The sequence below is a fragment of the Phocoena sinus genome, chromosome 3 (assembly GCF_008692025.1).
Source record: "Phocoena sinus isolate mPhoSin1 chromosome 3, mPhoSin1.pri, whole genome shotgun sequence".
In the NCBI taxonomy this organism is placed as follows: Eukaryota; Metazoa; Chordata; class Mammalia; order Artiodactyla; family Phocoenidae; genus Phocoena; species Phocoena sinus.
In genome coordinates, this window is record NC_045765.1 from 31,823,075 (window position 1) to 31,895,163 (window position 72,089).

A 72,089-nucleotide genomic window follows, 5' to 3' on the forward strand; every position below is an offset into this window, starting at 1 on the left:
TTCTAATTTATCTCTCTTCTACAGTATAATTTCTCTAGCCATAATTTAAAATTTAATTATGTCCTTAATTAGCCATTTCTGCTCAAGGAGTGATATGCCCTTAGAGTGGCAGAATACGATTATTCATTCACCAAGTTCATATTGAGCTTCTTCCATGTATTACTAGTGCTCCGTGGCTAGAGAGGTGACTTCCAGCGGGGTGATCATAAAGACTTCAGAGTGGAGGTGGGATGTAAATTGATCTTGATGGATAGATAGGAAATAAGGCAAAATAACTCTGTATTTCCCTTCACTGTTACCCTGGGAAATTGCCCAACAGACCCATCCAACAATTATTTTTTTTAATTTTCTAGGAGGATACAACTTCGTTTAACGTATTACCAACTATTATACAGGGACCAGACTCTAAAGTTGCATGTTAACTTGCAGATTTTTTCTCGTAGAACAATCACCAGCTTTGCATCTCACCTAGAAATCTTATTCTAACGTTTTTCCCCTCACTCCCTATACTTAATTGGTTCCTCAAATGCTCTTCAAATTAGCTTCACCATCTTGTTGGTTCTCTCATTAATAAGTTAAATAAAGCTTTGGCACATGCTCATTTTGCACTTATATTAAGATCATGCATATAATTTTATAAAAATTACACTTTGAGGGCTTCCCTGTTGGCGCAGTGGTTGAGAGTCTGCCTGCCGATGCAGGGGACACGGGTTCGTGCCCCGGTCCGGGAAGATCCCACATGCCGCGGAGCGGCTGCACCCGTGAGCCATGGCCGCTGAGCCTGCGCGTCCGGAGCCTGTGCTCCGCAACGGGAGAGACCACAACAGTGAGAGGCGCACATACCGCAAAAAAAAAAAAAAAAAATTACACTTTGACATTAGATAGAGGTTTAAAAAAAAAGAACAAAAGCAGTCAGGTAGAGGGAATTAGGTGATAAAATGAACAACTGGTATAGAAAAGAAAGATCAAGGAAAAGCCTTTTTTCCCCTCACTAAATTCACTCAGTATCTAATCTGGATACACAGAATAGCTTGCTGCAATGACACTGGATGATCTATAGTTAGATGAGGCTAATATTTCATCCATATAATGTTACAAGGAGGAAGTCAAACACAAAATAATAAATACAATTTATATATATTACAAAAAGAGTCAAAGAATTTATGCTGTTAAAGTAAGTGATTATTCTTGCAGAGTGAGGGGGCAGTAGCTGAAAGGGAGCATAAGAGGACCTGCTGGGGTGCTGGTAATGCTCTCTTTCTGATTACTGGTATGTGTATAGTTTATGTAAATTCATCAAGCTTAAGTGCATTTTTCTGAATGTCAATTCTACTAAAATAAAAAACTACCATACATATCATAAATGTTTGAAAATGTTCACAATAAAAAGAAGGAACAGTTTTTCTCTTTAAGATTCTGGATCTGCAAACTCCTCTGCATCATGTTTAGATTTGTCTGTTTCTATCACTACATATATGATGTCTACATGATTCCATAATTTCTTTCCCAAAGAACTGTCACCATTAACCCACTACTGTATGTTGTCTTCCTGTAAATATGTCACCTCCCTGACATGAACCACACCCAAGATGTATGACCCTGGAATAACATTTTCAATTTCTTTAAAATGTCACAGGTGAATCCAAACATATTTCACTAGAAATATAAATGCAGTATCTTTCCAGTTTTCTATGATTTTCTCCCAATATTTTACAGCTGTCTTGTCACAACTGATTTGAAAACAATATGTTTGGAGACAAGAAATTCATCGTTTATTTCCAAAGTATATAACCTACTTTTCATAGGAAAAAAAGTTATTTTCAACTGATATTTCTCAATTGGTTATCATGTAATTAATTTTTGTATTTATAATAGCCACAGATAAAAATAGGTCTGGGTACAAACCTCTCTTTGTAACCATACTGCTCAACTGGTTGATGAAATGGAAGTGCAAAAAGCAGCTAGTCTACTACGTGTGTGTGAGGAGCTCATGATGAATACCACGCATGTATTTCAGAGAGGAGTATGGAGAGCATGGTTGAATCTGGTAAACTAGTTAAGTGGAGGTAGGTTAAGTGAAGATAGGTCAGGGACATTTCTGCCATAGTGCAGTTTTTGTTGCAAGAGCATAAGGAGAATTTGAAGTGATGTTCATAGTAACATCAAGACCAGAACATGGAGGGCTCTAAATTATAGGCTATTGAGTTTCTGTATTATTTTTACTGCATCAAGAAACCACGGAAGATTTTTGAGCAAATAAGTGACATAGTTAAAATTTTGCTTCAAATAATCTCATCTGGAAGCATTGTGTAAATTGGAAAGAATAAGAAGTTATCAGCCCATCCCAGGCATGAGGCTGTCCAGAGCGGGAGATAAGGAAGACTGAAATATATACTTCAATAGATGTGCCATTAGCGAAAACGACAGAACTTGGAAAGCAAACCCACATATAGTGATACATTATACAAATCAAGCAGGAAGAAAATATTTTCTCTAACTCCCTCAGGAATTCTTCCATGAATGAAAATATTAATAACTGACCAGTAATCCATTTCTTCAATGATACTAGCCAAATGTGGCAGTTCAATTATCTATTTATGTCAAACCAAAAACGCGGATACATGCGCTTTATTTTTCTTTAATTTTTACTGGAGTATAGTTGCTTCACAATATTGTGTTAGTTTCTACTGTACAGCAAAGTGAATCAGCCATACATATACATATATACCCCCTTTTTTGGATTTCCTTCCCATTTCGGTCACCATGCTCTTTAAACATTGTGTTTTTTCCAACTTTATAAAACTGAGTTGTTCTGTAAAGCATATTGGTTGGTTTTCTTTTTCTGCCCTAAATATAGTATGTTACAACTCCTTTTTTAATAGGTTGCTTTACTCAAGTACTTAAGTACATTGGTACTGTTTTCTAATATCAATTAAAGTAGGAGGATTACTATTACTCATGTGACAAAGAATGATGGGAAAATTAAAAAAAAAAATACTGGTGTGCTTTCCAATAGTTTCAAGTATGCTCCAAGAACAATTAGGCAACTAAAATTCCAGGTAAAATTAAAATGGCTGAATGTGTGGTATCACTACTCCATTAACTAAAAATGGAACACATAAGTTGAAGATACAAGTTTAAAAGAAGTCTGTCAGTGTCGAACAAGAGAAGGCCCTGTTACATTTTAAAATCTTAAAAGGTTGTCTGGAGCAAAAAATATGTAGGCAAAATGCCTCACACAGGGCTGGGCTCCTGTAGGGGTACTTCCTGTAGGGCTGGGCTGAGTTTAAAGATGTTTATCTTTCATTACCAATGTTTGTATTGCCAGTCTATTAAACTTTTTAGAGTTCATCTGTTCATTGGACTTTTTTTTTTTTTCAGCAAACTAAATGCGACTTTTCCAAAGAAATTAATCTTAGTTCACTAAGAAGAGATAGAGTGACAATTTACTTTCAAATTCGTTACTGCTAGAGGGGAGAACTGAAGGTGAGAAACCACTGTTCTTAATCATTCCTATAATAAGGCGTAAGAGCCTGTGAAAGTGAAAAGAGAATAATATTACTCTTCTGGCTTTCTTTATATAACAAGATGCAGCTGGTTCCTAACAGTGTGACTCTTCCGAGCTGACAGGGTTTCGCCTATACTGAATCATGTTCCTCCAGAGCCCTGTTTTGTAAGCGAAGCCACTAATAAAAGTGACCTTAATGGCTGATTTGGGTGCTTACAAGGCACCTGCATCCTCAGTGGGCCAGCCATGAGCAGCAGCAAGCAGAGGCAGACTCTGCTGTGAGCATTAGGTGTCATTAACGGATCATTGAGCCAACAGATTATGACAGCTCCTTTGGAAAACTCCAGCTCCACATTAGCACACTCTGCCCAGGGAGTTAGAGAGAGACTTTAACAGCCCACTTAAAGAAATTCAAGAGGAAAAAGGGATGTGTTGCAGCAAAGTCAAAATAATAAATTACCTAAGAGACTACATACCAATCTTAAATAAACAAGGACTATTGCAGCAAAGGAAAATTATTTTAAAATACATTTTTGGTGTTATGATCTCCTTAAAACATAAATATTTATCCTTATCAAATAAATGAATAAATCAGTAAAACTTTGTCAGTTTTCTTCTAGATGCTTAAACTATGCACTTTTCTCCCCTTTACTGATTTATTTTTTGTTTTGTTTTTGTTTTAGTCTCCTTCTCTAAGTTACCAAACCACACAATGCTTTAACTCTTTTGGCCTAAGGCCATTCTGTGGATAGGTCTTGTTAATATTTTAATCATTTCAAAGGTATTTTTAAAAATTCATGTTTAAGAGTCTGTGCTAAGCCCTCTAAGTTAGGACTAACATGGAGAGGTTCATCTATTAAATAAATCAATGACTTGTAGACCTCTTGGTTTACCTGAGTGGAAACCTGCCATCTTCTACTTTTGTGTACTAAACATAATTTCCATGACTAATATCTGAACATGGGTGTGTGAAGGAAAACTAAAACTAGAGAACTTGATTAAAACTTCAGGAGTTTACTAACTTTTCCTAATCACAGAACCTATTAATTTCCTTGTTTAATAATATTACTGGTTTAATAATAGCAACCTTTAGTAGTAGCCTGCTGCTGAGTGACACTATACTAAGTCTTTTACCATATTATTATTTTTACCATATTATTTTTATACCTGAAATAACTATACATATATGGCATTTTTACCATGTTATAAATAAGAGAAATGAGAGAAGGATCTACCTAGTCTCATACTCCTAAGGAAGCTCCAGAGCAATATCCCCAGCCTAGTTTATGACATTGAAGTTTATGATTCTGAAGCAGGATTTACAGCACAGTTTAGTTGCATTCTTTTCTCTGTATCACTGCTTTAAAACAGTGGTTCTCAAGTCTGAGCCAGCATCAGAATCACCTGGAGGACTTGTTAAAACACAGATTGCTAGGACCCACCCCTAGTTTCCGACTCAGTAAATGTGGGGTAGTACCTAAGAACTTGCATTTTAATAAGCTCCCAGGTGATGCTAATATTGCAGGACCACACATTGGGAATAATTGCTTTAAAGCCATGTGAAAGGTGAATAGCAGTGAGTCTTCCTACCACCTGTTCAGATTAATCAAAATATGCCCTTTCTTGCAGCAATGTGTTTCATTATCTGTCTCTTACTTTAAGAGGATGCTGATATTCCTTAGGATAAAAAAAGAGGGGGGTGGCTAAGATTCTAGTTTTAAGCAATTCCTTTAAATGTTTTATGAAAAGTTTTCCAAAACTTTCTGATAGACTAAGTGGGGGCATGTGAGGGCTAAGAATGAGGAAGTATGCATTTTATTTCGCTAGACACTGGGTTTTGTTATTGCTTTTTTTTGCTTTCCTTTTTTAAAATAAAGGAAATGATATATACCAATAAGTAGTATGTCAACTTAAATGTGTCAGAAGATAAAGCTTTTTTTACCACTTTTACAAACATGAAATCAAGTTTGGGTCTTTTGAGCATGAGCTGTCCATTCTCCTTGATTGGAACCCTGCAATAAATGCTGTACTTTACCACAACCCAGTACCAGTAGATTGGCTTTACTGTGTGCAGGTAAGCAGACCCAAGTTTGGTTTGGTAACAACAGGTATTCAAGAAGACAGATAGGGTCAGAGGGGCAGGAATAGGGCAGCTTACACAAGGTTATATCTACACAGGCTTTATTAGCTACTTCATCTGCTTCCCATGTTCTCCATTGTCTATTCAGAGGTAATTTCACTTTCAGAGAACAGAGCCTCAGCTACCTCTGCTACAGTCTTACTAAGAAATGTATGAGATTCAAGCATAACTACAACAAGGTCAAGTGGAGTACTTTCAATAGGAGGCAAAGTCTCTGGCCAGACTGAAGGCTATATAAAAGTATGGGAAAATGGCATATCATGTAGGAAGTAGACAAGCAAATAAGTCAGCATTTAGAGGCTTTAGGGTGGGGAAAAGAAAATCAAAAGTGTGGGGAGCCAATAGCTGAATGGTAAACTTCAAGGAAACCGAAACAAGTTGCAGGATAAAGTGTAGTGATTCAGACAAAACTAGTAACACCTGAAGGATCCTGGCCTTGTTTACTGACTGCAGCATTCAACTCTGGAAACAGTTCTCTCATGAGGCATTCAACTTTGTGTATTGAAATACTCATCATGCTTTGTATAGATCCATATTCCTACCTTGTATTATTTTCATTTAACAGTTCTTATGCTGTGCATGTGTTGGTGCTGAATTCTTCCAGCTTTTCTCTGCCTGAAAAAGTCTTTATTTCACCTTCACTTTTAAATTTTTGCTCAGTACAGCATTCTAGGTCGACTTTTTTTTTTCTTTCCGTAGTTTAAAGATGTAGCTATCATCCATATCTTTGTTGCTTTGTATGTAACAAGTCTTCTCCCTAACCCCTGCTTCTTTTAAGATTTTTTTCTTTATCACTGATTTTGGTCAGTTTGATTATGTCTTACTGTAGTTTTCTTCATGTTTCTTTGAATTGGGTAGGTCATCTGGAATTGTCTCAGTTCACTGATGCTCTTTTTATTTTTTTTAATAAATTCTTTTTGCTCTGTTTTATTATGGATTGCTTCTATTGCTTTCTTGAAGTTCACTAGTCTTTTCTTCTGCAATGTTTAATCAGCCATAATCCCATCCTGTGTATCTTTTCAACTCAGATATTTTAGTTTTCATCTCTAGAAATTTGATTTGGATCTTTTTATATTTTCCATGTCTTTACTTAACGTTTGAACATATGGAATGCAATTGTAACCACTATTTTAATGTCTTTGCCTGATAATTACAACATCTGTGTTAGTTCCGGGTCAGTTTCAATTTATTGATTTTTCTCATTATAGAGCCTACTTTCCTTTTGTATACCTGGTTATCCTTGACCAGATGCCAGACACCATGTTTTTTTGGTCAATATATTTTTTTATTTCTTTACATATTTTTGAGCTTTGTCTGGAACATAGTTAAGTTACTAGGAAACAGTATCATTATTTTGGGACTTGCCTTTAAGATTCATTGGCAAGACCAGAGCAACCTTTAGCCTAGGGCTAGTTATTCCCCACTACTGAGGCAAGACCCTTCTGATACTCTATCCAATGACTTGCAAATTATGAGTTTCTCTAATCTAGCTGGTGGGAACAGGCAACATTCCCAGCCCTGTGTGTGTTCCACATATTCTTTCTACTAATTCTTTCAGATGGTTCTTTCTTTGCCTCAGTAGTTTCCTTGAAAACACGTGTTGATCAATACTTACTAAACACAGGGGCTGCTCTGCAGATCTCTGGAGTTCTCTGTATGACAACCCTCTCTGGACCCTCTCATGTGAGGCATACCTTCTGAGGGTTTATCTCTCATCTCTCAGTGATCACCGTCCCTCACTGCCTGATATCCAGTGCCATGAAAAACCACTGTTTCATGTATTTTGTCTGCTGAAGTTTTTGGCTTTGTTTTTGGCTGTTTTTGGCAAGAGGGTAAATCTGTTTCTCTGTTTTGGACAGAAATAGAAGTCCCCCAGTAATGAATTCTTAACTTGTACTAAGAGTTAGTTAATGTTTAGTTCTGATTGTGATAGGTTTATGTTTATTTCTGATTGGTTTATATTTCTGACCCAATTTACATTATGATTTAAGCATTATCTTAATTAATGTGGCCTCTACAATTACTGGAGAAATGGATTAAGTATTAGCTAAATATAGCACTCTTTAATTTGAAGGATTGTATTGGAGATTTGGAAAATAATCATTACAAATTCTGAACAATTGTTAATTTCACATGTCATCCTTTTTTTCTCAACTAGAGGGAATGCTAGCTACATAGTTATCATGTCTTAATAGATTAACTAGTTTTCTGCACAATTTTATTGATTAAATAATACTTTGACTTATGCATTTATTCTAGATTTCAGCTATGGTTCTATATGCATATCATTTAAAAATTACTTTATCAGTATTTTAGAAACATATCAATTTAAATTATCTCTTCTGATAAGGTTCTCCCCATTTATACTGATTATAATTTGTAGAAGCAAATTTCATATTGAAAATCAGGGAAACTCACATGCCGTGGTTAATTATGAAAGTTGAACTTCTAACATTTTATCATTGCTGATTAGGAAATCTGCCTCTTAAAATTAGATATAAATTTGCAGTGGTGGAAACCAATGATGAGTGACAAAGAACTGACCTATTGTCTTTTCCTCTTTTCTGCTCTAACATTATCATTAGAGAAAATTATTATTCACACCTTTTTTACATGGTATATAACATTATATACATTTGACATTGTGGTTTTTATTACTTATCTTCAGTAAAATAAAATAGTAGGTAAAATATTTTGCTGGAAATCACAGTTAAACAGTAGTTGAAAACTGGAAGCCTTTAGTCTGGATTGAACCCTGAATGCTCAATCCTTGGCCATTCTTGTGGGTGTTTATTTTTTAAGTTGAATTTCAGTTTTAAAAAATGATGGTGATGGCTTTGAGAAAGCATAGTGGTTTAAAGCAAATAAGTTTATTCTCTGTTCTGGAGATTCAGAAGTAGAAAATCAAAGTGTCAAAAAGCTGTGCTCCCTCTGGAGGAAGACTGTGTTCCTTCTGCTCCTTCTCTCTTCAGGATCATCTGTTTCCTTGCCACCCTCATCTTCAAAAAGCCACCTATATCCTTTGGCTTACAGCTCCTTCCTGCTACTTCAAAGTGCATTACTCCAACCTTTGGCTCCTTCGTCAAATCACTTTCTCTTTGACTTTCTTGCCTTCCTGAATTTTAGGAGGACCTTTTAAGTTACTTGGGATCACCGCAATAATCCAGGATAATTCCCTCATCTCAAAATATTTAATCTGATACATGGTGGGGGAGAATTATTCGGCCTGTCATAGCCATTCTCTCTCAGTTCTTTTCAGTCTTTTTCTTAATTATTATAATAAATAATTATATAAGTTTATATAAGCTATCTGCTTATATAAGCTATCTGCCTAGCTCCTGGAAGCACTGATATTTGCAGAGCCTAATTTCCAAAAAGGCTATCTAGAGGGATCATATTACTGAAGCAGCACAACTACAGTTAGAAGTTGGATTTCAGACTCAGAAGACACAAATGGGTGTCAATAAAATACTACTTGCATTTAGCTTTAGTGACGAATGCAAGACAAGAAACACATTTGGTATGATACCTTCACCTCATCAAAAGGCCAACAGTTACCCAAGAACACAACTTCTTTTGCTCCCTCATCCACATGTGGCATGAAAGGCTGACAAGCAAATGAGTCAACATGCGTGAGGGTCACCCTGACATAAACTGAAATTCTCAGAATACAGGTAATGTATCTATTTTTTTTTTAACAGAGCACCTAGTACTAAGACTATCACAATTTTGGTAAGTTGCAGCATCGTTTGGAAAGTTTTGTGAAGGAAACACAATAGCTTTTCTTTTTTTCTCCTCTCTTTTCCCTTCTTACTTCTCATCATCGGCTATTATTTACTGAATAATCTATAGCTATTATTTACTGAACTCTGTCTTTACACTTGATTAGGTATATATATGCAGTTACCTAGTGCCATATCTACTTACATATTTTAATAGAGCTCTCAAATTTAACCTGTTCAAAACTGAAATCTCCCTCTATTTCTCCCAAACCTGATTCACCTGCTTCTCCCTTTTAGGTCACAGATAACTACATTCTTCCAGTGGCTCAGCATCCATGGTTTTTGTCATACCATACATATAGTCTGCCAGTAAATCTTATTAGCTTAACCATCAACAAATATATAAAACTCCAAGGTAGGTCTGTTGCCCTCCCCACTAAAAAAAAAAAAGTTATTTCAGCTATTCCTTCATTTTCTTTTCCTAACTTTGTTGAACATGTACTTTCTTCCATAGTCATGCAGTAGAAAAGAACATGGGCTGTGGACCTGCATTTGAACCCCCTCCCCCAAACTGTATAAAACTCTAGACCCTGATCACCTCTCATCTCTCCCAATGTCACAACTCTACACTAAACCACCATTATATCTTACCTGGATTATTACAAGAGCCTCTGTATCCCTTCCTTCACCTTAGTCTACTGTCAACACACCAACCAGAGAGGTCTTTGCTGATCATGTGTCCAAACACGTCCTTGGCTCAAACTCACTAATGGAATTCCATTCCTCTCAAAATAAAAAAGAGAAGGTCTTACAATGATATACAAGATCTGGCCCTGTTTTCTCTCTGGCCTCACCTGCTGTATCTCTCTTCTTTGCTCTGTTCTAGCTGCACTGGCCTCTTTGATGCTGCCAGAACACTCTCAGACATGCTCCTACTTTGGGGCCTTTGCTTTCTTTTTCTCTCTGAAATGTCCTGCCCGATAGCTGTATGACTCTTTCCCTCCCTGTTATGGTCTGAATTGTGTCCCCCTAAAATTCATATGTTGAAGTCCCAACCCTAGTACCTCAGAATGTAACCATATTTGGAGAAAAGATCTTTTAGGGGCAATTAAGTTAAAAAGAGGTTGTTAGTGGTGGGGCCCCAATCCAATATGACCCATGTCCTTATAAGAAGAGGAAGAGGCAGAAGGGATGTGTGTGCACAGCGGAAAGTCCATGTGAGGACACGGCAAGAAGCCAGCCATCTGCAAGCCAGGGAGAGAGTCTTCAGGAGAAATCAAACCAGCTGACCCCTTGATCTTGGACTTCCAGCTGCCAGTACTGTGAGAAAATTAAAATGTTCTGTTTTTTAAGCTACTCGTCTGTGGTATTTTGTTATGGTGATCCTAACAAACTAATATTCTCTTTTACTTGGTCTTTGGTCAAAAGCCAGGTACTCTGTATGATCTTCCCTGGCACCTTATCTAAAATTTCCTACATACCCAGACACCTTATATCCCATTACCTGCTTTATTTTCCTTTTATCACATATGCAACATAACATGTATTCCATTTATTTATCTTGTTTATTGCCTGCCTCCTCTATAATGTGAGTTCAATGAGGAAAGAGATTTGGGGCCTTTTTAAAATGTTTTGTCCTGCTATCTCCCTGGAATCTAGAATAGCATCCTACACAAAATAAGACCTTGGAGATTTATTAACTTGGCTGTATGTCTACAAAAAACTATGGACTTACAGGAAAGACGAAATACAAAGCAACTGAAATCCATGTCATGAGAATAAAAATAGAGAGTAGAACTTAGATCTTTAAACTTTTACTGGTTAATCTCCAGACAGTCCCATTCTATAGGGAAAGAGAACATAAGCAGATATTTAGAATATGAAAAAAATGAGAGGTATAAAGAAAATAAGACTAGGATGCAGTGGGTATGTTGAAGGGGGACAGGTACATACAGTGACATGTTACGAAAATTAGGCAAGGCTCCCTAGGGGAGAACATTCTAATAGGATAAAACATACTTTGGAAAGAAAATTATTAGGTGTTGTCACAGGGCCTTATGTTTGAACTTTTGCATGTTTTCTTTTCTTTTTTAGTATATCAAAAGACAGAAGCACACAAAAATGATCCCTAGAAATTTTTCTTACGGACCAAATATAAAGACAACATGACCCATTAGGCTTCGAGTGCTCAAAAATAGTTCAAGTGCCTCTAGCTTAGGAGGCATTCCTTGGCTTGGCTCTGTCACTTCCCGGTCATTTAATTAAAAATAATAAGTATGGTAAAATACACATCTTAACCACAGTTAGTTCAGTGGTATTAAGTGTATTCATATTTTGTGCAGTCATCACCAAGATAAATTTCCAGAACTTTTTATCTTGCAAAACTGAAATTCTGTGCCCATTAGACACTAACTCACCATTCCCTCCCTCTCCTAGTCCCTGGCAACCACCATCTCCTTGCTGTCTCTATGAATGCTGTCTCTATGAATTTACACTCTAGGTACCTCAGGAAAGTGTAATCATACAGTATTTGCCTTTTTGTGACTTTATATCACTTAGTATAATGATCTCAAGATTTATCCATGTTGTAGCATGTGTCAGAATTCCTGTCCTTTTTAAAGCTGAATAATATTCCACTGTATGTATGTACACATTTTGTTTATCCATTCATCTGTCAATGGACACATGGGTTGCTTCCACTTTTTGGCTATTATGAATAATGCTGCTATGAACAGGAGACTACAAATATCTCTTCAAAGCCCTGCTTTCAATTCTTTTAGGTATATACCCAGAAGTGGAATTGCTGGATCATATGATAATTCTATTGTTAATTTTTTGAGGAATAATCATAATGTTTTCCACAGTGGCTGCACTATCTTATATTCCCGCCAATAAAGTGTGAGTGTTCCAATCTCCCCACATCTTCACCAGCATTTATTTTCTGTTGTTTTTTGTTTTTTAATAGTAGACATTCTAATGGGTATAAAGTAGTACTGGTCATTTGATTCTGAATCTAAATTGTCTAAATTACTGTTTCCTGTCTGTTTCATTTTTACCATATTTGTTTGAAAGGACCAAAAAGATATACTACTAGTAACTACATATGAAATTCCTTTGTGAAACTTAGAAGTAAAATTGATTTTGAAAGGTTATTTTCTATTATCAAAATTGGTTAGATGGTCTTTCAAAGGACTAGCTTCTAGATTCTACTTTGTTGTGAGACCTCCTTGGCTTCTCCACAATTCTATACCTCTGCGTTTTTCTAGAAAAATATCAATTACCAAAGTAGACTCATAGTTGAATATACAAGTAACCAAAGAGAAATGGAAAAAGAAGTCAAGCATTTTCTCCCTTCTATTCCCTGCCCATGGTTCATAAACACAAGCGTAAAATTCTATAAATGTGAAGGAATAGATAACTTACTAGCTATTTAACTGTTTCAGAACATAGGAAAGCCCCAAGTATTCTCAATTCATTCTGTAAGGCTAGTAGGACACTAAAACAGCAGTCCCCAACCTTTCTGGCACCAGGGACCGGTTTTGTGGAAGAAAATTTTTCCACCGACCGGGGAGTGGGGAGGAGAGGGGAGGACAGTCGGGCAGTAATGCGAGCAATGGGGAGCGGCAGATGAAGCTTCGCTCACTCGTCTCCTGCTCATCTCTTGCTGTGCGGCCCAGTTCCTAACAGGCTGTGGACCATTGGGGACCCCTGCCCTAAAACACAAACCAGACAGTTTATACACTGAAATGGCAGTATATTAAAAACCATAATTTACTATTAAATTGTTCCAACATGTCTAATCTGTTAATGAAGTACATTACACTAACAGAAGAAAAACAAACTTTCCGAAGTTGAAAAGGCCTATAATAAAATTTACTATCACTTCATAATTAATATCATAAATCTTCTTTAGAAATTGGGCTAATAGTACCCCTCAAAAACACAAGGTATTTTTTATTAAGTTCATATTTATTAAAGCACCCCTGAAGAATCCATAAAATCACTAAAGACATTATAAAAATCAGTCCAATAAGGATTCACATTTATACATAAGGAACAGGGTTATGCTCTTCACCTGGATTACCTCATTTAATCCTCACCAAATCCCAGGAGCTGGGTGTTATTATTGGTCTCAGTTTTGCAGCTAAAGACACATAGGCTCAAAGAAATTAAATAACGTACCCAGAGTCAAAGAGCTAGTATTAGCAGACTGTCAAATAGGCTCCCATTCCTCAGAATTAAGCAAGCTAGAGAAAGACTTTTAATTTCATACCAGTTTTGATACTGTACCACTAAGAGTTACATGGAATATTATCCTTGAATCTTGTAGCCATTTTTGTACTGGCACTCCCAATGTAAAAGCCTGAGATGAGTGTCCCTGTACAACTGAGTTCCTCTTACTCTTTGATACCATCTGTGATCATATCAGCAGGTGTTGATCGTTCTTCTGATAATATCCAAACTAATCCTATTAAGGCTAACAGTGGGAGTGTGGCCTTCTACAACTTAGTACCAAGGTCCAAAACATAAAAGGAAATCTGGTATCCATTTACGTCTCCAAATAATATACTTTTTAACTGCAATGAAGTGGTCAATTCCCTAAAGACATTCTAAGCATCTGCCTGAAGTGTTAAATGAGTTAGTTCCCCTATCAAACCGATTAGAATAATCAGAAAGGAAATTCATTGCACAATATTATGTATAATTTACTGGCTTAAATAAAACCCAACTTGTGAGATAAAGGAGCCTTCTCTTCTGTGTAGAAAGATGGAATTTCTGCTGGTTACATGTGGCACACACCAATTAGGAAAAGTAAAAATTAATTGTATTCATTCAGTAACCTCTCTAGGCATTTGTAAGCCTCTAAACATTTAAACCTTCCCCTTTATGTTTTCTTAAAAGCCAAAAGAAAATCCAGAGAGTAAGATTTTACAGGATTTTTTTTAAAAAGAGGACATATACTTTATTTCCTTTTGCTAGGTAGATAAAAGCTTGTCGAAAAGAGGGTTTAGAAACCAAAGTATGGAATTTAGCAATTTTGGAAGCCAAAATATGGAATTTGGCAATCTAGTTTGATTTATAAATTGATGCTTTTTACAGTTTTTATGCAATTGAAAATAACATATATCTATATATACATTTGTGAGTACTTGTGTGTATAGAGAATACACGGTAGCAAATTATAATATGTGACCTACATTCATGCTTTGTGTTTATCCTAAAATCAGCTTCATCAAATAAGTGACAATTACATTTATTAGAAACACATTGCTAACAAAGTAAACTACCATTGGAGTCTAGCAAATTGACCAGAGAGCCTAATCATTTGTTTGGCTGATCCCTTTTTTGATGTGCTAAGAGCACCTAATAAGGTTAGTTAAAGCATCAGACTGAGAACTGAAGTGTGAAAACTAACATTATCTCCTAATTTGATGATAGACATTAATTGCGGCTTATATTTTACAGTTAACGACTGAGAGAAATTTTCACATCTGTGTAGCTTTATAGTTGTCCACATAAGTAGCCCCCCAAATTATGCTCCAATGAAGGCAGAGTAGAAAAGTAGCTACACAATTTACCAACACTAGTAGGATAGACATTTTTTTTAATCTATTTATATTAAACAGCCTGCAACAGATTGCATAAGAACCTGTTTGTTTGGGTCGTATTCTAGGAAAGGAGGCCACAAGCTCACCAAATAAGCAAAAACACCATATTACCTAGGAATGGGGTAGGTTCTCTAATTGTTTAAGCATAAGTGCAAGCAGACATTTATCTACTCTCCCAAATGTATTCACAAGACAAAGGTAACTAAAATAATTACATTCATTGTATTAAATACTTATTTTTATCTTAGAATTAAGTTCAAAATTTTATCCTGATACATTCCCAACACTAGGAGTACACATATGCATACACTGACACATAAGACCTATCACCACACTCATGCCTACACATTCTCTCTTGCTATCCAATCCATTCTGTTCTTGAGCTAAAACTGCAATGAGACATGCATTTGTGCTTTTTATTTTTTTAAACACTTAGCTTACATGTAGGTCAAAACACTAATTCTTTCTTTTGCAATTAATGTATTTTTACATAAATAAAAACTGGCATTTTTGTCAATCTGCTGTCTTTTTGCAGGATGTAAACTGAAGCAGAGTTCACTTAATCAGTTTCTTTCATTCCATCTGCTTTCGGTGAAGTTTAAATTTATCTTGTAATTTCTAGAAGTATTTTAAATCTTCATATTATATTAGCCTATTCATATCTTCTTTTAAGAAAAGCCTAACAAAGACCTTACATTAAACCTGTAAATAACTCTCAAAAGTAAATGGCCAGAACTGTTTGAGACATCATTGTTAAAATTCCACAATTTTGATTTTCTATAATATTTTCAAAATATCAATATCTTCATGATTCATTTTTTTTAATATTCATTGTGAGTTACTACAACCTATTATGTGCCAGGCACTTTGCTTGATTCTAGACATAAAAGATACAGAAAGTTTTCCCCGTTTTTTCAGAGCTATAAGCTCCACTGATGTGGAAGACCTATGGGACTGCTCTGCAATTGATTCATTAGCTTCTGACTACAAAGAAATGCTAGAGGGACAGAATGTTAGAAAAGCTGAGGCAGGATTTCAAAGATATAGTCTAACCTAAATTCCAGAATCCTTTGCAATTGCTTACAATAGACCTAAGTAGTACCTTGATCTAGAGTCTCTTACTCATATTAAAGCAAGTTGACAACATACATGTGAGTATGTGTATGTGTTCATTATTATTTTGATTGAGTTTTTGGTTTTTCAGTTGCTGTTATGATGAAACAAATGCTATATGTTAAATATGCAATTAGGATATTTAATACCTATACACACTGTATAGCACCTTACGTTTAAACAAATTTTGAGTCAGTGGCAACTTCTTCCCATTTTCTTGGATCTGATGGGATCTTTACAGAGATAACTTCCCTGAAAAAACTAGAGGGAGCTAGAAAGCATATAACTGACATTGTGTTAATTGATGGTTCTATGTAGCCGGTGGTAACAATACTTCCAGCTTTAAGAGAAACAGTGAAGAAAGAAATTGAATATGATTGATTGAGTGCATAGAAAGAAAGATAAAACAATTTTTTGGATTACTTACATGATACAACAAATGTACAAGTTCCTTTCTAAGAGTGAAGATGTTATAGTTATAGAAAGGATGGTAAGAAAGTGCTAGGGGTCTGGAGTCAATCATACTTTTTCCCTGATTCCTTTAACACGAATGGATTATCATTTTAAAAATTAGTTTATTTTAATGAGCCTAATACATATTAAATTATTAAAATATAATATTCATAGATTTTCATGGTACAAAAGAGGCACTCATAAACACAATGTTAGTATTTCCCTAAACACATAAATTGGTTGATTTCCCCCAGCAGCCCCCCTTCAGAATGAATACTAAGTAGGACACTATCAGCACTCTCAAAATTAAGGAGTTATCTTTAACATCTTCCTTCCCCACATATATACTTCAAAGTATCCCTTGATGAAAGGCTCTATCTACAATATTTTTTAGTCTAATTTAAATGTGTTTTACTTTGCTTTTGTTCTATTCTGTTGACATAGGTAACAGCTGACTACATAGAATACGTGTCTATGTGCGCATGTAATTTTATGGAACTTTAAGAATACTGATTCGGCTAACAAGTAAGAGATCATCAACTCTCATAGGTCTTTTCACCTTAGCCTTTAGTTACCCACTTTTCCTTCCCTTGATAGCGGAGGAGAAAGAGCACTGTTTCCTTTGCATGAAAGTTTCTAGGGCTCTGATATTACAAGGGCCTCTTTTTTCTTTTCATTATTTATTTATAAATACACTATGTTTTTAAATCTAAATCTATGTTTAGGTTTTGTTAGTTTTCTCTTTAACAAATATATTACAAAAACAGCTCACTGTCATCACGAAAGTTTGAAAAAAAATTAAGAAGAAAATTAAAGTCATCCATCATAAATACCTCCATTATATGTGTGCATATCATTTACTTCTAGAAGCACAATTTTATGTGTGCTTATCTCACAAAACTGGTATCATAAGTCACATGAGGTGGGTTAAACTGCTTTGATTATATATCCTAAAAATTTTGCTCATGTCATAAAATGTTTTTCTAAATTATGATTTTAAATAGCCATGAATATTTCAACGTAAGGAGGTAACAAACTATACATTCAATCTTCTAAGTTTTTAGATTAGCAGATTTTTTGAATTTTCATTCTTTTAAATAATGATATAAAAATGTCCTTATACCTAAATGTTATTGCACATATCTGATTATTTTATTAAGTTAAAGGGAAGAGCTATATTCAAAGGTATGAACATTTTGATAGTGCTGATGATTCTTTTCAAATAACTTTCTAATATGGCTGTCCAAATACAATGTACAAGTCCACTGTATCTGACTTACTGTATTTTTCATACTTTTGTTAATATGTATTAACACTCATAAATATGACAAGCAAAAGGTATAATTTTTACATTTTGTGACTTTTTTAGCTACTCATATCAATAGCTAAATATGGTTTGTATGTTATTTTGTAAATTGACATTTTTACCATGGAATAATAAATTTTTCTTCATAATCTGACTTAAATTTTGAGCACTAAATGACAAGAGGGGAAAAAGGAGACACTTTTACAAGTCGGGGAGAAATATATGTATTCTTCCAAATTGCTCTGTGTATAAATTTGGACACACTGCAGTTATTCGATAAATCACTGTTGATTTTTAGTGCAACACTGAAAACTTTAAGTGACACCTTCATCAAGTGATAAATGATAAGCCAGTGATAGGTCCAAACCTGATACCAGTAAAATATCCATCACAGACTAAGCAATAAACATAAGATTCATCTAAAAGTAATTGAAAACACATATTTCTAAATATCTTGTAAAAGTACTTGATGATATTATTTATAAAGCAAGGTAAAAATACAGAATTAAGTGACATTATATAAAATACAAAAGGTTTCCATTAAAAAAATTTTTTTTTCCTTTGAAAATAGAAATGGCCATTTTAGCTTACTTATTGTGTGTTAAGAATGGGACCCGTATTTGAAGGAGAAAAATGAATCTAGTAGATTGCAAATTATATGAGACATTTTCAGTAAAGGTAGAATATCTGAGTTTTATCATAAGTATGATGGGAAACCAGTGAAGAGTATTAACCAGGGGACAGGCATTAACTGATGGAGTTTCAAAATATCATACTCTGGCTGCTATGGGGCGAGTAGATTGTTGGGAGGCAAGAGTAGAGGCTGGGAGACAGTTTAAGAGGTTACTGCTAATGTCCCAGGAGACAAATAGCAATAGCTTGGACCAGGGTGGTAGCACTGGAAAAGGAGAGAAGTATCTTGGTGCTAGTCATGCAGTCTTGCCAATAGATTAAATGTAACAGGTAAAGGAGAAACTTCATGATAACTCCTTAATTTCTGGCTTAAGCACTTGATGATGTCATTTATTAAGAGAGGGAAGATAACAGTTTGGAGGAGTGAATAGGTGCAGATTAAATGTTCATTACTAAGAAGAAAAAAGAGGCTATTAAGCCATTTTGAATGTTAAGTCAGATACTATAAAATTTTTTCCCAATAACATGTCAGTCCCTAATCAAGAATTTGTAAATGTTACCTTATATGGAAACAGGGTCTCTGTAGACGTGGTTAAGAATCTTGTGATGGGGAGATTATACTGGATTATCCAGGCAGGCCTTAAATGTGACCATATGTGTCCCATTGGGGGATGAGGGGTAGAGGGGTGAGCAGTGGGAGATTGTACTCATGCTGAAAGAAGGCAATGTGAAGATGGAACAGAGAGAGATTTTAAAATATTGCTCTTGAAAAGTGGAGTAATGTCAGCAGTCACCAGAAGCTCAAAGAGGCAAGGAACAGATTCCTTACTAGAACCTCCAGAGGAAGTATGGTCATGCTGACACCAGCATTTCAGTCTAGTGATGCCGATTTGACTTCTGGACTTTACAATAAATTTCTGTTGTTTTGGTCATTGAATTTATGCTAATTTGTTATATCAGCCACAGTAAGCTAAAACAGATTTTGATACTGAGAGTGGGGTACTACTATAACAAATTCCTGCAAATATAAAAGTGCCTTTGAGATTAGGTTAATGGGCAGAGAAGCTGGAATAATTCTAAGGTGCATGATAGAAAAAGCCTAGATTGCTCTGAACTATTGGTAGAACTATGGATGTTCAAGGCACTTATAGTGAGGTCTCGGAAGGAACAAAAAGAACACGCTATTGGAAACTGGAGGGAACTTGATCCTTATTATATAGCATTAGAAGGTATAGCAGAAATGTGCCCTATAGAATTTGTAAATGATGAACTTGGGTATTCAGCTGAGGAGACTTCCAAGATAAGTGGTTCAAGGTGCAGCCTGGTTTCTTCTTATTGCTTACAGTAAAATGCAAGAGGAAACAGAAAAATTGAGGAAAGAACTATAAAGCAAAAATGAACCAGGATTTAATGATTTGAGAAATTCTCAGCCTATCCAGATTGCAAAAGATGCAAAAATTACGAGATTTACTTTTAGTAAAATAAACTCTGATCATAAAGCCAAGGATATGGCTGGACCACAATTGGCTAGTGCCTCAAAACAATCAAAGATTCAGTGTTCTCTCACAAAGAGGGTTCTTAAGGAAATTAAGCATGTGGTTCATGGATCCACTCAACCATCTCAGCAGAAGCCAGGAATAAAGATGGGATTATTCCGAAAAAGATATGTGGAGGGCTGTCTCGTCTAATGGTGTGAATCTCCATGACATACACAGAAGATCTATAAGATTTGAGAAATGTTTACCAGTAGAAACACTGCCAGACTGGTCTGAAAGGGACGGAAGATAAAATGAAGGAAGTATATAACTCCAAGTGGAGAGCCTTGGGTCTAGAGGCCAGAGTCATGGGTACCGGAGCAAATCTATACAGAAGCCAGAGTCATGGGTCCAAAAGGCAGAGCCTTAAACCACAGAGGATTATTCCCTGGCCTTGAAATCTAATGGAAACTGGCTGGTTGGATTTTGAAATTGCTTGGGGGGCTAGTGACTCCTTTTTTCCTTCAATGTTCCCCCATTTTGAATTAAGAATACATATATTCTTAATTCCCACCTGTCCCACCACTGTATTTTGGAAGCAGATAACTAGTCTCCTGGTTTCACAAATCTATAGATGGAAACTTTGCCACAGGATGAACCATATCCAGACTTTGACTCATACTAAGTTAAATTATTTAGATAATGACATTTGGAACCTTTGCGCTCATAATATTTAGCTGAGATTTTAGACTTGAGTTAATGCTCTAATGAGTTGAGACTTTTGAGTATGTTGGAATGGAATGAAGATACTTTGCACATGGATGGTTGTGAATCTTTGTGGTCCAGATGACAAACTGGTTGGTTGAATGATGTCCTCCCCCAAAAGACACCCACATCCTAATCCCTCATATCTGTAAATGTTACCTTTTGTATCAAAAAGGAACTTTTAGATGTGATTAAGTTAAGGATTAAGATGGGGAAACTAGTCTGGAATATCCAGGTGGGCCTTAAATGCAATCACTTAGTGCGTCTTTATAAGGGAGAGGTGGAGATAAATTTGAGACAGAAGAGTAGAAGGCAATGTGACTATGGATTCAGAGATTGGAATGATGTAGCCACAAGCAAAGGAATGTGGTCAGCACTGAAAGATGGAGGAAGAAAAAAACAGATTTTCTTCTAGAACCTCCAGGAGGAATGTGGCCCCGCCAATATTTTGATTTAAATACTGATTCTAAATTTCTGACCTCGAGACCTGTGAAGGAACAAAATTCTGTTGTTTTCAGCCACCTAGTTTGTGGTAATTTGTCACAGAAGCCACAGGAAACTAATACACAATGAAAAGAATAAATAAATTCCAAAATTAACTTTACCATCATGAATTTTGGAACTTTTTTTTTCTCTGTGTATTAATTAATTCAAACATCTAATTCAATGTGTACCTTATTTATCTGGGCATGACACTTTGACAAGACCATTGGACATGGCCTTTTTGAAGCTAACTGCCCAGGGTAACATAGCCATTTTATTCCAGTTCTGTTTCTTAGTCTTCCACTCCCTCCCTTGTCTAGAATTTAGTGATTTGTGTCTCCTAAATAATGGCAATGGTACATGGAGATTTGACAGGTAGGTTGCTGTAAAGTTCTAACACCATTTTTAGGGGAGGGGGAGGAGAGAGTTAGGGACAGAAGGGACATTTGCTCTGCACTTCATATCAATAATAAAACTTAAAATTACATACTAATGGATATAAATGACAAATGAGGTTATGTATACTGTCATGATTGAACAAAGACACCCTGAAAATTTTAACTTCATGTTTCATTATCATCTGTAGTGAATTATCAATTAACATTTTATCAATTTTGGAATTATCCTAAGAAAACTTAATTCTTTCACATTGCTTTTTCAGTTAAAAGTTAATTTTGTTTAGAATACCCCTTAAATGCTTTTAAAATGTATTACAATTCTGTTGCAACAAATCTTTCGCATTTCTATATACTAATAATAAACTATTAGAAAGAGAAATTAAGAAAACAATACCATTTACAAATGCATCAAAAAGAATAAAATACCTAGCAACAAATTTAACCAAGGAGGTAAAAGATCTGTACACTGAAAACTATAAAATATTAATGAAAGAAACTAAAGAAGACACAAATATGTGAAAAGATATTCTGTGCTCATAGACTGGAAGAATTAATATTGTTAAAATGTCAATACTGGGCTTCCCTGGTGGCGCAGTGGTTGAGCATCTGCCTGACAATGCAGGGGACACGGGTTCGAGCCCGGGTCTGCGAGGATCCCACATGGCGTGGAGCAACTGGGCCTGTGAGCCACAACTACTGAGCCTGCGCGTCTGGAGCCTGTGCTCTGCAATAAGAGAGGCCGCGATAGTGAGAGGCCCACACACCGCGATGAAGAGTGGTCCCCGCTTGCCACAACTAGAGAAAGCCCTCGCACAGAAACAAAGACGCAACACAGCAAAAATAAATTAATTAATTAATAAATTCCTACCCACATCATCTTTTAAAAAAAAAAAAAAAAAGTCAATACTACCCAAAGCTATACACAGACTGAGTACAATCCCTATCAAAATTCCAATGGAATTTTTTTTGACAGAAATAAGACAAACAATCCTAAAATTTATGTGGAACCACAAAAAAATGCAAAGAGCCAAAGCAATCTTGAAAAAGAAGAACAAAGACAGAGGCATAATGCTCTATGTTTCAAACCATATTGTAAAGTTATAGTAATCAAAACAGTATAGTACTGCATAGAAACAGACACACACAACAGGATAGATATCCCAGAAATAAACCCACACATAGATGGTCAATTAACTTACAACAAAAAAGTCAAGAATATACTATGGAAAAAGGACAGTCTCTTTAATAAATGGTGTTGGGAAAACTGGATAGTCACATGAAAAAGAATAAAATTGAACTACTCTCTTATACCATACACAAACATTAACTCAAAATGGATTAAAGATTTGAATGTGAGACATGAAACCATAAAACTCCTTAAAAAAAACATAGGTGGTAAGCTTCTTGACATCAGTAGTGGTGATGATTTTTTTTTTGATTTGACACCAAAAGCAAAGGCAACAAAGCAAAAATAAACGAGTGAGACTACATCAATTAAAAAGTTTCTGCACAGCAAAGGAAATCATCAATAAAACCATCAACAAAAGCAACCTACCAAATGGGAGAAAATATTTTGCAAATCATGTATCTGATAAAGGGTTAATATCTAAACTATATAAAGAACTCATACAATTCAATAACAAAAAAAATTCAATTAAACAATTCAATTAAAACATGTGCAGAGAAAAAAAAAATGTGCAGAGGATCTGAATAGACATTTTTCCAAAGAAGACATACACATGGCCAAGAGGTACATGAAAAGGTGCTAAATATCAGTAATAATCAGGGAATGCACATCAAAACCACAACAAGGTAACACCCCACACCTGTTAGAATGGCTATTACCAGAGAAACAAGAAATAACAAGTGTTGGCAAGGATGTGGAGACAAGGGAACACTCATGCACTATTGGTGAGAATACAGTTGGTACAGCCATGATGGAAATCATTATGGAGATTCCTCACAAAATTAATAATCCAACAATTCCACTTCTGGGTATTTAGCCAAAGAAAACAAAAACACTAACTTGAAAAGATATATGGGGGGGACCTTGAAGATGGCGGAAGAGTAAGACGCGGAGATCGCCTTCCTCCCCACGGATACACCAGAAATACATCCACACGTGGAACAACTCCTACAGAACTCCTACTGAAGGCTGGCAGAAGACCTCAGACCTCCCAAAAGGCAAGAAACTCCCCACGTAACTGGGTAGGGCAAAAGAAAAAACAGAGACAAAAGAATAAGGACGGCACCTGCACCAGTGGGAGGGAGCTGTGAAGGAGGAAAAGTTTCCACACACTAGGAAGCCCCTCCGCGGGCGGAGACTGCGGGAGGCAGAGGGGGGAGTTTCGGGACCGCGGAGTAGTGCACAGCGACGGGTGCGGAGGGCAAAGCGGGGAGATTCCTGCACAGACGATCGGTGCCGACCAGCACTCACCAACCCAAGAGGCTTGCTGCTCACCCACCGGGGCGGGCGGGGCTGCGAGCTGAGGCTCGGGTTTTGGTTTTGGACGGAGCTCAGGGAGAGGACTGGGGTTGGCGGCTTGAACATAGCCTGAAGGGGTTAGTGCACCACGACTAGCCGGGAGGGAGTTCGGGGAAAAGCCTGCACCGGCCGAAGAGGCAAGAGACTTTTTCTTCCCTCTTTGTTTCCTGGTGCGCGAGGAGAGGGGTTTAAGAGCGCTGCTTAAAGGAACTCCAGAGACGGGCGCGAGCCGCGGCTGAGGGCGCGAGCCCCCGAGACGGGCGCGAGCCGCGGCTGAAAGCGCAAACCCCAGAGACGGGCGCGAACCGCGGCTAAAACCGCGGACCCCAGAGACGGGCGGGAGACGCTAAGGCTGCTGCTGCCGCCACCAAGGGGCCTGTGTGCGAGCACAGGTCACTCTCCACACCCCTCTTCCGCGGAGCCTGTGCAGCCCGCCACTGCCAGGTTCCCGGGATCCAGGGACAACTTCCCCGGGACACCGCACGGCGGGCCTCAGGCTGGTGCAACGTCACGCCGGCCTCTGCCGCAACGTCACGCTGCCTCTGCCGCCGCAGGCCGGCCCCGCACGCAGTGCCCCTCCTTCCCCCATCCCCCAACCCCCGGCCTGAGTGAGCCGGAGGCCCCGAATCAGCGGCTCCTTTAACCCCGTCCTGTCTGAGCGAAAAAACAGACGCCCTCCAGCGACCTACACGCAAGAGGCAGGGCCAAATCCAAAGCTGAGCTCCTGTGAGCTGTGAGAACAAAGAAGAGAAAGGGAAATCTCTCCCAGCAGCCACAGAAGCAGCGGATTAAAGCTCCACAATCAACTTGATATACCCTGCATCTGTGGAATACCTGAATAGACAAGGAATGATCCCAAATTGAAGAGGTGGAATTTAGGAGCGAGATCTATGATTTTTTTCCCTTTTCCTCTTTTTGTGAAGGTGTACGTGTATGCTTCTGTGTGACATCTAGTCTGTATACTCTAGCTTCCACCATTTGTCCTAGGGCTATATCCGTCCATGACTTTTTTTTAAAAATTCTTTTTCTTAATAATTAAGTTTAATTGTAATAACTTTATTATACTTTACCTTCGTTCTTTCTTTCTTTCCTTCCTTCCCTCCCTCCTTTAGACAACGAATCACCCCAAATTGAGGAGGTGGTCTCAGGGAGCAGGATTTATGATTTTTCCCCCTTTACCTCTTTTTGTGAAGGTGTATGTGTATGCTTCTGTGTAAGATTTTCTCTGTATAGCTTTGCTTCCAACATTTGTCCTAAGGTTCTATCCGTCCCTTTTTTTTTTTTTTTTTCTAAATATTTTTTAATTCAATAACTATATTATACTTTATTTTATTTTTACTGTATCATCTTTCTTTCTGTCTTTTTTCCTTCCTTCCCTCCTTCCTTCCTTCCTCCCTCCCTCCCTCCTTTCCTTCCTTCTTTGCTTCTTTCTTCCTTCCTTCCTTTCCTCCTTTCCCTCTTTCTTTACTCATACTTCTACTAATTCTCCCTACTTTTTCTCCCTTTTATTCTGAGCTGTGTGGATGAAAGGCTCTTGGTGCTCCAGCCAGGAGTCAGGGCTCTGCCTCTGAGGTAGGAGAGCCAACTTCAGGACACTGGTCAACAAGAGACCTCCCAGCTCCACATAATATTAAACGGTGGAAATATCCCAGAGACCTCCATCTTAACACCAGCACCCAGCTTCACTCAACGACCAGCAAGCCATAGTGCTGGACAACCTATGCCAAACAACTAGCAAAACAGGAACACAACCCCACCCATTAGCAGAGAGGCTGCCTAAAATCATAATAAGGCCACAGACACCCCAAAACACACCACCAGACGTGAACCTGCCCACTAGAGAGACAAGATCCAGCCTCATCCAGCACAACACAGGCACTAGTCCCCTCCACCAGGAAGCCTACACAACCCACTGAAACAACCTTAGCCACTGGAGACAGACATCAAAAACAACGGGAACTACGAACCTGCAGCCTGCAAAAAGGAGACCCCAAACACAGTAAGATAAGCAAAATGAGAAGACAGAAAAACACACAGCAGATGAAGGAGCAAGATAAAAACCCACCAGACCTAACAAATGAAGAGGAAATAGGCAATCTACCTGAAAAAGAATTCAGAATAATGATAGTAAGGATGATCCGAAATCTTGGAAGTAGAATGGACAAAATGCAAGAAACAGTTAACAAGGACCTACAAGAACTAAAGATGAAACAAGCAACGATGAACAATGCAATAAATGAAATTAAAATCACTCTAGATAGGATCAGTAGCAGAATAACTGAGGCAGAAGAACGGATAAGTGACCTGGAAGATAAAGTAGTGGAAATAACTACTGCAGAGCAGAATAAAGAAAAAAGAATGAAAAGAACTGAGGACAGTCTCAGAGACCTCTGGGACAACATGAAACGCACCAACATTCGAATTATAGGGGTTCCAGAAGAAGAAGAAAGAAAGAAAGGGACTGAGAAAATATTTGAAGAGATTATAGTTGAAAACTTCCCTAATATGGGAAAGGAAATAGTTAATCAAGTCCAGGAAGCACAGAGGGTCCCATACAGGATAAATACAAGGAGAAACACGCCAAGACACATATTAATCAAACTGTCAAAAATTAAATACAAAGAAAGCATATTAAAAGCAGCAAGGGAAAAACAACAAATAACACACAAGGGAATCCCCATAAGGTTAACAGCGGATCTCTCAGCAGAAACCCTACAAGCCAGAAGGGAGTGGCAGGACATACTGAAAGTGATGAAGGAGAATAGCCTGAAACCAAGACTACTCTACCCAGCAAGGATCTCATTCACATTTGATGGAGAAATTAAAACCTTTACAGACAAGCAAAAGCTGAGAGAGTTCAGCACCACCAAACCAGCTTTACAACAAATGCTAAAGGAACTTCTCTAGACACGAAACACAAGAGAAGGAAATGACCTATAGTAGCGAACCCAAAACAATATAGAAAATGGAAATAGGAACATACATATCGATAATTACCTTAAATGTAAATGGACTAAATGCTCCCACCAAAAGACACAGATTGGCTGAATGGATACAAAAACAAGACCCTTATATATGCTGTCTACAAGAGACCCACTTCAGAACTAGAGACACATACAGACTGAAAGTAAGGGGATGGAAAAAGATATTCCATGCAAATGGAAACCAAAAGAAAGCTGGAGTAGCAATTCTCATATCAGACAAAATAGACTTTAAAATAAGGACTATTAAAAGGGACAAAGAAGGACACTACATAATGATCAAGGGATCGATCCAAGAAGAAGATATAACAATTGTAAATATTTATGCACCCAACATAGGAGCACCTCAATACATAAGGCAAATACTAACAACCATAAAAGGGGAGATCGACAGTAACACATTCATAGTAGGGGACTTTAACACCCCACTTTCACCCATGGACAGATCATCCAAAATGAAAATAAATAAGGAAACACAAGCTTTAAATGATACATTAAACAAGATGGACTTAATTGATATTTATAGGACACTCCATCCAAAAACAACAGAATACACATTTTTCTCAAGTGCTCATGGAACATTCTCCAGGATAGATCATATCTTGGGTCACAAATCAAGCCTTGGTAAATTTAAGAAAACTGAAATTGTATCAAGTATCTTTTCCGACCACAACGCCATGAGACTAGATATCAATTACAGGAAAAGATCTTTAAAAAATACAAACACATGGAGGCTAAACAATACACTACTTAATAATGAAGTGATCACTGAAGAAATCAAAGAGGAAATAAAAAAATACCTAGAAACAAATGACAATGGAGACACAACGACCCAAAACCTATGGGATGCAGCAAAAGCAGTTCTAAGGGGGAAGTTTATAGCAATACAAGCCCACCTTAAGAAGCAGGAAACATCTCGAATAAACAACCTAACCTTGCACCTCAAGCAATTAGAGAAAGAAGAACAAAAAAGCCCCAAAGCTAGCAGAAGGAAAGAAATCATAAAAATCAGATCAGAAATAAATGAAAAAGAAATGAAGGAAACAATAGCAAAGATCAATAAAACTAAAAGCTGGTTCTTTGAGAAGATAAACAAAATAGATAAACCACTAGCCAGACTCATCAAGAAAAAAAGGGAGAAGACTCAAATCAATAGAATTAGAAATGAAAAAGGAGAAGTAACAACTGACACTGCAGAAATAAAAAAAACATGAGAGATTACTACAAGCAACTCTATGCCAATAAAATGGACAATCTGGAAGAAATGGACAAATTCTTAGAAATGCACAACCTGCCAAGACTGAATCAGGAAGGAATAGAAAATATGAACAGACCAATCACAAGCACTGAAATTGAAACTGTGATTAAAAACCTTCCAACAAACAAAAGCCCAGGACCAGATGGCTTCACAGGTGAATTCTATCAAACGTTTAGAGAAGAGCTAACACCTATCCTTCTCAAACTCTTCCAAAATATAGCAGAGGGAGGAACACTCCCAAATTCCTTCTACGAAGCCACCATCACCTTGATACCAAAACCAGACAAGGATGTCACAAAGAAAGAAAACTACAGGCCAATATCACTGATGAACATAGATGCAAAAATCCTCAACAAAATACTAGCAAACAGAATCCAACAGCACATTAAAAGGATCATACACCATGATCAAGTGGGGTTTATTCCAGGAATGCAAGGATTCTTCAATATACGCAAATCTATCAATGTGATAAACTATATTAACAAATTGAAGGAGAAAAACCATATGATCATCTCAATAGATGCAGAGAAAGCTTTCGACAAAATTCAACACCCATTTATGATAAAAACCCTCCAGAAAGTAGGCATAGAGGGAACTTTCCTAAACATAATAAAAGCCATATATGACAAGCCCACAGCAAACATCATCCTCAATGGTGAAAAACTGAAAGCATTTCCACTAAGATCAGGAACAAGACAAGGTTGCCCACTCTCACCACTCTTATTCAACATAGTTTTGGAAGTTTTAGCCACAGCAATCAGAGAAGAAAAGGAAATAAAAGGAATCCAAATCGGAAAAGAAGAAGTAAAGCTGTCACTGTTTGCAGATGACATGATACTATACATAGAGAATCCTAAAGATGCTACCAGAAAACTACTAGAGCTAATCAATGAATTTGGTAAAGTAGCAGGATACAAAATTAATGCACAGAAATCTCCGGCATTCCTATATACTAATGATGAAAAATCTGAAAGTGAAATCAAGAAAACACTCCCATTTACCATTGCAACAAAAAGAATAAAATATCTAGGAATAAACCTACCTAAGGATACGAAAGACCTGTATGCAGAAAATTATAAGACACTGATGAAAGAAATTAAAGATGATACAAATAGATGGAGAGATATACCATGTTCTTGGATGGGAAGAATCAACATTGTGAAAATGACTCTACTACCCAAAGCAATCTACAGATTCAATGCAATCCCTATCAAACTACCACTGGCATTTTTCACAGAACTAGAACAAAAAATTTCGCAATTTGTATGGAAACACAAAAGACCCCGAATAGCCAAAGCAATCTTTAGAACGAAAAAAGGAGCTGGAGGAATCAGGCTCCCTGACTTCAGACTATATTACAAAGCAACAGTAATCAAGACAGTATGGTACTGGCACAAAAACAGAAAGATAGATCAGTGGAACAGGATAGAAAGCCCAGAGATAAACCCACGCACATATGGACACCTTATCTTTGATAAAGGAGGCAGGAATGTACAGTGGAGAAAGGACAGCCTCTTCAATAAATGGTGCTGGGAAAACTGGACAGGTACATGTAAAAGTATGAGATTAGATCACTCCCTAACACCATACACAAAAATAAGCTCAAAATGGATTAAAGACCTAAATGTAAGGCCAGAAACTATCAAACTCTTAGAAGAAAACATAGGAAGAACACTCTATGACATAAATCACAGCAAGATCCTTTCTGACCCACCTCCTAGAGTAATGGAAATAAAAACAAAAATAAACAAATGGGACCTAATGAAACTTCAAAGCTTTTGCACAGCAAAGGAAACCATAACCAAGACCAAAAGACAACCCTCAGAATGGGAGAAAACATTTGCAAATGAAGCAACTGACAAAGGATTAATCTCCAAAATTTACAAGCAGCTCATGCAGCTCAATAACAAAAAAACAAACAACCCCATCCAAAAATGGGCAGAAGACCTAAATAGACATTTCTCCAAAGAAGATATACAGAATGCCAACAAACACATGAAAGAATGCTCAACATCATTAATCATTAGAGAAATGCAAATCAAAACTACAATGAGATATCATCTCACACCAGTCAGAATGGCCATCATCAAAAAATCTAGAAACAATAAATGCTGGAGAGGGTGTGGAGAAAAGGGGACACTCTTGCACTGCTGGTGGGAATGTGAATTGGTTCAGCCACTGTGGAGAACAGTATGGAGGTTCCTTAAAAAACTACAAATAGAATTACCATATGACCCAGCAATCCCACTACTTGGAATATACCCTGAGAAAACCAAAATTCAAAGAGAGTCATGTACCAAAATGTTCATTGCAGCTCTATTTACAATAGCCAGGACATGGAAACAACCTAAGCGCCCATCATCGGATGAATGGATAAAGAAGATGTGGCACATATACACAATGGAATATTACTCAGCCTTAAAAAGAAATGAAATTGAGCTATTTGTAATGAGATGGATAGACCTAGAAGCTGTCATACAGAGTGAAGTAAGTCAGAAAGAAAAAGACAAATACCGTATGCTAACACATATATATGGAATTTAAGGGAAAAAAATGTCATGAAGAACCTAGGGGTAAGATAGGAATAAAGACGCAGACCTACTGGAGAACGGACTTAAGGATATGGGGAGGGGGAAGGGTGAGTTTTGACAGGGCGAGAGAGAGTCATGGACATATACACACTAACAAACGTAGTAAGGTAGATAGCTGGGGGGAAGCAGCCGCAAGGCACAGGGATATTAGCTCGGTGCTTTGGGACAGCCTGGAAGGGTGGGATGGGGAGAGTGGGAGGGAGGGAGACGCAAGAGTGAAGACATATGGGAACATATGTATATGTATAGCTGATTCACTTTGTTGTAAAGCAGAAACTAACACACCATTGTAAAGCAATTATACCCCAATAAAGATGTTTAAAAAAAAAAAAAAAAAAAAGAAAAGATATATGTACCCCCATGTTCACTGCAGCATTATTTATAGTAGCCAAGATAGGGAAACAACCTAACTGTCCATCGATGGACGAATATATATATATATATATATATATATATATACGAATATATATGAATATATTTAATATTCCACTGTGAATAGTGTGTGTGTATATATATATATATACACAATTTATTCACAGTGGAATATTATACAGCCATAAAAATGAAAGTTGCCATTTGCAACAACCTGGACAGACCTTGAGGGCGTTATGTTAAGTGAAATAAGTTAGAGAAAGACAAACACCACATGCTCTCACTTATATCTGCAATCTAAAAATCAAAATAAAACAAAATCTAGGCTCACAGATACAGAACACAGATTGGTGCTTGTGATAGGAGTTGGATGGAGGGTAGGTGAAATGGGTAAAGGGAGTCAAAAGGTACAAAGTTCCAGTTACAAAATAAATAAGTCATGGCGATGTAATATACAGTTAATAATGTTGTATTGCATTTGAAAGTTGCTGAGAGAATAGATATAAAAGTTCTTATCACAAGAAAAAATATTCTGTCACTATATACAGGCATACCTCATATTACTGCACTCTGCTTTATAGATATTGCCTTTTTTTTTTTTTTTTTTTTTTTACAAATTGAAGGTTAGGGGCAACCCTTCAGCATCAAGCAAGTCTACTGGCATCATTTTCCTAATAGCATTTGCTCTCTTTGTGTCTCCGTGTTACATTTTGGTAATTCTCACAATATTTTATGCTTTTTAAAATTATTATATTTATATATATTATGGTGATATGTGATCAGTGATCTTTGACATTTCTATTGTAATTGTTTTACAGTGCCAAAAGCCATGCCCATATAAGACCATGAACTTAATTACTAAATGCTGTGTGTGTTCTGACTACTCCACCAACAGGCTGCTGCCCCACCTATCTCCTTTCCTTGGGTCTCCCTATTCCCTGAGACACAACAATATTGAAATTAGGACAATTAATAACCCAACAACAGCCTCCAAGTGTTCAAATGAAAGGAAGAATCACACATCTCTCATTTTAACTCAAAAGCTAGAAATGATTAAGCTCAGTGAGGAAGGAATGTCAAAAGCAGAGATAGGTGGAAAGCTAGGCCTCTAGTGCCAAACAGTTAGCCAAGCTGTGAGTGCAAAGGAAAAGTTCTTGAAGGAAATTAAAAGTGCTACTCCAGTGAACATAAGAATGATAAGAAAGTGAAACAGTCTTATTGCTGATAGCAAAAGGGTTTTAGTGGTTTGGATAGAAGATCTAACCAGCCACAACATTCTCTTAAGACAAAGCCCAGTCCAGAGCAAGGCCCTCTCTTCAATCCCACAAAAGCTGAGAGAGGTGAGGAAGCTGCCCAAGAGAAGTTTGAAGCTAACAGAGGTTGACTGATGAGGTTTAAGGAAAGAAGGCATCTCCATAACATAGAAGTGCAAGGTAAAGCAGTAAATGCTGATGCAGAAGCTGAAGCAAGTAATCCAGAATATCTAGCTAAACTAATCCATGAAGGTGCCTACACTAAACAATAGATTTTTAATGTAGATGAAACAGCCTTAAAATGGAAGATACTATCTAGGACTTTCACAGCTAGAGACGAGAGGTCAATGCTTGGCTTCAAAGCTTCAAAAATCAGGCTGACTTTTGTGTTAAAAGCTAATGCAGCTGGTGACTTGAAGTTGAAGCCAATTCTCATTGGCCATTCTGAAAATCCTAGGACCCTTAAGAGTTATGCTAAATCTACTCTGCCTTTGCTCTGTAAATGGAACAACAGAGACTGGATGACAGCACAACTGTTTACAGAATGGTTAACTGAATATTTTAAGCCCACTGATGAGGACTATTGTCAGAAATAATAGATTCCTTTCCAAATATTACTGCTCCTTGACAATGTACCTGGTCACCTAAGAGCTCTGATGGAGATGTACGACGAGATTAATGCTGTTTTTATGCCTGATAACACAACATCCATTCTGCAGCCCATGGATCAAGAGTAATTTTGACCCTGGTCTCATTCTTTAAGAAATTCATTTTGTAAGGCTATAGCTTGCATAGAGAGTGATTCCTCTGATGGACCTGGGCAAAGTAAATGGAAACCTTCTGAAAAGGACTCGTAATTCTAGATGCCATTAATAACATTTGTGATTCACGGGAAGAGGTCCAAATATCAACATTAACAGTCGTTTGGAAGAAGTTGATTCCAACCCTCACGAGTGCCTTGGATGGGTTCAAGACTTCAGTAGAGGAAGTAACTCCAGATATGATAGAAAAAAGCAAGAGAACCAGAATTAGAAGTGGAGCCTGAGGATGTGACTGAAGTGCTTCAATCACATGATAAAACTTTAATGGATAAGGAATTGCCTCCTACAGATGAGCAAAGAAAGTGGTTTCTTGAGACAAAATCTACACCTGCTGAAAGAAGCTGTGAAGACTGTTGAAATGACAACAAAGGATTTAGAATATTACATAAATTTTAGTTGATAAAGCAGCAGCATGATTTGGGAGGACTGACTCTCAATGCTGCTGCACACTTAACAGACTACAGTATACTATAAATGTAACTTTTTATATGCACTAAGAAACCAAAAAATCCATGACTCACGTCATTGCAATCTTCGCTTCACTGGGGTGGTCTGGAACAGAACCTACAAGATCTCAAAAGTATCCCTACAATGCTGATGAACGTTAACTAGACTTATTGTGATGATCATTTTGTAATATACGTCAATATTGAATCATTATGTTAATATGATTAAACTAATATAATGCTGTATGTCAATAAAAAAACAATAAAATAGTTAATTTTACTTATTATAACACTTAAATGCATTTTAAATGTTTTGCAGCTCTCTTTTTGGAATTTTTTTTTAAAGATTAAGTAACTTGGGCTTCTCTTAGTGGTTGAGATATTCTGTCTATTGATTAAGACCTATTGTATGATTGTATTCTGTGCAATAATCTTGTAAAATAAAGTACATATAGTTTAACTCTGCCTATTCTTTCATACAACTTTGTCTACTGTATGTCGAGCACTGATCTAGAAACTGAAGATATATGCCCCAGAACGCCTTTCCCTCATCAAGTTGACATTCTAGGTGCAGCAGACCATTAATAAACAAATAAGTAATGACATCTGATTAAAAATAAAGAGCGATAGTTAATATTAAGTGGAAGAAATAGCTGTGAGAGTAGGGAAGAAAGGCTTTTTATTTTAAATGGAAATTAGAGCACGAAGGCCTTATTGACATTCTGACATCTGACCAAAAATTATTTACTTGTGATACTTTTTCTTGTTGTTCTCTGTGCATCAAAATTCTAATAAATGTTTTTGGTGGAGGCCATGTAGGGATATCTGACAAAGGGTTGTATTTGCCCAAATGAAATTAACTGCAGCATTTAAAAAAATTATTTCTAGAATATAAACTTGATAACATTGTGACTCTTCCTCTCCAAGTAAATGAATCTCAGTCTTCTATATTAAAGAATACATTTAGGGGAATTCATTTGAAAGGCAACACCAGTTCACTGTAACAGCAAAAGCAATATACTTATGCCTGGAATATCCACCCACTGGCACAGGAAAAAAGTCTCGAACTTGGTCAAATCATCATTTAAGTCATCTGGCTGACTGGTTAGACCCAAACACATCTGTGGACTCTATGCATAAGGCTTTGAGGACTTCCACTCCTGCTGGGAAAGCTGCAGGTTATTACCACATAAAACTGCCTCTGCTGTTACATATTTCAAATTAGTATCCTTTCTTCTCTACCCTCTCTCTGTTTCCAGACTACTGGTGCCCTTCCCACTGTGCATAAAATGAAGCATTAAATGGCTGCTTGGTAATCATGATGTGGTTTGTTTGTTTACTTTTGTAAGTGCATATGGGGGGGTGATTTTACAATTATCTTTATTCCCTGTAATTAATTTCCAGAGCATTAAATGTAAATTAGCCATCACCTAAGCAAGGAAAGAGGTTCAACTTTCTAAACTATGGGAGAATTTTCCCCACCACACTCTGTTAACTCATTGTGGAGGACAATGCTTATGTGAGAAAAGGCAAACTTTTAGGAAGCTAATCTTGCTCTCTTTGGCTTCATCTCTTCCCAAGCCCATAATTGCTTTCTACAGCTTGTGGTAAATCCTTGGAGGATCAGCACAGGATGCTGCAGCACAAAGAAAGCTAAGATCTAAATTTCCAAAAGGTCAGAAAGCCCTGGTTGATGACTATTAACCCCACTGGTCAGTTTATTCAGTGCAGAGCACGGAGCAATTTCAAATGCACAATGAGCTCGGGTGCCTGAATGTGCTTAGCACTTCTTTGTCATTTTAAGGCCAACTTAAACCATTTTCACGTGAAAACAACAGTAAAATGTTGGAAAAGCAATGTGAAATTTTTAGTCACTATGTTGCCCTTTCCTTTACAATGGACTGATACGAACCTCCTACACTAAGTATGATTAATGTACATACAACATATCCTGTTGGGCTATGTCATGTTACATGCAAGTTTCTGTGGTACTCTTTTGATTTTAATCACTGGATTTATCAATCTTAGATGTGACTGTCCACAGGAAGCATCCAAATTAGGTACTCCCTCTCCTTTCTCCCTGGCCAACGTACCAAGTATGTTGCTAAAGTGTATATTTAGAATGGGATAGCCTTAAATAATGTAAACATTTAAAGCCCACATTTCTTGCATCTGGTCATGTGATTAATGGAACTCTTTGGTCACACTGGTAAATAAGTATCATCCTTACAATCACAGCATCAGTTCCATAACAGTATGTTCCCCAAATGCCGTATTTACTTTAGAGATATTTCCAAATGCTACTGCAAGTGCTTTATGATATTTTGTTACACAAGCCAATACTGAAGTTGTGACAAAATCTTATGGAAGCAAACATGTATATTCTCTGCCTTTTTCTTTTGTTCTTATCTTTAATAAATATATATCAATTGTATAAATCACAGGAGGCACAAAGATATAACAAAGGTGGCAATCTAAGTGAACCGAAAAGAAAGTGACCTTATTCCAAGCTACCGTTGAGCGGATTACTTTTGCAATTAGTATCTGCAATGTATTTAATGCATGGTTCTCAACTTTGCTAAAGAGTAAGGGTGAAACCGTTGCCTAATGTTACTGTTTCTATCTGCTTTAATCATTGAGGTCCTATCTCCTGTTCATAATAACTTTGCCACTAGGTGGAAACCTTTAAAAGATGATAGCTGTTTCTTTTTCAACAGTATCAGACTTAATTCTAACATACAGATATTGTGAGATGCTTAAAATTTTTGTTTCCTCTGAATTATAAAAATAAATAATACCTCTAAGAGGCTCAGAAACAATTGGGATTTTAACTTGGTTTAAGTCTAAATTATTATTATTATGTTTTTTTGGTATGCGAGCCTCTCACTGTTGTGGCCTCTCCCACTGCGGAGCACAGGCTCCGGATGCGCAGGCTCAGCGGCCATGGCTCACGGGCCTAGTCGCTCCGCGGCATGTGGGATCTTCCCGGACCAGGGCACGAACCCGTGTCCCCTGCATCGGCAGGCGGACTCTCAACCACTGCGCCACCAGGGAAGCCCTAAATTATTTTTTTAAAGAATACATTCAAAACATACATATGTGAAAAGCTTGAACTGAAGTCCAGTCCAAAAGCATTTGGAAAAGTCTTCATTCTGCTTTTGTCCATTTTTCCATATCTAGTGTTATGCCTTAACACGATTTTATTTTGCATTTTCTACCTAATAATCTTATACAATAGGTAGCATATTGAAACTCTCCACATCTGCTTGAGAGGTTCATTAGGCACTTCACTAGATCTTTATTTGATTTAGGCCTTAGAGCACATTGGCATTCCATCTCTCATGAAGTTGCCTGTTCATGCTCTGAGGAAGTTTCAACCTTAGAGAAGCCAAAACAAGCACCCTTGGCAGGGGGTACAGCTTTTACTGCCATCACTTTAGCTAAAACTCTGCCTTGCCCCATTATTAAAATGCAAAATTTTTAAATGTAAACATATGCATGTCCTCATGCATCCACACTCATTCACTCTGAATTTGAAGCTACTTGGACTTAATGTCTAACCAAAACATCAAAATCTCCATTTTTTTTTAAGTTGAATTCATTAAGACACTATAGTTCCAGAAGTGGGAATTAAACTGGCACAGATTCCAGAATAATGTCTTGGGATTAGTTAGAACACACTGGAACATTTAACTGTTACTGAAGCAGTTAAACTAACAGTGTGACTGGGTTTTTACAACTTATTTGTGGAGGATTTGAGAGTAGCTGATCCTTACTCTCAGAGCCACACTACTAAAAATGTAATTAAAGGTAATAATTCATAATGTCTGAGCAGTAACTGGAGGAACAAGAGTAGTTCCCCACAGTTAAGTTTTGTGCAGCTAACTGGTGGCATTCAGGAATGCTCTGGCCATTCCTTTCAAGCATCTGGCAATAACTTCTGCTGACAGCAGGCGAACAGATTTGATGGATCAGTATTGAATCTGGAATGGAAATGTTATTTTCCCTAATGTACCCAGATCCCTTTCAGGATGTCTGATAAAGCTTTACTTTGGGGACAGGATATATAAATTGTCTCTAACTATCCATTAATCTAATACCCCTTTTGGGGGGAATCTGTCAAATTAAGTCTATGTGCAAATGTTGATTCAAATAGCCAAAGGAAGGAAAAATTTAAAACATCTTTGATATTGAGAATCACATCATTTTAGAACTGTAAGGATCTTTATAATTAAATGCAATAGAATTATTTTATTTTTCAAAATGAGGAGAAAATCTAGAAAAGTCAAATTGTTTTCACAAAGTTCAAAATGAGAATCCATTTCTTCTGAATCTCAATCTAGAGATCATTCCAACGTACCTAACGCTTCATTCAGTTTCTATAATTTATATACAGGAACATTTCAAACCTAATTGCATGGAAAATCACAGGGCAACGTGAGGGGTCAAAAAATACTGATGAAAAATACTGATGTAAAGCCCACTGCAGACCAATTAAAGAAGAATAGAATCTCTGGGGTAAGGCCATGGCATAGGTAAGTATGTATGTACATATGTATGCAGGTAAGTATGTATGTATGCAACTGCTGTATGCATTTAATTCTCAAAATGATTCTAAAATGCAGGAAGATTGAGAACCAGTGATTCATAGTTTGGTCACCTTTATAAGAAAATAAGCAAATAGATGTTTGTGTCGTGTCTTATCCTCTCCCAACTTTGGCCAGTTCTCACCTTCAAGGCTCCCCAACCAAAACTTCTTGAGAAATGCTTAAAAACATCAATATATCTCCTCTCATATGATAAAATACTGCACATAGAAACCATTTTGCTAAAACAATTTATAAAATGTTGTTAGTATCTACCAAAGTTTCAATGTCTTATCTTGCCCAGGAGTATCTGCATTTTAGCAGGAAAATAATAGAAACAGAGCTTCAATTTAACCCGAGGATTTTAGATGGATCAAAGGTTGTGAAAGATATTTTGGGTGAAAGACCTTTATGGAACCTCTAAAATTATACCATATTTACGAATGTCTACTCTACCTTCCTGATGGTTCCATCCTATTTTGTACTGCTGTTTAACTTGCTTCCATTATATGAATAACCTTCCACTTCAGGTAAGTTTATGAGAGTGAGAAAGTACCAATGATTAAATGTGTAGGTGCTAAGCACCACATTTAATCATCACAATTAGGATCCTCCTTTCCCCAGGAAGGAGAGGCCATTATTTCCACATAAGACGTGGTTAAACTGTGATCAAAGAGGGTAAACTGGCTAAGGCCCTTCATTTACTTTTCAGCAGAACCAGGACTCAAAACAATTTTTATCTGACCACAGAGCAAAATGTACTTTAAAATATCATGCTTTATAAAGTCACAATGATCCAGATAAAACAAAGTAAACCGAAACAAAAATACCTGTATGGAGTCATAAAATTAATCAGCTTGGCATTCCCACTGTTGACGTAATTTGATACATGCCTTCAGAAGGTTTCTGTCGGAAGTTTAAATACGTAACTGCTAGAAGCCACATAACAGTCAACTAGTACCTTGGATGAACAGTGCTACAGTGCCTCTAATACCTTATAAAATGCTTCTACATACTATTTTTGGAAGAGCAGCTTGCTTTTCACTTTTCACTCTGTGGACATTAAGTCCCTTGTTTATCATAATGGAAACTTCCAAGAGAGCGCTATATTCACAGAAAACTAGCACTTCAATACTACAGTCGGAAACACTTCAGAAAGGCCTGCGGCCCTTCCTGCACCACCTCTAGCATTATGACCTCCTACTGGTGACCTCCAGGGGACCTGGGGGCCATGGAGAGGACTTGGGTGTCTGCCCCTGGTCAGAGACGCTTAGAGCCCCTGATGCGTACGTCTGACATGCTCTGGCCTTTGGCCACCGCTCACCTGACCCGACCGTGTATGCAGACGACCTCCTGAAAGGGAAGAAATTCTCAGAGGGCTTTGGACAGGAGAGTTAAAAGCTTCTTCATTCTTGTGATGGTGAAGGTGGGAGATTGGGGTAAACCTAAGGCACTCTGCTCTTTGTGTCCTTGGCCAGACACGGCTCCAGGGTTCCTTCTAAAGTCACTACATCGCCGCCTCTGCTGCCTATCCGCCAGCGAAAGAAGCGGGAAGGAGCGCCTCAGCCGCAGAGACGCAGAAGCACTTTCGACACACAGTGGAATTAATAGCTCTTCCTCGCACTTTCGCACCCAGTGGAATACTGGCTCTTCCTACTTCCTCTGCCTCCTCTTATGAACGTTCAGCAACTCCTTTTCCTGCCCCTCCATGGTTTTTTAACCTTTTTTTTTTTGTTCCCCTAAATTAATACTGCTGGGATTTTTGTCTTGTTTCTAAATAAAGTTCAAATGAAGGAGGGGGGGAAGTATTTTACTCTTCAAAGCTATATTTGTTCTATAGGATTCATATGCTGATATTTACAAAATGCTGATAAAATAAATTTAAAAAAACGTTAAAAAAGGGAAAAAAAAGCCATGTTTATGTACTGGAAGACAACATAGTAAAGATTCCAATTTTACCCAAGTTGATCTATAGGTTTAAGGCAACCTCTAGCAAAATCTCAGAAAGATGTTTTGTTGATATAGACAAACTTATTCTAAAATTTATCTGTAAAAGCACAAACCCTAGAATAGGTAAAATAATGTTGAAAAAGAAAAATACTAGGTGCACTAGGTGGACTAAATCCATCCACTATTAAGACCTACTATATAGCTACATGAATCAAGATAGTGTGGTATTGGTGGAGGAATGCACACATGAATTGATAGAACAAATAGAGAATGGAAATAGACCCACATAAACAGTCCCACCTGAGTTTGGACAAAGGAATGAAAGCAATTCAGTTAGAGGAAGGATAGCTTTCTCTGACAAATGGTGTTAAAACAGACATTTATAGGTACATCAAATAACCAACCAATCTCAACCGAAGTTTCATACCTGATACAAAAATTAAGTCAAAATGGATCACAGACTTAAAATATAAAAATATCAAACTAGAGAACTTTTAGGAAAAAAAGGAGAAAATATTTAGGATCTAGGGCTAGGAAAAGAGTTCTTAGATTTGACATCAAAAACGTCACTGACAAAAGGAAAGAGCAACTAGTTGGACCTCTTCAAAATTAAAAGAATTTGCTCTCCAACAGACCCTATTGAAAGGATGAAAACACAAGTCAAACACACACACACACACACACACACACACAAACACAGAAGAAAAGAAACAGATTAGAAGAAACATTTGCAAATAATTTATCTAGCAAAGGACTACTATCTGTAGTATATAAAGATTTCTCACAGTAAAAGAAAAAAATTAGGAAACAGGCAAAAGACATGAACAAACAATGAACACACATTTTACCAAAGATAATGGTAAATAAGCACACAAAAAGATATTCAACATTTTTAGCCATTAGGGAAACCTAAATTAAAACTACAATGAGATGTTACATATCAGAATACCTGAAATCAAGAATACTGACAACACCAAATGCTAGTCTGGATGAAGTGAAGCCAGATTACTCATAAGCTGCTGCTGCTAATATAAAATGGTACAGCCATTTTGGCAAATTATTTGAAGTTATTTGGAACATAAATTGGCAGTTTCTTATGAAACTAAACATGTATCTACTATATGATCCAGCATATGCACACTTGGGAATTTGTCCAAGAGAAATGAAATTGTTTAAGTGCAAAAACTTGTGCATGAATGCTCTTGGCAGCTTTATTTGCAACAGTCAAAAACTAGAAATAATCCAGATGTTCTCTGAATATACACTGATCTCAAAATTTAAAGTTTAATTTAAAAATGTATTTTTCTGTTCAAAGGCAAGGCCTTCAAGTTCTATCTTTGTTTAAAATAGAAACCTAACCACTGTGTTTAAATAAGAGTTAAAATACATTTTTTAGTTCTACAGGTGACTTAAAAGTATTTATTAAAAGCATTTTTTAGTTCATATGGAATTGGAGAGGCATAATTTTTAGTAAGTTAAGAACATTTACAAGTACTTAAAAACTCAGAGAAATAGATTTGAAGTTGTAGCTGAAATGCACCTTGTTTTAGTGCTATGGGCTTAAGAAGTGCTTGGCACATAATAGACTTTCAAGTATTTGAGGAGTAGTCTGAGAATGAAAAGGAAAAAGTAGTTATGGTGGTGAGGATTACGGTGATAATGTTGGTGGCAGTGATGCTGGTGACGACCATGGGTTAAATTTTGGGATTAGAGATGTAGGTTTCATTCTGCAGATCAAAACTTTTCTGTGTACGACAATGAGGTGACTAGAGATTATGTCCAATCACATCTTTATTCTTATTTGATTTACAAGTGATCTTCACCTTGAAATTTACATCATGAGCTTTTCTTAAATTAGAAATGTTTTATGTTTATTGAGTTGTTGTTGTTTGTTTTCTTATGATAACTTGTAAAATTAATCTCACTGCTGACTGACTTATTTATTAACTCAGCTTCAGCCTTAACCAGTAAGTGGTATCTTTGCTATTTCTCTTTTCCTAACTTTCTTTAAATAACATGCCACTTTTAAAATATTAATTTTTATTAATTAAAATTTTGAGCAAGCAATAGAAGGTCATTTAAACCTTACATTTAGATAGTATGAGCATGCAGGGAGTTCTCATGGAACTATGACTATTAACATCAATTGCCAATCTCTGTCAAGAAGTCTAACTTCTCTTAGAGAAAAAAAAAAGCAATCAAAATTATAAACTTGGAAACCCGGACATGTTTGTTTTAACATGTTTAAAAATGTAAAACAGACAATGAGTATTTGGAAATCACGTTTTTCCTTGAAGTGGGGTGATGGTATAATTTCTCTTTTACAAAATCATTGCCACACAAATCTCCAGTAGCAAAGCATTTTTTACACTGTATGCTAATTGAGAATTATCAGCCTATGAAAAAAGTGACAGAAGCGTTCTGAGTTCATACTAATTACAGCAAAATTACAGCTAGAGGTAAACCCATCTTTTTTTTTTTTTTTTTTTACTAATGTCTGATTTTTAACTGCTCCATTGTCCTGGTATGTGAGATGTGAACCAACACATGATATGTTGTAATGGCTTGCAAATATGCACGTAAAGTGGGAAACTTAGGAAAGTTTGATAAACAGACTGTTTTCTAAGTGTAAAATTTATGTTGCTATTTACCATAATGTGAAATGTCTATGAGACGGCCTTGGGCAGGAACTCTTTGTTAACAAGATATCAAACTTAACTGGGATAACCTGTAGGAAATCTTTTCTGAATAAACACAAGCCAGTCAATTCTTGGGAGATGCTTGTACATATCAGCAGGACACCATCATCCTCATCTTTAAAGACTAATCCTTAAGCCACTGATAGTTGTACTCTGATCGTTGTGAGTCAGTTCAAATTTTATAAAACATTCACTTGGGGCTTCCCTGGTGGCGCAGTGGTTGAGAGTCCGCCTGCCGATGCAGGGGACACGGGTTCGTGCCCCGGTCTGGGAGGATCCCACATGGCGCGGAGCGGCTGGGCCCGTGAGCCATGGCCGCTGGGCCTGCGCGTCCGGAGCCTGTGCTCCGCAACGGGAGAGGCCACAACGGTGAGAGGCCCGCGTACCGCAAAAAAAAAAAAAAAAAAAAAAAAACATTCACTTGTCTTGCTGCTCTGAATCCCATTTTCTTACACTTGTTAGGACATTTTTTCTTTTATGCAAAAACTAGTCTCGGACTTCCCTCGTGGCGCAGTGGTTGAGAATCTGCCTGCCAATGCAGGGGACACGGGTTCGAGCCCTGGTCTGGGAGGATCCCACATGCTGCGGAGCAACTAGGCCCGTGAGCCACAACTACTGAGCCTGCGCGTCTGGAGCTTGTGCTCCACAACAAGAGAGGCTGCGACAGTGAGAGGCCTGCGCACCGCAATGAAGAGTGGCCCCCACTTGCCACAACTAGAGAAAGCCCTCGCATAGAAATGAAGACCCAGCACAGCAAAAATAAATTAATTAATAAACTCCTACCCCCAACATCTTCTTAAAAAAAAAAAACAAAAAACTAGTCTCCCTTGAATTTAATTTAAAACCTGTGTGCTCTCCAACTTCACTAGTTTGAAATGGTAGAAAAACATGCAGTAATTTTCAGCTAACTTTCAATAAACTCTGAATGATAGAAGCATGCCGAGTTGAAGGCTATAAGAAACATGAGAAGAATACTGATCATCAATTTGCTCGTCTGTTACCTTTCCTCTCCAGCACTGCTTGGGAGCCCTGTCCCTTGGGAAGAAGCTGGGATGGCTATTGGGGCCCCACTTGTGGGTGAGAGTTAGGTAAATTGCTGAACTCTCTTCTTTCTTACAAACATCACTAAAATGTCCATAATAGTGGAGTTTACACACTATTGTAGTTGCCCTGGTACAGTACCCTTTAAGGGATAACCCTGCTTGACAAAATCTCTAATCAATGTTACAAACATCAGTCCCTGCTGCTCCTGACCCTGGTGCATATTCTATAGAACTGCCCACTTGAGATGTGTCTGGGTTTCTAATTAACATATGCAAGTGTTCTGAAGGATAGCTGTCTTTTTGCAGCTCTCCCTTGGGGTCTTACAAAGCGAGTTTTCGAACGTATCACATTGACCATAATCTAATTCCAAGTGTCCCCAAGGACCTTCTGATTTAGTGTTACTTTCACTTGATGCAGTTACAAACAAGGAAACTAATTTTATGTATATCGATTATATAGACCTATACACTTCAGAATAGATAGTCAAATCAGGAAAATCAAATGGCCATTAAAATTTTTGACCTAGTTGTCTATTTTCTTGTAGAGAAATTTATAGCTTTGTCCTTCAAGGAAACCAAATACAATTTTGTTTATTTCTTTTAGGAAACTGACATATGACTATGTTAGATCACCATTTATTTTGATAAAAAGTTATCATTCTTTATATTGGGAAAAACAGTTTTAATGGACATTAACCTAAATAAACATTTGCACTACTTTCATATTATTTTAGGTAACTGCAGATTCATATAAAATTGTAGCCTAAGATCATATTCTAACATGTTCTTCGACTCTAAATATAAAACGTATAGCCAGTTTATATGCAGAATTTATATAATTTATTTGGAGTCATTAATTCCTTTTGGTTTGTATTATATTAAGTAATCATAACTACATTTGAAATATGCTTTTAAGTTATAAGATTGTCAAGTTTCTAAGTTAAAACCTAGAATTTCTAATGTTGTCAGTGAAACCTTATTACCTATCCAGGTGACTGAGTTTTCTAATAGTGGTCCAGGATAAAATAAAGTTTTAAGATGATCTTTAAAATATGCATAGATTTTTTTCAAGAGTTAAAATGTTAAATACATTTTAATATCCATATTAAACCCTTAATTCAGAAAAAATATGAATAATACCAAACCAAAGCTATATTAATGTTATACATTTTAGAAAACTAGCCAAATATTCAATTAATAATGTCACTTGGACCAAATCATACTGAACCTTTAAAATCTGTGGACAATTAAAATATTTTGTCACTCAAATGAAATGATTAATGCCTTTCTTACCTCATCTATTATTCAGGTGAGATTTGGATAGCCATCTTTGCCATAGCAATATCTTACCAAATGCAATCTGATTTTAATTTTTTTTCCTAAGAAAACACTTCATTAAAGAATGCAAGTAACATTATTTTTTCAAACTCCCAGTTACAGCCATAATGCCCCAAATACAGGAAGGTGGGAGTAAAATATTCCATGAAAGGGAAAAATGTAATGAAATAAAAGATTGATGTTTTCACTAGATGATTTTTTTTTTAATCCCATTGGACTTACACAAGTTTTTGCAGAATTGTAGAGAATCTTGGCTGTTTAACATATTTACTTGCTCAAAGGGAATCCTTCTGTTGAGCATTGTACATGAAACCTTAACCATATCATATAATTTTTCTAATAATTATAACATTATCCATAATTAGTTAATAAACATGTATTTCTAGCCTATAGAAAGCTATAGTACAATTTTGTTCAAAGTCAGTGAATATGTCATCTGGAAACTTGATCCCTGACTGGCTCTGACTTGGGAGTCTATCTTAAAACACAAGGTTTGCTTAACAGTGACCTTTTCAGAAATTTCCTATAAGCTATCAGAGCAGGTATTTATGAACAGATGATTCACATGATAAACATTTATTGAACTTTTTCTATACAGCCAGTGTCAGGTGAGGCACTAGATATGTTGAGGAAAGATCTGTCCTTCCCTGACGAAGTTTCCACTTTAAAGTACAAATCAGCCTCTGAACAAGTAATCAAACAAATAACACTTATCCTTTGTAGTTATAATTGTGAACTAAAACTGGAGGATATATGAAGAGAGTATAACAGGAACACTGATGTTGATTTGGAAGTATGAGGAAGTAAATTTCAGGGACCCACTGATGTGACCAGCTGGAGGTTGGGCAAAAGCATTTCAGGAAGAGGGAATTACTGCGTGGGTTTCCTGAGGCAGGAAAGAGCTATGCCCACTTGAAAGCCCAAGAGCAGGATCAATAAATAGAGCTGTGAGAGGGATGAGGCTAGAGTTACATCGAAGCCAGAATAGGCCTGGTGTTGCAGGGCCTACTTCGCAAGTATAATGGAGGCTATTGGAAGCTGGATTAATATTTCACACTTCTGCCCTATCCAAGTAAATTAGCTGTACCAAGTTTCACCATCCTCCTTGGGTCCTATAAGGAGCAAATCTAAGATGCAGAAGGCAGGGAAATACAGCTAATAATTATACGTTGGGTTATTAGTAGTTAGGACAGAGTTGGTGAATGCCCATTTCCAGTCACAGGAGTGGAGGATGGACAGAGATTTTGCATTTGAGATGTAGTTTTTAAGTAAGAGTTTTTTACCACAAGAATGATTATATTTGTGTGGTGACACACTGCTTTACTGCTCCAGGTTAGGCAACTTAGGTGTACATCTAGATTAAAAGTCGAGCCTACAAACTGGTATTTTAAACTATAATTCTTAAGGTTAGAAGAAAGCATATTTTCTAATAAGTTTCCTTGTTGCCATGGGAAAAAGCTGCTTATAAACACTAAAAACAGCCTGGGAGCTCATTCTTCTAAACAGATTGAAGACAGATGCTAACGTCAGCAAAAGCTGAGCACAAATCCAACATCATTCAGTACATCAAATATTTACATAGATGTCATTTAAATGAGCTGCTGGTTATATTAAGTGAATATCCAACATAATTTCTGGGTTTATGGCAAGCAATAGGAAATTCAATTATTTTCTATTAAAAATGTTTTGTCTTGAATGAGATTATGGTCCTTTGATTATCTGATACTCATAGGAGCACTTGTCCAGAAGGTTTAGTTTCTACAAGATATAAGTTTGCTGTAAGACATAATGTTCCAAATTTAATGCAGAAAAGGTCATGCCTCAGTTACTTTTAAAAGTATCTTTTTTATTGGTATCAGTTTAGTAAATTTCTGATACTAGAAATAATATAGCTTGCATATATTTGAGATACATTTAATTCAAGTGTTTTTTCCCTGCAAAACAACATTAGTCTTTATAACTTTGTGCTTTGATCTTTATATTTCAAAGGTATTTGGGAGGGCTTAGACTTTTTTCACCTTACGTATTAGCCATGAGCATTTTAAAAACTAACTTTAGCAGAGAAAAATGTATCCCAATAAATTAATTGCTGTCATTCTTCCATGTCCAGCCCTGTTTGTGAACTTATATAATTTTCAACTCATAATTATGGCAGAAACATTCAGCCTCTCTTATCTTTTGTGTGGCTTAATGAAATAACTTTGATTTTGAATTCAAACTGAATTTGAACCCTGACACTCTCCTTAACTATATGTGTGATCATCAATAAGTTATTAAATCACTCTGAGGCTTAAATTTTTTTTTAACATTAAGATAGTAATAATAACCTACCTGAAAGAGTTGTTGTGGGAACTAAATAGCCTAGGGCCAACCTGGCCCATTACAGACACAATAAACCGTGGCTATTATCATTAACAATAATGGAGACATCTGCATCTTAAACTCCTTGTGATTTTATGCACAAACACCTAAGGTTGTTTGAGAATCATTGTTCTAGAGTTACCATGTGATTTATATGATAGTCAGAAAAGCACTTAACAGATAATGAGAATGAAAAGAAACTGGATCTCATGTACACTGTGGTAAGAGTGTAAATGGTAACGCAATTCTGGAAAACAGTTTAGCATTCCTTTAGAAACTAACATATACTTACATACACCTTGCAAATACACTCCTAAGTACTTATCCTAGAGAAATGAGAACTTATGCTTACAAAAATGGCTGTACACAAATGTTCATCATGAATGTCCTTCAACATGTAAATAGATAAACAAACGGTGGTATATCCATACAATGAGATACTACTTAGCAATAAAAAGCAACAAACTACTGCTATTTGAAACAACTTCTGGTAGATCTCAAGGACATTATGCTGAACTTTAAAAACACCAATCTTAAAGAGCTGTAATATTTCATTTATATAATGTTCTCAAAGAGAAAAAGTTATAGTGGTCAGTGATTGCCAGGAGTTAGGACTGAGAGAGGATATAATTATTAAGGGGTAATATTAAGTAGTTTCTTTGTGATGATGGAATAGTTCTGTTTCCAGATTGTGGAGACGCTTACTCAAGGCTACCTTTGTGTTGAAATTTCACAGAAGCATACAATAACACACACACAGAGTGCATGTAAAAACTGGTGAAATCTGTATAAGGTCTATATTTTAGTATCATACCAATGTTTTTAGTTTCCTGGTTCTGACAATGCTCTATGGATATGTAAGAGATTATTATTAGGGAAAGATAGATGAAATGTACATGAGTGTATGCAGGGACTCTCAGTATTATTTTTGCAAATTCTTTTGATTCTTCTACTATTTTAAATTATTTTTTATAAAGCATTTAACTATGTGAACACAGCGTCCAGCGCTTTAGTTTCATTTGCTTCAATGTCATCTCTTATAGCCTTGGGAACAATTCTGAAGTTTTTTAACACTGTAACCATTAACTTGATTTTTTAAAGAATAATTAGCAGTTATAATTGAATTATAATAATTTAGAAACATTTAGAACAAAATGTTTATTTTTAAAAATGCTACTTTTAGTTTGTACATTTTTAACTTGTACATTTTTATTAATAAAATAAAGACAAAACTGTGTGTTTATTTGCAACTGAAATTGGCTATAAATATAAGGATACTAAAATTAAAACTGAGACAAATTATTTTTTATTAATCATACTCTGATGTCTAAAATATACAAGATACTACTCTGCCAATAAATTATTTATCAACGTAAAATGAATACTTTATGTTCCTCTTTTTGTTCCTTGATATTATGAATTTTTCTCAGGATTACCACCATTTCAAATATTGAAAATTACTAGTAAACTTTAAACAGGAAGAGATGCTGACTATAAAATATGGCCTTAATGTATACAATGAATTATTTTTGAAATACAAATCAGAATTGATGACCAGCATCCTGATGATGATAATGGTGACAATGAATTATGTAAATCTAATACTTTATCTATATCTACATCATCAGTATCTATCTGTCTTTTAGTTTGGTTTCCAGAGAAGCAAACTTTAAGACAAGGATTCAAATGCAAGTAGTTATTTTGGGATGTCATTGTTGGAATTAACACCAGAGGAATGGGAAGCAAGACAGAGAAGACAGCCAGTTAAGGGTTTACTTGCAAGCAAGTTATTATTAAGGGTAAATGGAACTGAATCCTGCTAGAGAAATCTGGGACCCAGTACAAAACGTGTGCCTCAGTTATCCCACCTGAGCGGGGAGGAGATGGATGTTTACATATCAGTTCCCATCAGTCTTTGGTTAAAGCCACTTCTGGGAAGGAAGTGCTCCAATTTGTCCCACAGGTAATAAAGTAGCCATGTAGCCAGAAAAAGCCCTCAGACAAAGAAAAGTGCTGACAGTTGATGGTGGGCACATATGTAGAAATCAAAGTGTGGAGATTTTGATAGGTCCCTGACAGCATCTGTTACATATCCCCCATATTACTCTGTATATATTGGTCATTTAACAAGTACTTGTTGAATTAATGAATATATTATTTAAGCTTGCAGACTGATACACTTTTCTTTTTTAATCACAGAACTTACAGTACTTTAGGTTTAATGTAATTTGATATATCTATTTTTTAGATGATGTGACCTTTTTTCAAATACACTGCAGATTAAATCGTATCTGTTGTTTTAGTCAATCAACAAATGATTTTTCATTACTTGATACTGTAGGGAATAAAGTTGAGAAATATGCTTTCCATTAACAAGAAACATTTAAAACATTCAGAAAGAAATAGGTAAATCAATAAGAGTCGACAGGTCTCACGTATTCATATCTGCTTAGAGCTCAAATGGTGTAATACTCCATGTGAAAATGAATTTTCCACCCATCTGTTAGATTCAGTGGGTTAAGGACATAGTAACGTTATAGTATTCCCAGAGCTAGGGCTAGTGCTTTTTACCAAAAGTCAGGCTGCATAAGTCACGTTCATCCTTTTGAAAGAATAAATTGCCAATGATCTGAAATTTAATATCAATGGCTCTTCTTTGAAATAGAAAGATTTCATAGTTATTTGAAACAATAAAGACGTTGTTTTATTTTTTTAAAATACCCACAAGTAATAACTGAAACTCAATGTTAGACTACGCCAATTAGTAAGTGAAAAGGAGCTTATCAAAGGTAGGCCAGAACCTTGTATGTAAGAAAATGAGGTACAGAAATTGGCATTTTTGCACATCTATCAATCTATAAATATCTGCAATAAAAAGAAAGTCATAGTGTATTTTCTGATAACATAGAAATCTTACATAAGAAAAGTCGAATGTGACTGAATCATGACTCTAGGAATGAGGAAAGAGGCACAAAGGAAAATTAATGCAAAGATAGAGTGTCCCTCCACCCCCTTTCACTTCCTGTTATATATAATGATCACCTTAAAGTGTACATAAAGTGGACAGGAGGAAAGCTGGACTTAATTTATACAGAACAGAATGGTGCCTTTTGAATCTTCATTATTTTTCCTAAAAAAATTAGATTTTGAAAAAAAATTTGACAATCTAGCTAAAACTTTTGAAAGTCAGGTACAGTCAAAAAATACTTTAAAAATCAAATTAATGTGAAAAGATGAGAAAACAAAACTGCCTAAATTTCTAGTGGGAAAATGGTCAATAACATCAACTCGTCATATTTAAGTGTTCAGTTTGGCAAAGCACATGTAAAAGTGAAAGGGGACTTTTGATAAATTACTATAGAAAATGTAATGGATCATACTTTGATTTAACTGGGATTTATTGTACCTTCAGTGATAATCCAATATTCATATTTTAATTTGTAGGTATGATCAGGACATAGCTTTTTTAAGCCTTTCATTTTCTATGAAAGAAAAAGACAAGACACAGAATTTAAAGACAACTTATTCCTGGAATGCTTGGCCTGAGAAGATGAATAGAATGTCTTTTGATTTTTCAGCAGTGTTGTTTTAACATTCTCATGTAGGTCATTACTTATTCCAGAGTTGGATCAATCAAAGGAAGGTGAATCAGCAAGGTGCAAAAGAGGAAGCCACCTTGAAATGGATTAAGTGAAATAACTGTGCGAACATATGGCCTGGAAATTAAATTGATTCAGCTAAACAAGTTATATTAAATAGATCAGGTAATTTTCAGGCATCTGGTCATGTGATCACAATTTAAAGCAATTACACAATCTGAGACTTGGAGAAACAGAGAGGGGACTACTAGTCTATAGTTTATGAAGACAGAGAACACAAAATAAAATTGAAGTTGTTAGTGATGTTTTATGAGTTTGCCCTTTACAAAAGGGTGCATATAAGGAGAAGATCCTTGATGAAAGGAACCAAAGAGGTTTTCTGAATAAAATTTATCAGACATCTAAATTGTCAACCATTTATTCATTTATTAACTCACTTAAAAAAACAAATACTTATCAAGCACTGGCTCTCTTTAGGCTCTTTGTAAAATGTCCTAGTCTTCAAATTTCCTACTCTAGAGTGATGAATTAAAATACTGTATGAATTTATATGTACGTAGAGCAGAAAAATAGATGCTATTTTTTTTTTTTTTCCAGTACACAGGCCTCTCACTGTTGCGGCCTCTCCGGTTGGGGAGCACAGGCTCCGGATGCGCAGGCTGAGCGGCCATGGCTCACGGGCCCAGCCGCTCCACGGCATGTGGGATCCGCCCGGACCGGGGCACGAACCCGTGTCCCCTGCATCGTCCCCCCTGCATCGGCCAGCAGACTCTCAACCACTGCGCCACCAGGGAAGCCCTAGATGCTTTTTTAACTGATAAACTTTGTTGCTGCAAAGGCTCCTTTGCCATTAAGATATTTTTTCTTGGTCTTGTCTTATGTTTGAGCTCAATGTAAAATACGTATTTAGACATCACCTCTCTTCATTTGGCCTATTGTTTCCAAATATATAGTTATTTCAAAATTACAAGAATGCAGCTGTTAGATGACTTACAAGCATAGAAAATGTGCATTATATATGCCATGAATGGCTACTGATTTAACTTTTCAAAATTCAATACATAGTAAGACTTTTTTCATATTTGGTATGAAAATAAGTAACTTTTAAAAGTTCTTTTTGTTAAGCTACATAATTAGCTTATGTATAATTTTTATGCAGAGTTATATGAATCATAATTATCATGTATTCTTTTTTTAAGACTGTTAAAAATTGAGACTGTAATTATGCCTGTATAAAAACTATTTTAATCTCTCTTTTTTTTTAATTTTTATTGGAGTATAGTTGATTTAAAACGTTGTGTTAGTTTCTGCTGTAGAGCAAAGTGAATCAGTTATACATATACATATACCCACTCTTTTTTAAATTCTTTTCCCATAGAGATCATTACAGAGTATTAAGAAGAGTTCCCTGTTCTATACAATAGGTCCTTATTATTTATCTATTTTATACATAGTAATGTGTAAATGTCAATCCCAGTCTCCCAATTTATCCCTCCCCCATTTTAATCTCTTAATCATAAAGTCATTTGAGTGGATGAGATGTCATATTAGATCTAATATATAGAGTCTAGACATGCTGTCTTGAACACTTAAGGAATTCATCCATGTGAAATTTTTCAAGGTTTATTCATAAGAAAATACTGTTTAATTCTTGGTGATAATATAGTCCCATGGTTACAATGGATATGAGGCAAACAGTATGACATTTCCTAATTGTAAAAGGCAATTTTGTTGGTTTGGGTTTACATAAAATTAATTCATTGATAAGAAAGGACTTTAATCATACTAAGCAATGACAGGTACTAACATTTTGTAAAGAGCCTCATATTTTATAAAATGTCCTCTCATATGTATTCTCATTGGACCTTAAAACAAGCAGATGATAAAACTATAATAGTTCGCATACAGATGAAAAACTGCTGAGAAATCCTTGATTTTCCCAAGGATGCACAAATAAACAGAACAGATAGGATAGAAATAAAGATGCCACTACAGTTTGAAGAATGTATTGGAGAAGGTATGACAGAGACTAGACAGAGTCCAGTTGAGAGACCAGTTGAGTGGCTATTATTATATATTTCAGGGATTCCCTGGTGGCGCCATGGTCGAGAGTCCGCCTGCCGATGCAGAGGACATGGGTTCGTGCCCCGGTCTGGGAAGATCCCACGTGCCACGGAGCGGCTGGGCCTGTGAGCCATGGCTGCAGAGCCTGCGCGTCCAGAGCCTGTGCTCCGCAACGGGAGAGGCCACAACAGTGAGAGGCCCGCATACCACAAAAAAAAGAATGCCTCTATATATTTTAGATAGAGATGATGAAATCCATAATAGAGATAGTGGCAATGGGATGAAGCGAAGTGGATGAATTTCAAAGATATTCATGAGAATTGAGTGGTTGGATGAATATATTAGGTGGAACCATATGAAAATGCCAATATTTAACTATTTTGACAAATAAAAACAACAACTTTATATTGTTTAATCTCACAGAAGTTAAGCATAAAGGAGTCATCATACAAGACTCTCAGGACTTACAACTGACTAGCTGAATGGTTGGTGAAATCATTTATTATGATAGCAAGGACAGGGAAGAAAAAAACTTTGTTTTCTGGGCCTACAGAATCTGAAATGTCTTTGAGAAAATGCATTGTAATATTGAGTGAGAGTAATTAGATAAGTAGATAGGGGATTCAAAAGAATGACTGCATCAGCAGTAAACAGCATTTAGATGTACATCAAAATCATGAGAGTTGGGGCTTCCCTGGTGGCGCAGTGGTTGAGAGTCCGCCTGCCGATGCAGGGGACACGGGTTTGTGCCCCGGTGCGGGAGGATCCCACATGCCGCGGAGCGGCTGGGCCCGTGAGCCATGGCCACTGAGCCTGCGCGACCGGAGCCTGTGCTCCGCAACAGGAGAGGCCACCACAGTGAGAGGCCCGCGTACCGCAAAAAAAAAAACCATGAGAGTTGAACAACAGTTTGAAGGGAACATATATGAACTGAAGAGAAAAAAAAAGGAGTAAGAAAAAATTCAGAAGACAGAGGAAAGAGGACTAAAAGACACTGAGAAGGGATAGTCAGAGATCAATAGATATTTGTCTCAGAAAACCAAGAAGAGAAGTTCACAAAAAGGAGTGGTCCTTCTGTGTAACATTCTACTGGAAATGGTAACCAGTGAAATAAGGTAAGAAGAGAAAAGGCACACAGACTGGAAAGGAAGAAATGAAAAACTTCATTGATTGCATCATCATCTGCACTGAAAATCCCAAAGAATCTTCAGAAAAGGTAGTAGAACTTAAAGTGAGTTTAGCCTGATAGCAAGGTACAAGATCAATATTTTCAAAGAAATCAATCATATTTTTACATATAAGCAATGAACAGTTGGAAATTGAAATTATAAAAAGTACCACTTATAATTACACTGAAAATACCAAGTACTTAGGTACACAGCTTAAAAAAAAAAACCTATGTGCAATATCTACGGAAAACTACAAAACACCAACTAAAAATATAAACTAAAGAAATGGAAATATATACCGCATTCACTGGTTGGAACACGTAATATTGTTAAGATGCCAATTTTCCCCAAACTGCTCTATTAAATGCAACTTCAATCAAAATACTAGTAGTGTTTTTTATTTTACACGAGTTGATACTAAAATAAAAGTCAACATATTTCTGAAAGAGATCAACAAAGTCAGAGCACTCATATTGCTTGATTTCAGGATAAATAATAAAGCCACAGTAACCAAGACAGTATTGGCAAAAGGCATATAAATCAATGCAATAGGAAAGCCCAGAAATAGACCCACACAAATACAGTTGATTGTTTTTTCCAAAGGATAAGGTAGTCTTTTTGACAAATGGTTATAAAAATACTGAATATTCATATGCCAAAAATTAAACCTTGACCCATACCACACACCAAAAAAAAGAAGCCCCCCAAATTATCATAGAACTAAAAGTAAAATTTTAATCTATACAATGTCTAGAAGATAACATATGGGAAATAAAATTAGGTAAAGATTTCTTAGCTATGACACCAAAAGCAGAATCCATAAAAGAAAAAATTAACACCCAGATTTCATCAAAAGTAGAATCTTCTACTCTTGGAAACACTGTTAGAATAATAAAAAAATAATGAGCCACAGATTGGGAGAAATATTTACAAATATTATATCTGACAGAGGACATTTATCCTAAGTATATTAAGAACTCTCAAAACTCTAGTAAAAAAGCAAACAACCCAAATTTTTAAATGAGCAAGCATCTGAACAAATGTTTCAGTAAGAAGACATTCAGATGGCAAATAAGCACATGGAAGTAAGTAAATTACTTTTAGGGAAACGCAAATTAAAACCACAATGTTATACCGTTACACACCTATTAGACTGAGAAAAATAAGACAAAAACGAACCTGACAATGCCAAATAATAGCTAGGATATGGAGCTAGGATACTGGAACTCCCCTAATATGCTGGCAGTAGTGCAGAAAGTATAGCCATGTTGGAAACAGTCTGAAAGTTTCTCATAAAATTAAACATACACTTAGCATATGACCCAGCTATCCCACCTCTAAGCATTTACCCAAAACATATGAATACTTACTCTCACACAAATATCTGTATCTAAAAGTTCATATAGAATTAATTGTGAATTTCCCCAAACCGGAAACAATCCAAATATCCTTAAATTGGTATATGGTTAAACTCTGGTATAGTCATACAGTGAATACTACTCAGCAGTAAAAGGAGTGAACTACTGATACACACACCATATGATGGTGAAGTGCATATCAAATGCTTTTTCATGTTAAGTTAAAGAAGCTGGGTTGAAAAGACAACATATTGTATGACTCCATTTATATAACATTTTGGAAAAATCAAAATTATTGGACAGAAAACAGATCACTGGTTGTCAGAGGTCTGAGCAGGGGGAGAGGCTGGTTACAGGGGCACAGGGACAATTTTGGAGACAACGGATCTATTCTGTATATTGACTTTAATGGTGGTTATATAATTGTATGCATTTGTCACATTCGGAACTGTACACTAAAATGGTCAGTTTTACTGTGTGTAAATTATACCTTAACAAACAATGGGGAAAAATGATCAAGCAATTTTTAACACTTCTGAGACATTATGTAAGAAAAGAACAACACCCTGTCTATTGGACTCAAAAGCAGGAATGTCCTTGTTGAGACAAATTTTGAAGTACCATGGAAAGCACAGTCAGTTAGTGGTTGTTCAGGAAGCCAAGCAACTGCACCCAGTAAAGGAGCAACAGCCAGTGCAGTTGACAATTCTCTCAGGAAACTTGAATTTAAGAGAGAGAGAAGGTGTTATGTAGAGTGTGACTTCAAATTGGGTGAGAATTGAAATTTGAACATTTGCCTGTATATAGGGAAAAGACAATAGAGCAGGAGGTAGAAGATACCAGGAGAAGAGGGAAAATTAACAGTACAAGCTATGTGAGGAGACAGGAGCGGATGAGTTGAAACACAGAATCAGAGCAGTAAGCAGATAAAGAAAGGCATCTTTCCTATCTTAACTGGAAAAAGATATGGGTGTGAATATGTAAAATTTTGACATAGGGTGGCAGAAAGCTGAGCGAGTTTCTAAATTATACCTGCTATTTTTCTCTGTGAGTAAATATGGAAACTGAAAAATATCTCTGTATAGTGCTGTAAGTCCCCTTGAAGCTGGAGAAAATCTGATACCATTAAAACAGTATTCTGTTAGTTTTTTGTTTTGTTTCTAAAAACACTGATCAACCCAGATTAAGTTGAGTAGATGAACAGTTGAACTCATCCAAGTTCTCGTATTTTTTTCAGAATGGTGAATTAGAAAAACAAATGAGGCATAGGAACTGAGGATGTTTCCAAAACACACAGGTATTTTACCTGTTTAAGAAAGCAAGTAAAAGTATGGAGAAGAAAAGCAGTCAAGGGATTGTTGATCTTAATGAAGCTGAACCATTGTGGTAGGTGTGACACAGAAAAAAATAACAAAAACTTGCTATGAAAGCTATCACCAGATAGTAGAATTTCAGGGCTTACAGATTTCCTAAGTGGAATGAGTAAGGATAAAATTCATCATGTGACATTGGTGAGGGAAACTGATGTTGAAAAGAGGTCATATCACATGATATGAACTGCTAAGACACTGTAGGTTTTCCAGAGTCATATTTAAAACTGAGAACACTGGAGTGATTTAAAAAATTAATTGTAGAATAGGTACCAAAATATTCATTGAATGAGAAAGAATGACTATAAAATTGATAATGAGCAATTGTATAGAGAACTAGATTGCTGAGTTTTATAGCTCTGAAAGGAGCAAGAGTTCAAGTGAGGATATAAGAATGAAGGTATTGAGTGGCTCTGGTGAGTGAGGAGGATTCTTAAGCTACTACCCACTCCTCAGCTATGAGGACCATAGGGAAAGGCAAGTTTTTCTTAATTATGTGATGGAGAAAATGCCCTAAGGGGGTCAGGATTCAGTTAAAGTAAGGTCCATATACTCTTTTTATAGGTAGAATTCATGTCTCATGAAAAAAGTAGTCCTAGTACACAGCAGAAAGGATGCTTTTTTAGTGTGTTTTCTGTGTGTTGGGGGGTGGGAGGTACCTTTGAAGAGGTGAGGGACAGTGGAAAGCTGAGTTAGAAGAAGTATGGAGATGTCATTCCTAAAGAAGACTGATAGCTAGTGGGAATTATTATTGGATAGTAACCAAAACTGATAGGTACAGAAGCACGTTCTTTATGTTATTTCTTAATGACTCTGTATTAACGCATCCTTGGATTTCACAAAAAAGTAAAAGGGATTAGACCAGATAGTACCATATTGAGAAATAGCAAATGCAGAGCATACATGCTGCTCCTACATACTTCTGAGCCCATGGCAGGCATGACTAATTGATTATGGCACCCTTTCCTACCAATACCAGATTCAGTTCAAAATGCCTTCTCAAGTTACCTATCCAGATAATCATTTCCAAATGGCCAAAAATACCACAGTAATTAAATCTACTTTTTAAATCCTTGTCATATTTTTCCACAATTGTTTTCTTATTTAACTTTTCATATGGGACCCCTGTTCTCCACATTCCAGAAAGAAGAGAGATCAGCATTCCTCCTTTCCATTAGGTATTTTTACTCTCAAAAAAAAAGGGGGACTCCATTCACTATTCTCACCTACTTCTCTCAGAAATAGAGGTTCTTGGGCTTCCCTGGTGGCGCAGTGGTTGAGAGTCCGCCTGCCGATGCAGGGCACACGGGTTCATGCCCCGGTCCAGGAAGATCCCACATGCCGCGAAGCGGCTGGGCCCGTGAGCCATGGCCGCTGAGCCTGCGCATCCGGAGCCTGTGCTCCGCAACGGGAGAGGCCACAACAGTGAGAGGCCCGCGTACCACAAAAAAAAAAAAAAAAAAAAAAAAAGAAAGAGGTTCTTTAAGGCATTTCTTGAAGTCTTTCTGGATTTTAAAGGGAAATTTATTATACTTTAGTAGAAATTATAGTTGATTCCCAAAACTGGTATTCTTGCTCTGTTTTACAGAGAAAAATAAGTTTACGTTATTTCATTTTTTTTATTTCTTGATCTCTTATTAAAGTGTTCAGGACAAAACAAGCAAAGTCCTTTCCTTCAGTGAAGTCACATTCAAAATCTTTAGAGAACATTTATAAAATTGAGCCTTCCATGTCATACTTAACATGTTACGCATTACACTTAACAGTTCAGTTGAGACAGAGTGAGTGCCAAGTTTTACCTCATACTGGCTGTGTACTTTGGGCCAAGTCACTAACCATTCTTTGCTTTGTCTCCATCTGTTAACTGCAACGATGGGTGGGGGAAGGGCAATGATGACACCCACCTCATAGGGTTGCTGTGATCACTAAATGGGAGAATAAGTACTTAGAACAGTTCCTGCCTCAGTAATAGTAATAGGAACCTCAGTGGGGAAGAAGATGGAAACTGTCTTCATTCAGGGGACAAGGAGGCTTATGTTGAGCCTAGAAAAGAGATGATTTAGAGGAGTTATCTACCTTTTATATGGAATGATGGGCTAAATAAAGTTACACAGAACTGTAGCTTGGCTCTCCTTATATAAAAATATCTAATAATTAGAACTGCCTAAAATTGGATGCTGTGTCTCAGGATAGGTAAATTGCTTGTTGGTGGAGCATGAAAAGCAGAGGCTGAATGAATAATCATCATGAGTGTTGTGAACTGAGTTTATATAGATGTTTGACTAGAAGATATCTAAGATCTTTACACTCAAATGCAGTGTTTATTGTATCATAAGAATTACTCTGAGATTGTTTAGCTCTAATATGTCAGCTTAAAAAGAAAAAAAGAAAAGGAAAGATTTCAGGGATAATTGGTTATTTGATGAAGTTGAATTTAGGAGTTAAAATTTAAAGGTTATGTTGAATGGAAATCATAGTTCTCACTGCCGTGGCCCCTCCCGCTGCGGAGCACAGGCTCCGGACACGCAGGCTCAGCGGCCATGGCTCACAGGCACAGCCACTCCACGGCATGTAGGATCTTCCCAGACCAGGGCACGAACCCATGTGCCCTGCATCTGCAGGCGGACTCTCAACCACTGCGCCACCAGGAAAGCCCTCATAGTTCTTTTTAAAAATTGAGGACAGTAATTAAAATCATATAGTCTTCTCTCGGTATCCACAGGGCAATGGTTCCAAAAGCCCTCCCATAGCAAAATACAAGGATGCTCAAGTCCCTCAGTCAGCTCTCCATACCTGAGGGCTCTGCATTCTGCAGATTCAGCCAACCGAGGATCATAAACACCATACGGGATTCCTGCTTGTTTGAATCCATGGATGCGAACCCACGGATCCTGAGGGCTGATTGTGCTATAAAAAGTTTAGAAGGAGTGGATGGGCACTAAATTTTAAGCCTTAAATATATAATACATATTTCGTATAACTTTGAGTCATCATGAAAATCTTACGTGATTGGCATTTTACAAGTGACAAAACTGAGTCTCAGGAGATGTATTTACCTAAGATTGGCAAAGAGCTGGGACGCAGACACAGATCTCTGCCAAAGTTTATGCTTCATAGCACTACTGCACACTCATGAATATGAACATGCACACGTCATTTATTTTGTTGTATATAATAACTGAGTAGCAGTTTCTAAAGACTATGAATTATCTCCATATATATTAATAATAGCATATACTTCACAATATATATACACACTGGAATGAAGCATGAAATATAATCTACTCAGCCTCCTAAAAGCATCCTCTTGTTCAAGGTTAACATGATAAACTAGTGTTAGTAAAACAGGAAAGACGACTATATTATTGAACCACCTTACCAGTGACTTTCTATATGGCATAGAATTCTTCTACTATTGTTGATGATTCAAAAAATAAATTTTTTAAGGGAAGAGTTTGGCTTTATCTTCAAGAATAGTAGAAGTATTGATAACTGCATCCAATTTATTGGGGAAATATAACTGAAGACATCACATCTTGGAAAGGGAATTGAAAAAATTATTTTCAAAATAAAACAATTTTCCTGAACTCTAAGCACATTGATACTTTCATATGAAGAAAATGTATAAATTCAATTTTACTTTCTATCACCTCTTTTACTCTCCCCCTGACAAAACAAACATTTTTAAAACTCTCTTAAGTGGATTTGTAGAATGAAAAACGTGAGATATAGATTTAATATAGTAATGTATTAAAATAGGCTTGTGAGTGACAACTAGGGTTAGGAGAACAACTTCTATATAGTATTTTATTGTCAACTAGAAGCTGAAACATAGCACCCAATTCATCCTTGAAAATGTCTCCTAAGCCACATTAAAACAGCATACACTTATAAAACACATTGGGTTTTGATTCTACAGATATGTAAGTAATTCCAGGTGATGAATGAGATTTGAATACAAAGTATAAAAAGAATAAAGCCATTTCTATATGGTAGATATTTTCCAGAAATCCTTAGAAACAAGACTTAATAATTAGGCAATTAGAAACTCAAACCATAATTCTGGCCAACTGTAGTCTAACTGCTGGATTTGTTTGTTTTTATCCTTTATGATATATAAATTGGATGACCTAATATCTACCTACAGATAGAGATGTAATGTGTACATACTAATGTAAGTGTGCATACTAATACAGAGTGTACATACACACATGCACACAAACATATCTTCACTTTATACATTATCTGTCCTAATACATATATACATCTATACACATATATATGCACACATACTTATATGTATACAAGTGTCTGTGTGTATGCATGTATATATGTATGATTGGACAGCCAATGTGAGATATATTAAAAATCTTGAGAGAAATTAAAAGTATTGTAAGTTTTATAGTTCTTGGCCTGAGGATTTAATCTGATGATCATTTTAGGTTGGCAAGATTTTTACCTCTGTTAATGGAAAGTCTTCTAATTCACTGAGTACTGAATAACTTTATCATGTATAGTTCTAATCTAAACATAATTTTTGTCATTGCATGCAGGTGTGACTCTGTAAAGCACAAAGTAAACTTTCCTCAAATTTATCCATAAAGGTTAACTTTTTTGAGCAAACTTCAGATAAATTGCTTTAATGTGAGTTGCCTAGCAGCAACCGTGCTTTCTCAATTTACTTTTTCCCTAACCTTTCTTCACCATTCAGGAAACAGCATGCTCCTCTTCATCTACTACCCTTAGAGTATGAGTAATAAAGAAAATGAGGACAAATTTTTGGTTATTTGAGCCCGTAAGTAGATTTTTGTTAATGTGTGACAGAGATAATATTCATGAACCCAAGTCTTTCAGTTTTAACAGCCAGTCACTTAAGAGAGAAAATTTTTGTTTTGTTTTATCCATTCCAGAAGTTTATCTTTACATATAAAGGACAAAGTTTGAGGACTCTTGAGTAAACCACTTATATCAGGGGTCAGTCAGCAAACTTTTTCTGTAAAGGACCAAACAGTAAATATTGTAGGCCTTAGGAGTTGATGATCTCTGTCTCAATTACTCAATTCTGCTATTGTAGCTTGAAAGCAGCCATAGACAATAAGTAAATGAGTAAGTGTAGCTGTGTACTAATAAAACTTTATGGACACTGAATTTTGAAATATATGTACTTGTCCTATGTCATGAATTATTCTTTTTAAAATTGTATCTTTCTGACCATGTGAAAATGTAAACCCTTTCTTAACTTGAGGACTGTACAAAAACAGGCAGCAGCTGGATTTTGCCCATGGACCACAGTTTGCCAACCCTTTATGGTTTATAGTGTATACTGTAAATTATAAAGAAGAGAGGGTGACATAAACAACATATCTTCCCCAAACTAAGTAAGAATTCTGGAGTTAGGTTGTCTACACTCTTCATTAGAAAGTTCCTAGGTGCTAGAGGGTTAGCCTCAATGATAGAGTTGTAACAGAAACCTAAATTAATTTGAGTAGACTGCCTGAACAGAAGGGATCATATTTTAGTCTGCTCAGGATATAGCCTGAAAAACCTCATCTCAGAAAAAAAGCCCATACTTTCACTATTGGAAAACGACTTATACACCACAAAAAACGCAGAAATGTGATTGAGATCAAGATGATAGACCTAAAAGGCTAAGGTAAGACACAATACAGAGTCCTCAGACCCTAGTGCTGGGGTGCATCAGGGGATACCAGCAAGTGATGGCGGGGACCAGGGAGTCAAACTACACCTCCGTGGAGTTTGTGAAGCAAAGCAAAAGATTCAGAAGTTACCCCATGCCATCTCCAGCTTGTTGCCAGAATGACATAGCCCACCTTTAGAAGAGACCAAAAGGAATTCTGAAAAGACTGAGTAGTACCCCAAAAAAGACTGAGTTGTAACTTAGTTAAGTGGTCACTTGCCTAAGATGGATAAAGTTATCTCTAATAAGTGAAAATGTGGACTTGTAAAAAATGAATTCAGTTATAAGAAAGTGAATAAATTTCTTCTTTGCCTATCTGAGCCTATCTGGAGCCTACCTGGGAAAATCTAAGAACGTTTAAGCTTATGCTAATTAAGTAAATCAACACACCATAATACTTAATGTCAAATATGGATAATCTTGATTATTCTAATCATCATGTGTACTGACTTAGATGGTAAAGCATTAACTTCTCATAAAAACTTTTTGAGGAATATGCCAAAACTATAATGACATGTGAATAGGTTTGTGCTCTAAAAACATAGGCTTGATCAGTTAAAACAACTGTGATCAAATCAATTGTTTCAAATTGAAGGTACCTGTGCTAGATTGAATTATTCTCTCTCACCACCACCACCCCACCCCACCCTCCCCCTGCCAAATATCTACACTCTAAACAATGGAAACTGTAAATGTTACCTCATTTGGAAAAAAAACAAAACGAAACGAAAACTTTATAGATGCGATTCATTCAGGATCTTGAGATGGAGAGATTATCCTGGATTATCCCGATGGGCCCTAAAAGCCATCATAACTGGGTTTATATGACAGATGCAGAGGGAGATATGACAACAGACAAGGAGAAGACAACATGATTAAAGAGGCACAAGCCAAGGAATGTTGGTAGCCAACAGAAGCTAGAAAAGGAAACAACAGATTCTTGCCCAGAGCTTCTAGAGGGAGCCCTACCAACACCTTGATTTCAGCATAGTGAAATTGATTTCTGATATCTGGCCTGGAGAATTTTGAAAAATAAATGTTTGCTGTTTTAAGCCACCAAGTATGTGGTATTTTGTTACATAAGTCACAGGAAACAAACACAGTGCTCTAGCGCTAAGAAAGCCCAGCCTTATTTGAGGAAATGGTTATATGTTACTTTTCACATCTCTACTTTGTTTTCTATCACCAAACACTGAAGAAGGAAGGGATATATAGGTGACTTATTACTCAGTGTTGGGATCGATATTAAAAAGTTGGTCTCTTTTGTTTTAACATTTTTAGTTGTAAAATGTTTTCTTTTATCAAGTGATTTATTGTGAATTTAGATAGCTAATTAGAAAATTCTTATTCTAATCTCAATATTGCTTTCCAGTAATCTCCTTCAGCTGGTCCTAGTTGTGCTCTTTCAAGCAAACCCAAATGGCTTTAATGTATCTATTAAATCACAAAACGTTAATGTATTTTTAAAAAATCATGTTAGGGACTTCCCTGGTGGTGCAGTGGTTAAGACTCCACCTACCAATGCGGGAGACATGGGTTCGAGTCCCGGTCTGGGAAGATCCCACATGCTTCAGAGCAACTAAGCGCATGTGCCACAACTACTGAGCCTGTGCTCTGGAACCCGTGGGCCACAACTACTGAGCCTGCGCACCTAGAGCCCGTGCTCCACAACAAGAGAAGCACAGCAATGAGAAGCCCACACACCACAACAAAGCGTAGCCCCGCTCGCCACAACTAGAGAAAGCCCCCGTGCAGCAACGAAGACCCAAAGCAGCTAAAAATAAATTAATTTTAAAAAATACCATGTTAATCCCCAGACCTCTCACATCTGTACCCTAGAGTATCCTACCCTAGCCTAGAAATATTCTCTAAGCAACATTTCCTTATTTCCTCTAAATAGTTTTCATGTAACAATGATTTCTGTAAGCCTCCTTCTCAAAATTCCAGGAAAACAGTAGAAACTATCAAACAGATGATAATAGTTCATTTCTTGTGAGATTATCACATGTTAAGACACTGTACTAATGGCATTATCCCAAATATTGCTGTCCTATTTTATCAAGGAGGAAACTAACTTTAGGAGACTTGAAAATTATTTGTCCAATATATTTAGTAAATGGTTGAAATCAAGATTTGAATTCATATTTCAAAACACAAAAATATATCTCCTTAACCACCAAGCTACATGGCAACCAATGGTTTCTTATTTGGGAAAGCTCCTCTCCAATGTTGCCTTCACAAATATTCCTAGTATTTAATTTAAGATTACAGTAGAGTGATGTGAGTGGTAGAAGAACCTTACCTGAGAGGAATGCTACAAGTTTTCAATTAACAGAATTCACTTTAACTTTTTAAACAGCTATGATAGTAATTAGCTTCTGCTGAACTTACGGTTAACTAAAAACTTCCATTTTTTAAAGAGGAATACTTATTAAATCAGGTCCCTTATTTTATGTTTGTGGAAATGCTTTCCTAAAACTATATATAACTTTGGATTCTATAAATTTAAGTGCCTAGGTTCAGAGAATGGATTAACTATAATCCTTGATTCACAACATTTTCTCATTATTAATTAGTTAGCTACTTTTAATAATGTACTACACAACTGTGAACATACTCTGTAACACAAAATCATGTGTTTGTCATTTCCTTGTTTTCTTTTTAATATAGTTTTGTTGCATTTACATGTATCCCTTGTCTTCTTGTTTCTATTGTATTTCAAATTTTTAACTTTTATAAACGGTATCCTGCTATATCTTGTTGTTTGAGACTTTCTCATTTAATATTAAATTGCTAAGATTCACCTACTGCTGATATGGCTTATTTAATTTCTCTGCTGGAAATAATACCTTGTGTAAATATTGTAGTAAAGTTATCTATTCTCCCATTGGTGGTTGTGTGGACTAAAAATGTGTTCATGATTGTGTTGTTGTTTTTGTTGGTATTGTCATTGTTTAGGGTGATGAACAAACAGCTCTTAATTTTAATATAAAGCTGACCCTGAACAACACAGGTTTGAATTGCGGGGCTCCACGTATACACTTTTTTTTTCAATAAATATATTAGGAAAACTTTTTTGAGATTTGCAACAATTTTAAAAAGCTCACAGACAAACTGCAGAGCCTGGAAATGTCGAAAAAACTAAGAAAAAGTTAGGTACATCAAGAACTCATAAAATATATGTAGCTATTAGTCTATTTTATCATTTACTACCATAAAATATACACCAATCTTCTATAAAGTTAAAATTTGTCAAAATGTATGCACACAAACACAGACCGTACATGGCCTCATTTGAGGTCGAGAGAGAAGTGTAAACAAATGTAAAGGTGCAGAATTAAGTCATAACTGCATAAAATTAACAGTAGTACATACCGTAGTCCTGTGATAATTTCACAGCCACCTCCTGTTGCTACGGTGTGCAGCTCGACTGCTGTAAGCCTCGGCTTCAAACGCCAGAGACGCCAATCATCCCCACCTGAGCAAGTGCGTCTCTCCGGTAAATCTCGTATCGCGGGAATGTGATCGCTCGCGGTTCTCGCGCGATTTCCATCGTGTTTAGCGAAATACCTTAAACCTTGAATAACACCATAGGAGCCATACAGAGTTCCGGTAATGATGCCGGACGTGCTCCCAAGAAGCAGAGAAAAGTCATAACATTACAAGAAAAAGCTGAATTGCTTGATATGTATCGTAGATTGAGGTCTGCAGCTGTGGTTGCCACCGTTTCAAGATAAGTGAATCCTGTGTAAGGACCATTGTAAAAAAAAGAAAAGCAAATTCATGAAGCCATCCCTGCAGCTACACCAGCAGGCACGAAAACCTTGCACTTTTTGCAAAATACTTTTTTATCGCATATTGAAAATACAGCTTTTATGTGTTTGCCAGATTGCTATAAGAAAGGATACCTATAGACTCTAATATGATTGGAGAAAAATCAAAGTCAGTATATGACAAAGTAAAAGACAGGTAAAGGATATAAAGCTGGAGAATTTAATGCCAGCTAAAGATGGTTTGATAACTTTAGAAAAAAAGATTTTGCTTAATAAATGTCAAGATAACAGGAGAAGCAGCTTCTGGTGACCAAGAAACTTTTTCTAGATTGATTCTATTGACGCTTTGTCCCTGAAGTCAGGAAATGGACCTTGCCAGTAAGGAACTGTCTTTTAAAGTCCTTTTGATATTGGGCAATGTCCCTGTCCACCCAGAACTATACAATGTGGCAGAAAGGTTCTGATTATTCAATCCACTCTTGACTTCTTTTACAACATGAACCCTTCTATGATAGTGAAACTAAAGCAAATTGTAGAAGGATTGGTACTGTATAGAAACATTTTTTAGAGAAATGAAAAAGCAAAAAGTCAGACAGAAATTATGACGTATTTCCATATAGTCTGCCTGCCTCTCTTGTCTCCCCTTCCACCTCCTCCACCTCTTGTGACTGCCACCCCTGAGTCAGTAAGACCAACCTTTCCTCCTTCTTCTCCTTAGCCTACTCAATGTGAAGACAGCAAAGATGAAGACCATTATGATGATAGATTTCCACTTAATGAATAGTAAATAATCATCATGCATACATTTAATGAACTCATCTGTTGTGTACATGTGTATCTTCATGTGAAAATCTAATAACTGTACAGCAAGAACTGTATGAGACATGTTTGTGTCAACATTATCATCATCCCCAAAGTGTTCATTGTGTAGTATATATTACAATATATCGTGTTCAAGACTTGTATTGAAGTGGATAGCCTATCCTTACATAGACATAAGGTAAGTGATATACAACATAAAATTAATAATGGGTTAGTTTTCTTACTGTTTCATATCTTCGCTTTCAAAGAAATAATTACATTACTGTTCAGTATGCCTCTCTCTCTCTTATAGACACTGTGTATCAGCCTACCATCAAAGGTGTTTTTTTTTTTTTTTTTTTTTTTTTTTTTGCGGTACGCTGGCCTCTCACTGCTGCGGCCTCTCCTGTTGCGGAGCACAGGCTCCGGACGCGCAGGCTCAGCGGCCATGGCTCACGGGCCTAGCCGCTCCGTGGCATGTGGGATCTTCGCGGACCAGGACACGAACCCGTGTCCCCTGCATCGGCAGGCGGACTCTCAACCACTGCGCCACCAGGGAAGCCCCGACGCAGGTGTTTTTAATGTTAACATGTTTCCAATACTGTATTATGAATGACTGTAATACTGTATGCCATGAAAATTTCCATACCATTCATTAGTGTATAGTGGAGCCATTATCGATTACACTAGGCTACCATAAAGCAATCATATTGCTGCTTCTTCATTATTAATGCATGAATCTATACCTATACCTATAAATAAATATGAATATCTTCTTCGCTTTTTTTATTTTTGAGGTCCAGTGTTACTAAAATGCCTAACAGCTACAGTGTTTTGTTTGTATCATGAGACAGTATTGATCTAAGTACCAACATTCCATCATCTTGTAAACAGATGACAAACTTAAATACAGTAAGGTACTGTAAGTGTATTTCTCTTATGATTTTCTTAGTAACATTTTCTTCTCTCTAGCTTACTTTTTTGTAAGAATACAGTATATAATAGATATAATATACAAAATATGTGTTAATCAACTGTATTATTGGTAAGGCTTCTGGTCAAGAGTAAGCTATTAAAAGTTAAGTTTTAAGGAAATTTAAAGTCATAAGCAGATTTTCAACTGTGCAGGAGGTTAGTGCCTCTAACCCCTACATTATTCAAGGGTTATATTTTTCTTTTATTTAAGAACTTTCTCCCGACCAAGTTCTAAATGATATTTATCTATATTTTCTATTATGAGTTTGAAGTTTTCTTTCACATGTAACATAGTGCACTAAGTTTTTATATGAAATAAAGATTCAATTTTGTCTTTTTCCTTAGATATAACCATTTTTCCACCTCCACAGACTGGTCTCTCCTTTTTTCCCTGATGGAAGAAGCACCTTTGTGAGACATCAAAGTTCTAATTTTGCAGAAGTCCTTTTGGGGCTCTTTATTCTATTTCACTGGTCAATTAGTTCAACTCTATGTCAACGATATACTCTCTTAATTACTACAGCTTCATAATAAGTCATTATACCATTTTGGATTTTTTTTTATAAAAAGGTAATTTTGTATAAATTACTAGTCTTCAAAAATATCCCCCTTTCCCCTCCTTTTATACAAATATAGTATTTGACTTCACAGCCCTCTATCATTTAGGCAGACACATGTGATAAATTCTAGCTAATGAAATTTTATTTGAAATCACGTGTGTCACTTCCAGATCGAGATAACAAAATGACCATTCTGCAATCTCTCTTTTCCCTTTTCACAATGTCCAATTAACTCTATGTTTCAAACAGACAGTATGACAAAGGCCCAAACAGCCTACATTTCTCTATGGGACGTGCAGGTGAATGAAAACTACATTTTGTGTAAATAAGATATTTATGTTCTGAAGTTGCTTGTCACTACATTTTGTAATGAAGTTATACAACGAATTCAAACCCTTAGTCATTTAACTATGTATATAAAAAAAAAACACTCCTTTTTTTCTTTTTTTTTTTTGGTAAATATCCCTACACACTGGCACTAACATGGGTTAGGATACAAGATTTCTTTCTGTCTGTGTTGTTTATTTATATACCAGCAGGTTAAAATTATCCTCCCTACCTAGTATCTTCAACTTGAGCAAATTCTTGTTTGAGAAATAAAATTGTAAGAGAGCATGAGACCCCAGATGGAGAAATTGAGAATCTGATTCTTTCCACATAAAGTACCAATACGTCTCTTGCCTGGCAAGAGTTTTACTTTCTAAAAATATGAAGTTGAATGTTCTAAGAAATATGAGCTTTGTTCTTAAGCAAGAATCCCAAAAAGTAGGAAAAGAGGAAAAGAAGAAATTTTCAGTAGTGGAAGATTAAAATGTGTCACAAGGAAAAGACTAGTATTATGTAAGGTTTTGCCCTGCATAGACATTAAGATGCTTATTTTGACTTTCTTTGTCTGTACTGAGTCACTTGTAAAACTATGGATGAGATTTAACAAGGAAGTGGAAAGTGTATTTTGTGAGCTAACACTCTAGAAAAAAGTAGAGTAGGAGTCAAACTTTGAGCTGCATCATGGAATTAAAAAATTCACATGATTGACATAGTTTAGATAGGTACCTTAGCAACTAAACTGGTACAGTATAGGTACTTACCATGTATTTTGGCTTTTTATATTGAATACTTTTGGACTTATGAATAGCTATCTATTCATAATGCAATACTGTCATTACTGACAATTCACTTTTGTGATGAAACTACACTAATTTTACAGTAGAGAAACCTTTTTTTGTTTTCAACTGTTCACTCACTTGAAACTTTTCTGCACTTCAGGACTTTTACTATAAAAATCCTATTGCCATAATACTTGCCTGCAGCTGGATACTTAAGTTATCACACTAAAGATTGATTTAAATTGAGTGTAATTATCTGCCTAGAATCTTTTTAAAAAAATTTCCCCTTCTTTAACCATTAATTTTCTAAACCATAATTATCCACAATAATTTTAGTTGGTGGTCTTGACTTAGTGTCTATTAAAATAAAATCTATATACTGGTTAATTTAATTTGACTAAAAGAGAATCTCATGCCTAGTCACTAACATAGTGAGCAATTTTGTGAATTTTAAATGGGGTCTCTTAACTTGTACAGCTGGCAGATGTGCTTGACTCACCCATATTAAAATGTTGCTAAAATTCTTATATTCACCCAATAGCTTGGCACTTTAAAAAATGTAAATGAGAATCCACTCTTCACCTATCAGTTTGAAAAAGATGAAGTTAGAAAATACACAGTGTTAGCAAGGGTATAAAACATCAGGCACTTTCGTACTTAATGTGGCAGGTGTTAATTGGGGCAATGTTTTGAGGATGATTTAATCATATACTTAAAAACCTTTAATCATCAAATCGTTGACCAGTAATTTCATTTCCAGAAATTAATCCAACATATTTTCTCCTTTAAGTGTTCAAAAGTATGCACACAATGATTCATTTTTGGAAGTGTCAATAATAAATCTCCTTAACGGCACAATGAGAGGGCAGCAAATCCACGTAATGTAGTATTATCTTACTCTTTAGTTATTCAAAAGAAAGCAAGACAACATATGTGTTGATGTATACAATCTCTACAAAAATAAAATAAACACTGCACTCTGCTTTGATCTGTGTATTTTAAAGAGGTTTTTGTGTATGTGTGATATGCCCAAATATTTATGTGTGATTGCATATGTAGATAATTTTTGAAATATATAAATATAATTTTTAACAGTGGTTGCCATTCGTTGTGTGGATTTGGAATCTGAGCAAGGAGAACTTATTCATTATACTGTTAGATTTTTTTTTTTACCATATACATGTATTACTTTTCATTTTAAAAATCATTATGCGAGTAAAACAAAGGGAGAGCTCATTTAGTTTTTCAAGAATGCAGCCCTAAAATATAACAAGGAATATAAAGACTATCCTGTGTATCCTGCTGGGTGTTACAAAGATCCTCTGTCCCCTGTCATACCTGTGCCATGTAGTTTTCAATGACTTAGCAGTGACCTCAATTCCAGAATGAATATCTGAGCAAAATCTGGTAAAAAAAAAAAAGAGGCTTGGCTATCTATAAAAAGCTATTTTTTATGTATATAATTTCTCAAATTAATTCTAGGCAAGGCATTCACTTTTATTCTCCAGCAATTAGATAAATATGTTTACCCTAGAGCTATTCACATCTTCCCAACTCTTCCCAGGTATCTGATTATCTACCATTGATCTATATCCCCATGGTTTATTTCCTTTCATTTTGCAAAAGTATATGAAAGCCTTTTGCCAAACAGTATTACGGCCAGGAACTGATGCTGTGAGACTGGAAGACTTCCCCATGCTGTAAAAATAAGATTGCATCATTAAATAGGGCTCTCAGGTATTTGCCAACCTGGGTAATGATGTCTCTCTGGGATACCTGCCCTTTTGGCAGCTTCCCATCCAGGCACGAGTCAGCAATCACAATTAG